Source organism: Rhinolophus sinicus, chromosome 2 (assembly GCF_057876585.1).
Source record: "Rhinolophus sinicus isolate RSI-liver-muscle chromosome 2, RSI-T2T, whole genome shotgun sequence".
Classification (NCBI taxonomy): domain Eukaryota; kingdom Metazoa; phylum Chordata; class Mammalia; order Chiroptera; family Rhinolophidae; genus Rhinolophus; species Rhinolophus sinicus.
Window position 1 is genome coordinate 169,687,583 of NC_142502.1, and position 71,509 is coordinate 169,759,091.

A 71,509-nucleotide genomic window follows, 5' to 3' on the forward strand; every position below is an offset into this window, starting at 1 on the left:
TTGGCCCCTAACACTCAAGGTGAGCGTTAGCTTGCAGGGCTCATGTTAACTCGGGGGTCTCGGGGGCTTTTTTTGTTTGTTTTATGTTTTTTAATCTGTGGGGAAACGTTAGTTCCTGTCCCAACTGCTAACCAAATCATTGTGAAGAGTCCATGGGTATAAGTGCTTTCATGTATAAGATGCTATATCATTGTTAGTTATTAATTTCACCTCAGATATGAGGGAAGCGAGTAGGAGACAATAACCTCAGCTCCCTTTATCCTCAGCAGGTAGCTAGATGGCTTAGAGACCTGTGGGTCTGGGGAAAAGCTACAATGGGACCTGAGTATTTCAGGAAAAGGGGCAACCATGATTGCTGTTCTCTAGAACAGCCTATTACTTGGGCACTTATACAAATGTCAAGTCTCATATTATTTATTTCTGTAAGTATGTGTAAGACATGCCTCTAATTTGGCCCTAAACCTTGAAAATATCTGCATTTTAATTTCCATTCACACATCCTATGAGCTGGATGTTCAAAAGCCCTGGTTCAGCCCTAATTTGGGTCCCCAGATATCATCGGCCCCAAAGGTACAAGGTGAAAAGCCTGGACTCAGCAAATCCCAGACCAGATGGATGTTTCACTCTGGCCCAAGTGGCTTCATTGCAGGCCAACTGGGGGGTTGTGAGGCCTGCCCCACATGCTCAGACTTTGAGGGGCCCGATTCACCTGCCCAGGGAGATCACGGGGTTGGGGACCTATTGTGCGAGAAGATCAAAGAAAAGTCTCCAGGACTAATGTTCCAGTCCTGGACCTCAAGTTGCAGGGGTGATACTTGGGTACTGTCCGACGGGTCTCGGATGCCTTTCTCCTTTAGGGGAGTGGAGATGGCCTCATTCCTTGTCTCCTCAGCGTGCACTACAGTCTCTGAATGAGGAAGCCATGTGGGTCTGCTGCCTCCCTGAGTCTGTGTGTGGCCATAGATGGCTCTACACTCACAGCTCTACCCACACACTTCCTGGCAGCCCAGCAAAGGCTCTTCCTCTCAGTTCATGTTCCTTAACCCTTGACTATACAGTGGGGCTCAGCGGGACCAAGCTGGGCTGTGGAGAAGGGGCCTGTGGGGCTTGCACCGTGATGCTTTCCAAGTATGATCATCTCCAGAACAAGATCGTGTATCCTTTGTCTGCTGGCTGACTGCTTGTGTGAGGACTGTGATAGGGGTCAGCTTGTGAGTGAGTAAGTGGGTGAGTGTGTGTGTGTCTGTGTGTGTACAAGCATTTGCGCCCATGCGTGCACACACGTGACCTTTCTAAAACCCACATTCTTTTCACATCCCATGAAATCCTTCAACAGGTCTCAGTTTCTCCCAGGATAAAGTCCAGTGTCTTTGCTTAGCACAGGAAGCCCTTCACAGTATGCCCCACCTTTCCTCTCCAGTTTCTCTTTATGGGCCCAGCACTCTATTATTCATTCAGAGACAATTGTGAACATCTAACACACTATGCCCTTTCATTTCTCAGTGTTGGCATAAGCTATTTCCCAAGTTTTCTTGAGTATTCATACTTCCAGAACTTTCCTACATGGCTGCTACTAACTCTTTAAGACTGGGTAAAATATCACCTCCTCCAGGAAGCCTTCCTCAATCTACCAAGATTGGGTTAGGTGTCCTTAATCCCATAATGTCCTGTGCACAGCTCTCCTGACACACTTAGCATAAGATATTTAAATTGCATCTTCAGGGTGGCTTCTGTTTTCCTGGGTTGATCACAACCTATTAAAGAACAGAGATTTTTATCTTATTCACATTTACTTCTCAGCCCTCCCAGAGTGCCTGGCATATGGTTGGCTCTCAGTCACTGATGTTCGTTGTATAAGTGAATGAGTGGTGAATAAAAGAATGGATGTGAGCAAGCTCTATCTGAGGAGGTGATGTCTCATGTTCCCTGGGGATTCTGCCCTCCCAGGGGATTGGCAGAAATAGAGGTGGGTAAAAGCAGGGAATCAAAAATGCCAGGAGGTTCTGAAATTGAAGAGGCTAAGGAAGGGCCTGCAGATGGAGGAGCACACGTTGGGCCTGGAACCTGCCAGAAACTTCCTCTTGACTCAGCCTCCAAGGTCAAGCTGAGTAAGAGGTTGGTGAAAGTGACCCTGGATCCCTCGCTCCAGTTCGGAGGCCTAGGGTTCACTGATGGTTCCTGACCCCTCCAGGGCTCTGAAGGGGCTCAGGCCTCGCCTGTGGGGAGAGCTTCTTCTGTCCCTAGCTCAGAGTCTTGGGTGGAGGGGCGAGGACACCTGTAGAAGAGACAAGAACATAATGTAGAGTGAAGAGAAATGATATACAGCATCACAAAGTGTCCCATGCCCTCAGATGACCTGAGTGGACAATGGAATGACCTTAATCTGAGCTTGCAGCCACTTTTCTGTCACTGCCTGCCAGGTCCCCATCTGTTCTTTGCACCACGTTGCCGTGACGACTGTGGAAGGAATAGGAAGCACCAAGTCGAGGCTGCATCCTGTGCAGGTAACCAGAGCTCATGACAAGGTAGCAGACTTGCCCTGGGTTGTGGAGCTGAGTGTTTGTGCCTGGGCAAAGGAGACCTTTGGCCTGGCCACTTCCTCATCACCTCCAGGGGGAGGCGCTGTGAGGCACAAAGAGGAGGCGCCCAAGCCTCATGCTTCCTCCTGTGTCTAGGGTGGATGTAACATTTCATGACCCCTAGATAACCAAGAGGTCCATTGGATCTGATGGCTGGGCCGTCCAGCTGCAGCAGAACTGGAGGGAGGAGGGCTGGGTGAACTTCCTTAGCTTGTGCCTAAGTGTGCTTAGGAAGCCCTGTGTCTCCCCAGAGTCATGATTCCAAAAGCTCCGTGCCCCTTGATAAGAAGCCCACCTACTCCCTGTTCCCTTGAATGGCAATCCCATTGTACCTCTCAGCTCCCTGGCTGGGCCCCTCCCCTTCTCCATCTTCACACTCTCCGTAGGTGAGCTTAATACCATCTGGATGCGAATGGCACTCACATTTATATCTTCAGCTTTGACAGCAACTCAGAGGTTAGAGTCATATTTCCAACTGCTTACGTGACATCAATATATGAATGTCTAATCTCAAACTTAACAAAACCCTATTCTTTCCAGACTTCTTCCTTCCCTAGTCTTCCTCCACCTGAGTCAATGGCAAAAGCATCCACCCAATTGCTCAAGAGAAACATCTAGGAGTCACCTTTGCTTCTTTGTCTCATACACCACCCCTAATCCATCCGAAGCAGTGTCTAAGCTACTTCCAAATCCTACAGTGAAACCTTCATTTTCTCTCAGTTGCCCTATTACTGCTTAGTCCGAGCAACCATTGACTGGACCACACGATGTCCTTGTCCCCTGTTTCTACTCTTGCCCCCTCCAGCCCATTCCCCACTCAAAAGCTCAAGTGATTCTTTAAAACCTAAGTTAGATCTTATCACACCCTGCTGAAAATTCCCTAATGACTTTCCATCACGCCCAGAATGCAAGTTCTGATCCCTAGCATGGCTCACGAGGAGCTGCATGTCTGGCTGCTGCCTATTCCCCCAGGATTTCTCTCATCCCGGCGAGTTCAAGCTGCACTGGCCTCTCCGTGATTCTGGCGCACCTGGCTGTGCACTTGCTGTGCTCAGGGGTTTTGTCCTTGCTGTTCCCTCTGTCTGGAATACACTCTTCCCTGATCCAAATTGTGTTATTAAATTCAACTGAAAGGTCAGCTTTTCAGAGCCATCATTTCTGACCACTTGAGTAGCCAGTAGTCACTCTGGGTCCTGTCGTCCTGTACTAATTCTCTGCCTAACACTGACTTCCACCTGCAACTTTCTCGATCTTTGTTATTTTTTTGGGGGGTCACTATTTCCCCTACGGGGAGGACATGACCTTCATGAGACCAGGGACCCCATCTCCTTTCTTTACTGCCCTGTCCCCAGTGCTTTAACCATTCCTGCACACAATTGTTCTCAGTAAATATTCATAAAATGAATGAATATATATGCTAGGCACTGGGAATACAGTTATCTAATACTTTTACTTAACGTAAGTACCCAAGAGACAAACAAAACAAAAAATAAGATGTGGAGAATCTCCTTGTAATTAAAAATCTTGCAGGTTTGAATGTAACTTCTGTGACATTCAATGCGTTTAGCAAATTCTATATTATAGGATTCTTTTGCCAATTCTTATTTCCTCAGTGGACTTCAAGAGTTTCCTTCATTTAAGAAGACAGTGGTGTTCTAGTTTCGAATAAGATGCACTTGGGTTTTCTTAATAAATGCTGGTTGAGTTGGATGGTGGGGTAGTGTAGTTAGAAGAACATGACACAGCTCTTGGCATTCACCATGCATGTCCTTGGATAAATCTTTTAAACTCTGGACTTGCTTCCTCCTCTGTTCAGTGAATGGAAGGAAGGGTAAGAAGTCCCTTCTAAGAGTTGATTCTGGGTGGTGAACACACAAAGTGATTTATAGATGATGTAATACAGAACTGTACACCTGAAATCTATGTAACTTTACTAACAATTGTCACCCCAATAAAGTTTAATTTAAAAAAATAATAAAAGAACTAAAAGAAGGCCCTTCTAGCTCTAATATTTGCCATTCTTTTTTAATTTTTTATTTATTATTATTATTTTTATTTGCCATTCTTTGAAGGGACTTTCCTACTAATAACTAACACTGGTTGACTGCCCACTAAGTGCCGGGTATAATGTTAAGCATTTAATGTGAATTATCTCATTGACTCCTCACCATAGCTCTGGAGGCAAGTACTAGGATGGTCCACATCATACAGATGAAGGATTAATGGCTCAGAGAGGTTTGGTAGCATAACCAAGGTCATGGTTGGTAAGTGGTGGCACTAGGATTTGACTGTGCAGTGACTGCTCCTCCACACTGCCTGTTGACATGGCCTGGCTCCAGCTGAGGCATGTAGGGAGTTTGAGAGGGGTTCATGCCATCTGTCCCTTTTAGGAGAGAATTGCCAAATGCCATGGTTCCCAGTGTGGGTTCTGCACCCCTGGCATGGTCATGAGCATGTACACGCTGCTTCGGAACGAGCCCAAACCCACCATGGAGGAGATCGAGGATGCTGTCGAAGGTATGGGGGATGCAAATGGGGCTCTGTGGAATCAGGACAGGGCCCGAGTGGATGCGAGGAAAGGGCTAAGAGTCCGAGGCACTGCCCTCTGGAGGAAAGGCTCAGGCCACCCCAACATGGTGGCTAAGATCTGCCGGAAGGTTGGCTGTCTCTTAATTTGAAGAATACTCAGGTGGGTTGGAGACGTCCTTAGATTGCCTGACTTAGTGTTTGTCTTCCCGAGGTGTCTGCCTGCCCTTCATCTACAGTGGGATAGCGTGGCAGTGGGTGGCTGGCATAGGAGGAGATTATTTGGAGAACTCCACAGGGGCTAGTGATATTGTTTCCTTCCCTGTCAGCTTTCAGCAGAATAGCATTCTGAAGGCAAAGGCCACATATGAGGGAGGCGGCATGATTCTGAGCCTTGGGCAGACATGGATTCCCACTTTGCCTCTGTGAATGGACCCAGGAGCCTGGGCCAGCTATCTGTCCCTCTGAATTGAATAGAGAAGTCTCCCCATCCATTCACCATTTCAGTGCATCATTTATTCAGTTATACTGAGTTGTATCATATGTCATGCACTATCTAGGACGCAAGGGACACAGGGATGAAAGATACAATACCTACTCTCAAGAAGGTCCCACTCCGAAGAAGAGAGTTTATAATATAGTTTGATAATCTCACTCATAAAACTTACTAGGTACCGTGGGAGCTCTTAGGAGGGGCACCTGAATCTGTGTGGGCATTCTGGGAAGACTTCCTGGAAGAAGTGATAGGTGTTTCCAAGTCAGTAATAGAAGGAGGAAAAGGGCATTCTAGGCAGAGTAAACAGAGTATGCAAAGAGAGCATCTAACTGAGCCAGGAGCCAAGCCACAAACCCCTCACCTGCCCTTGGCGCCAGTGCAGACATTGAAGCTCTCTTCTTGGCCCACAGGAAACCTGTGTCGCTGCACAGGCTACCGACCCATCCTCCAGGGCTTCCGGACCTTCGCCAGGGTAAGTGGGGGCCCCAGGACAGCAGTGGCCCTGCTTCTAATGTAGCAACACTCAGGAAATCACAGCTGGGAGGGATGCCAGAGATTCTGGATTACAGAGAAGAGAGATAACCTGGCCAACTGCAGGTTCTCAAGCTGCAAATACCTGGCGTGGGCAGTGTACTCTGCCATTCTTAGACAGGGTTTCTCATCAATAGCTTGAGAACTTTCCTTCAGGGAAAGCCTGGAGAACCAGTCCTGGAAGAGGCATGCTGCCAAAAGCCTAACTTCCCCCAGGGCATTCGTGCTTGTCAGCTTTTCAGGAGACTGGCACACTCAGCCCATGGTACAGGTGCTGAATGTGGCGTGTAATAACCCAACCTGACTCAACACCCGCGCCCCTCCTCCTTTCCTCTCCCGCTGCCTTCTGCAGTTGACACTCTGCTGGGCTTATGGAACTGCTCCTCAGTCTCCAGACAGCTTTTGAACTCTGGCAGTGTTCGTAGAACTCTGAGTGAGAAGCCACAGGCAGGGTGTATGGGCATCGCCTATATAAGCACAGATACACACCTGCCATCTGGTGAGGGAGGCAGAGGCTGGCCTCTCCTTTCTTGGCTTAGTGTGTCCAGATAATTGCCTGATTCTCCAACTGGCTGAGCTTGATTCTGACTCCAGTCATACTGTGTCATCTCAGTTTGATTCAAGGTTGAGAATAGAATCACAGACTCCTGTGCTTTTCACTGATCTATAGGGTTGATGCATTACGAAAAGGAGTGTCTCATCTAAGTAACTCCAAAGGGGTGGAGAAGGAAATGAGAATTTTTAAGGATGGGAAACACCACACCCTGGTAAGGAACTAAAAGGTGTGGATTTAATTCAAAGGACTGAAGGCTCAGATTCAGAGTCTGCAGACCTGGGTTCAAATCCCATTCATCACTTAACTAATGCATGACCTTGGGCAAATTTCCTTGTTTCTAAAATGGGGATTATAATAATACCTACCTTGTAGTGTTCGTTGAAAGCACTTATTGTAAACCCCTTAGAACAATACTGGACATATATTAAGTATTCAGTAAATGGCAACTAAATTATGAGGCTGGTACATTTCTTCCATGAACAGTATTTGATCCTTATAAATGGTTCAGCTTCCGTGAGAACCAGGAATTCTTAATTTTGTCCACAAACTTATTTCACAGGAGACTTCTCCCAGATATACAATCTCACCAGTCCTTCTAGTTTCTCAAAAGAGAAAGCCTTTTGAGTGTACAGCAGTGCTCTTTCCCGTGGGTGAGCTGGTTCCTGATTCCGTTGAACAGCAGTGCTTCCCTCAGGCCAGCTGCCTGGCCGTGGCTCACAGAGCAGAGCAGAGCGCAGCAGAGTGGTCTGAGCAGCCGAAATGACCTGCACAGAGTGTGCGGAGAAGCTCACTACGTTACTCATTAGAGACCCCTGAGCCTCGATTCACAGCCTATTAATTATCATTTTACCCAGTTCTAAGAAACCTGGTTATCACGTTTTCATGCCCAGAGCACATACTAGGAAAGGGTGAGGAGAATCTGCTGGAGGGAGGCTCACGGTCCACAGCAAGAAATGACAGGGTCCATCCAGTAGCAAGGAAGGAAATGGAGGAATCCTAAAACTGAGCATGAGCTCAGCAGTCTTAGCCTACTGAGAACAGTGGAAGTCTCTCCAGGGGGAAAACAGCCATCTCCAAGCTCAGTAGACCTTCAGGCCAGTGACACATTGTCCATCACAATAACTTATGTCATGGACACATCAATGAATTATCAAGAAAAAAGATCTAAGTAAGAATGTGCTGGCGTTTTAATTATCTGGAAAATGTCCTTCCGTGAAATACATGCTCCCCCTCCCCCGCCGCAAAGACTGGGTCAGTGAGGCTGCTCTGTTACCGTATGCAGTTTCTGCTCATACTTAGGTCCTGCTGATTCCCCTGCATCACTCCTTCTCCAAGAGGAAAGATGAAAAGAGGCACTAGAGGAACCTTCTTTTCTCTCTCCTTTTCTGTCTAAATAGAAAGAAGAAGGGCAAGGTGGTGGCGGGGAGGTCCAAAATCGAGCAGCTCTGAGATCCAATGGCGAAGCTGTGAATGCAGGAGAGGTCTGCCCGCAGGGCAGCGTGTGCAGGCGGTCGAGGCCGGGGGGTTTCTCTCCCAGTGCCAAGTCTGACAGTTCTTTCAGGTTTCCAAAGACCTCATCTTTGGCCCCATGGCCCTCTGAGCACTTTCTTGGGAACACTAGTGGGTTGTGACTCATCCTTTGGGAAATGTCAGCATGAAATGGTGTAATTCATATGCAGAAGGTCTGCCCTGGCCTGTTCCTCCAGGAATTAATTGGCCGCTCTGGAAATGTGTCTGGGGTGTGCCTGGGTTTTCCCCACTTTTGCCCATCAGCACAACTCTGATTCTGGAGCATGTCCTGAGGTCCTCAGCTGATATTCCTGCTTTCGTGGGGCAGATCAGTCAGGTAAACACACCCCTTCCCTGGCGCGTTGAATCTCTACTCTGTGCTCTGCCGCTGGCATCCTGAGAGGTCCTGAGCACGTCCTTTCCTCATCGGTGTGGGTCATCAGACCTGTACCCTTCCTCCAGAACTGGCCCACAGTGAGGAATAAAGAATGCTTGGCTTTCTGGCCAGAAGTGTGTATAAGCATTGGTGAAGCCATCAAGCATACGGGCTGGACACATCCCTGGACCCAGCACTGGTCTTGGACATCCTTGTCAGGAGCCCCACAAAAACCCCAGCATGGGGGGCACCCAGCCAAGCTCCACAGAACTCATTGATCTAGAAATAAAGGCTCTTGAATGCTCATAAAACCAAATGGGAATTTCTGTCACAGAAGCTTCCTAAGGAAGGAGCACTAAAGAGGGAAAATGAGCATAAAGTTATGTTTTGATAAAGTAGGACCTATTTTTATGGAGAAATTTTCTTAAATTCCCCTGCTGCTTCCAGGAGAGATCCTATTTGTTTATTCATGAGTTGTTTAGTCTACATTAACCATGCAAGAAAAGAAGTTAAAGCAGAGGCCTTACTTACCTCTATGCGAAGTCAAGTGGAATGGGTTAAGTGTGTGCTATTTCTATTGATGTGGGCATAGGTGTCAGAGCTAGATTTCATTGGACATTAATAATGTAGGTTCTTTAGCTTCTGTAAAAACTCTTTGCAAATATTTTTGTGTGAATGTTGGTCATCTCTCTAGGATGGTGGATGCTATGGAGGAAATGAAGACAACCCAAACTGCTGTATGAACCAGAAGAAAGACCACATGGTAAGTGGGTCCTCCTCTGCCTGGAAGTCTGGGGGCCAATCGCAGATCAAAGGAGCTGGTGGACTCTCTCTATGCTCTTGGCAGTGGTGGTTGGAACAGAAAGCAGTTATGCCCAGACTAAGAGGGTGGTCAATATGCACATTAACCCTGGGGGCCCTTGCAAGAAGACCTCCTTGTTCCTGCCTTCCAGGAGGTGCCAGTCCTTCTACAGCCTGCGGGGGTCTGTGAATGAGCACGCTTGGACAGCCTGGATCCATCCTATGGGGCATTTTAAAGGAAGAGATATTGTACCAACACATCTGTTCCCTTTCTCAGCAGGTCATTCTCTCACCATCTTTATTCAACACAGAGAAGTTCATTCCCATGGATTCTACCCAAGAGCCCATCTTCCCCCCAGAATTGCTGGTAGGTGATGCCCCAGTGAAAGGCCCAACTAAGACTCTGTGCCCTTAATGCTGGTGACACCAATTCCCCGGAGTGGGGACTCAAACCCTGGGTTAAGAAAGGTCTTGGATTCACATGGGAAAGAATTCAAACATGAGGGATAATACAGAGTTTAAAATGAAAGTAAGTTTATTTAGCAGAGTAAGTAATAAAAGAAAGGCCACCCCTCAGACAGAGCGGTGGTCTCTAATCACTAGGGGAAGAGAGACGCCTTCCTCCCGTCGGGGTTTATATGTATATCTTGTTTCCATGGAAAATTTCTTGTCATAGGGAACTTCTGCAAGGTAGAAGAAGAATGGGCCAGGTTTACCTTTAACTTTTGGAAGCTACAGCCTCTGACTAGTTTGTAATAGGTTTAATTACAGGAGTGGCCATAATGCAACCTCTTTGCTCAATAGGCTTTGGGTGGTCTGTTCTGTGTGATTGATTGATGTCGGCCTGAGTTCTGTGTCTTGGAGGACACAGGCAGCTGGCTTGGAATCCCACCTCCTAGCTCCTTCTCTTGTAAAAACAGTCCTCATGCTCCTTCCCTATGTTACCATGAGCTCCTGGAGACTCGCTTTATTTCATGCGCACTGGGAACTCTGTATTCTCCTTGTCCTTTAGGTTTCAGCTGAATTTGCCTTCTTTTCTCTGACACCCAGGGGTCAAGTCCCTCTGTCACATACTCCCACAGGGACCCACATTTCTCTCCTTCTCACATATGTCACTCTGAGGACAGGAAATGAATCTCTCTTGCAATGACAGGTGCTCTAGAAGTATTTGCCGGCCTCCTGGCTACATCTAATACATCAGCTACCCCATACCCAACCCAAGCAACCCATTCTTCTCCTGTAAGCAGTCCACTTATTTAAAAAACACATAAACACACAGAAAAAGAGAGTTTACTCCAAGGCCACAATCCATGCTCTGTTTTAAGGACACCTCTCACAACTACTTTCTCACCTAGATGATTCTGCTCCTTTACTCCAACATTTATGGTAAGTAAAGAATCAAGTCACTCTTAGAGCTTCTCAAGTGCAGATTTCTCCAGGGCTGTTGAGCACATGAAGATTGCCTTATGAATTCAGAGGCCAGAGAGGGCTTTGTGGCAGGCTGCCAGAATGCCTTTCTCTGGATTGTGCAACCTTGAAAACACTGTCAACTTGATTTTGGAATTCTCTCCCAGCCAGCATCACCCCGCATGCCCTGGGAGCAGCTCTCTGTTGCATTCCCTTTGATCCCTCTTTCTTTGCAGCCCGTTTCCTCCTACACCTTGTCCACTGCACCTCCTGGAGAGAGTGTGGCACAGTTTAGGTTGCCTTGTGACCTTTGGCTAGTCACATAACTTCTCTGACCCCCAGTTTCCTCCTTTACCTGTATCAGGTGGGGCTCACTCTTCTCTGATGCCTTCTAAAGACTCAGAGAAATAACGTATATAATAATTGTAACCTAGTTCCTGCCTCAATCCGTAGTAGTTCCTCTCACTTCTAGCCGACGTGTATTTTCATTCTGAATTCAGGATTAACAAGTCAGTAGAAGACTTGGTCCCACTGTGGACTTAGAGCAAGGGCAATGGTAATGGCCTTGGGAAAAGGGAGACAGCACAGTAAGAAAACTGCATTTTCCAGAGGCTGAAAGGTGCTCCTCAGAAGCAGCTGCGTTTTGAAGGGGAGCGTGTGACCTGGATCCAAGCCGCAACCCTGAAGGAGCTCCTGGACCTCAAAGCCCAGCACCCCGAGGCCAAGCTGGTGGTGGGGAACACGGAGATCGGTAAGGGCCTGGGAAGCACTGGGGGCTGCCTGGGTGCCTGGGACCCATACAGAGTCCTGGACACTTGAATTCCTGCACAACCCCTGGTTTTGGAGTCGCACAGACCTTGTTCAACTCCTTGCTGGCTGTGTGTCTTTGGAAACATAATTTCTCCTCCCCTACCACATGTTCCCACCACAGCTGACAGCCATTTACTACCTGAGCCAGCACCTTTCCACGTGAGGCCAAGAGCCTGGAAACTGCTCTCCTGGCTCTGTCCCCACAGTCTGAATGTTAGACTTCTGTGTTCTTATTACTGTTACACCCTGAGTTGAATAATAGCTTAAGTACTGAAATGTGTCCTCTCTTATCTGTGTAGTTTGGGCAAGAAACTTAACCTTCCTGTGTCTCAGTTTCTTAATCTATAAACAGAAAAACTGTATCTCATAGGGTTTTTGTGAGAATTAAGTGAATTAAAATATATGAAGTGCTTAGGAGGGTTACTGACATATTTTAATGTCCTGTGTTTTCTAATACTGTTTTAAACACAAACACACATGCGCGCGCGGACACACACAGAAACATACCAGTTTTTGGGCTGATAGTGTGCAGACCACACTTAATCCTGCCTTTTGCCCACTGCACTTTTTGTCCTGAAACATACACAGAGCATGTTACGATTGTGAATATGTCATACAGTGTCATGCAAGGTGTCACGCGGGGTCCCTGGTGCCGCTCCCCACATAAGAATGCAGGATATGGTGAGGCCAAAAAGGAACACCCACGGAGCCATAGATGGGGGAGTCATACTACTGTAGTCTTGCTGGTGGCTGAATTGGAGACAAAGGAAGCAGGAGCCACACAATCCGCAACCCGCTGTCTACTTGTCTCTGCCAACCAACCAACCTCACTTGCTAGCTGCAATCCGCCATGCTAACTGCAATCTGCTCTTGCTAGCTCAGCCACCATCTTCTTGCTAGCTCCCATTTGCTGCTAGCATAGCCACAGCAGTTATATTAGTGGCCAATGACTCACTGGTTACAGCTGACAGCCAACGAGCCACAGCTGATGGCCATCCAATCACAGTTGATGGCCATTTACTACCTGAGCCATCACGTGAGGGAGAAAGCCTAGAAACTGCACTCCTGGCTCTGTCCCCACATACACCCTGTGCATGGAGGTGGGAAAAGGTGCTGAGTCCTGCCATGACGATAGGACAGCAGGTCTCTAACGTCAGGCTTCCCGTTTCTCTCCAGGCATTGAGACGAAGTTTAAGAACAAGCTGTTTCCTGTGATCGTCTGCCCCACCTGGATCCCTGAGCTGAATTCAGTGGAGCATGGCCCAGAGGGTAAGGGGAGGTTCACCTGAGCCCACAAAGGGGCTGGGATGCTGAGGATGGGTCCCAGGGGGGATGGCGGGTGCCAGGACAGCCTCTTTGGCTCTCACTGCCAGCTGCTTGCCCTGCAGATGCCCAGCACAGAGGAAGGGGCACACTCCATTGCCTTCCTCCATTGAGCACCCGTGGAGGGGTGCCAGTGGGTGAGGGCTGTGAGATTTTTCACAGTTATTCTCAATGCCGTCTACACAATAGGATTGCTCCTGGGCGTAGGGGACAAGTGAAGGAAGTGCTTGGGTGCTTTTTATTATTATTTTTAAATACAAGCCAATACTTCGTTGTCAGAGATTAGATTTTATTGGGTTGAAATCCACTGGTTTAGAGGAGAGAGCACTCTGGTTGTAGGACAAGAGGCCTGGGGTTGAGTCCTGGCTCTTTTGTTAGCTGTGTGGTGTTGGACGAGTCACTTAACCTTTCTGGGCCTTACTTGCCTCATCCCTGTCAGTCCGGGTAACCCTCACTCAGGTGCTGTAAAGCTTCAGAGGAGCTGTATATGAAAGCGTTTTCTGAGCTGAGAAGGAGTTGCTGTTATTCTGAACGCGTGTTTCCAGGTATCACCTTTGGAGCTGCTTGCACCATGAGCTCTGTGGAAAAGACCCTGCAAGAAGCCATTGCCAAGCTTCCTACACACAAAACAGAAGTGTTCAAAGGAGTCCTGGAGCAGCTCCGCTGGTTTGGCGGGAAACAGGTCAAGTCTGTAGCGGTGAGTCCCTATTCAGGGACCCTCAAGGTCCTGGGGACAGGGCTTTTCCTCACACGTCAGAGGGATAATCTGGTCTCTGCTGCAGACCCTGTGGACTTCAGACATTGTGCTTCGGATTGCCTGGGACGTTTGTTAAAATGTAGATTCCTGGGTCCCACCCTCAGAGACTCTTGTTCGGTAGGGCTGGGGTGAGCACAGCTGGTGCTTGTGAAGGAGATGGTCTGTAGGCCACTCCAAGAAACACTGGCTCTGTGACTTAGTCTTCCCCCCTGAGGTTAGAGAGATGGAGCCTCCGGCACCGCCTTCCTAAACTTGGCCGAGGCTCTCAGATGATGGATGGGAGATAAGTTAGGGAAAAGCCAAAGCAGGGAGGGGGACCGCCTTTCAGAGCTGGGGGAGAATCGGAAGTAGACTTCCTGAGTGGAGGGAGGGGTCCACCTGTTGACTGTCACAATCAGCCTTCAGACTAGCCCCCAAATTCCCAGCTGGCAGGTGGCGTTCACACACTTTGTGCCATTTGAGGCTTATAAGAGTTGATGGCATTGAGAGGATATCTATCCCTTCCATTCGATTTTTGGTAACTGTTTTTTTTTTTTTTTTTTTTTAATTTTTAAAAAATTTATTGGGGTGACAATTGTTAGTAAAATTACATAGATTTCAGTTAAAAATTAAAACAAAAACCAAAATATAGCAAAACAGCCTACTCCCATTCTCCACACCCTACCCCAGTCACCTGCCACTTCCGATTGTAGATGAGATATCAACTCAGAAATCTCTACTGAGTTCCAAGCTCAGCTGGAACCTACTTCCAGGAAGAATTTGTTCTCATGGTGCAACTGGTTTCGTTCCTCTTTTCTAATAATTAGATCCCTGTGTCTGTTTCTGCTTACATTCTTTGCCAAGTTGCCAGGAAGCTCTGATCAAATTAGAGCAAATTGTCCATCCTGAAAGCTTCCTTCTCTTTTTCCTTGATCTTACCTTCTAGTTATGTTTGACTAACTCTGTTTGGCCTCTGGGATAAGCCACCTTAACCCTTTCAGAATAAGGTTGAGTGAAATTAAACAAATGTAGAGGGACTGACCCCAATTTACCGACCAGTGAATTTCAGAGCTGGAACCCATTTCCAAGCATTCAGGTCTCAAGTTTGGCACATTGTTCTGAGTTTCTCTCTGTGCCAGTCTTGCATCTACTGGGGCTGGAGGTCCTTAGGTCTCCCTCAAGCGGGTGTCGTCCTCCTGTCCTGTGTTCAGGAGGCAGCGGGGTGAGCCAGGGTTCCCTGGGTGGGCTCTCACACGCTGTCTGCTTGTTCAGTCCGTTGGAGGGAACATCATCACCGCCAGCCCCATCTCCGACCTCAACCCGGTGTTCATGGCCTGCGGAGCCAAGCTGACCATCGTGTCCAGAGGTGAGCTATCTCATGCAGAGGTCAGGAAAGAGGGTCTGGGGGCAGAAAAGTCTCATGAGATATGTCATGTTCTGGAGAAACAGAGTGCAAAGTTCAATGACCCAGCTGTCCTGAGGTTAGGATTCCTGGAAGCTATAAGGGAGATGCACCCAGGTTGGGGGCCAGGAAAGCGGGGTCATTTCTCTACTAAGAGTCACAATAAGCCTTAAGAATTCTCCAGATGCCTTACCTAGTGGGGTATTGGAGCCAGAATGCACCAGCTCACCACAGCTGATTGCTGGATTTTCAAGGAGACTGTGAGCATTTGTTACACAAGGACATTATTAAAAATTAAATTATATAAACTTACAATGCAATAAGTTACATTAAAAACAAAGATAGTAAACACTCAAAATTTACCACTTCCAAATTACGTCACTTCATTTTACTATTGTCTAAGGTCTTGAGATTACTCTATCTATTGTATCTGTAGAGTGGAAATGCTATATAATGGTGTGCTACGGTGCAGTTTTCCTTGTCAGAGGGTCCTCAACACCTCCCCCATGTTTAATGACTTGCTAGGAGAATTCACAGGACTCAGCAGATAGTCGTACGCATGGCTGCGACTTATGCTAGAATATGCAAAGGAAAATCAGTAGAGGGAAAAGGCATATGGGGCAAAGTCCAGAGGGGGACACAAGCTTCCAAAGTCTTCTCCCAGTGGACTCACACAGGATGCACTTGATTCTCCTAGTAACACTGACCTTGACAACACATAAGAAGTTTCAGTCTACCAGGGAAGCTCCTTAGAGACTCAGCACCTAGAGCTTTCATTGGAGGCTGGTCACATAGCTCTTCTTCGCAAGTACCAATGCATGGAAGGAAAGCAGGTGCTCTATACGAACTATGTCGTTTGTACAAACAGTTAGGTCCAGTGAGCCATTCTTATCAGGGAATGGTGTGAACCCTTCTGAGAGCCAAGTTCCCAGAGGACAGCCAATGGCTAACCTTGTAAACAGGGCTTTCAGAAGATAGCAGACCTGCTGTGTCTATTCTGCTATCCTCTTTCCAACTTCACATTTAGTGATGTCACTCTGGTGGCTTGCAACTGGCTATTTTGGGGGTATTTGTATCACAGAAACTGGCAAATCAGGGTTTTCATTTTCCCTCAGAGAACTGATTGTTAAATATTCACCACAAACCACTGTTTAAGGATTTCAGATGGAGGATTGTGGCCCCAGCTATGCCATCCATTCCCTCTGACTGTGAGCATCAGAGACCAGGATGGAGACTCCCCCTGCTGGGTTGTCTTATGCTCTCTCATATTGGTCCCTCTTCAACTTGCTTCTGTACAGGTACCAGCAGAACGATTCAGATGGATCACACCTTTTTCCCTGACTATAGAAAGACCCTGGTCGGTCCAGAGGAGATACTGCTTTCCATCGAGATTCCTTATAGCAGGGAGGTAAGTGCTATGCTCGAGTCACTCCTACTCCTGCCAGACTCCAGACATGGAAACCAGAGTTGACTTCAGGTTGACCACCTTAGCATCTCTCAATTGTAACATTGATGGTCTTGTTTCTGAACTTTGACTTTGACCAATCATATTCTACTCTGGACAATGAGGAGTTTCAGGGTAAGGGACACAGGGCATGGTTTAAAGAAGCTAGACAGGTAGATGTGTGATCCTGAGTAAGTCATTTCATCTTTCTGAGCCCTAATTTCTTCATCTGTAAAATTGGCACAGTGTTGCCTACTAGGCAGGTTATTGTGAGGACTAAAAAAAAAAAAAAAAAAAAAAAATCATCAGGTTCCTGGCAGATGTCAGGGAGCCAGAGGAGATCACCAGCTGGTAGCCAACAACACAGTGTCAAGAACACATACAGCTCTCGAGTATTCCTGCCCAGGTCAGAGGAGACTTGGTTTCATCTGGTGAAGTGTGGGGTTTGCATGCTGAGTGGAGAAGGTGCCTGTAAGTCAGATCCTCACACGCTGACCTTAAGCTTGACAAGGCATTTATGCACTGACCTTGCCCTGGGTTGGCACGGATGAAGATTTTTGCTTCATGAGCAGGTTTTCTGGCTTGTTCAGGTAGATCTTAATGCCTCTGGCTGCTTTGCTTTTGTTCCTTGGAGCCTGTGGTAGCTTCACCTGGCATGGTTCTCTCCACTCTCAGCAGCAACACATTTCATGATGAACCTTTCAGAAAAGTGGTCAGTGAGAGGATCGGGAACCAGCTATAAAGGAGAGTATTGAGGGTTTGCCAGAACTAATGCTTGAATGAGTGTTTCAAGGCATGTTTTGCCCTTGCTAATTTTGACCTCTTTAATGAGAATGCTAATTAAATTAGAGCAATTACATCCCTGAGGTGATTTCTTCATGATTTTCTAGCTTGTCCTTATAGACCATTGTGAGCGGTGATTCCCAGAGTTTTGTATTTCATAGATCAGTTAAAAAAATAATTTAAATTATGAGGTTGGGAAAGGCAGAAGCAAGGGGCACAGTACTGCCTAGTTTTTATTTTGCCAAGCTGGGACATTAACAAAATAAAATTCCTAAAAGAAAGGGGATTTCAATACCCCGATCTAGGAAGGATTTTTCAAGAAAGAACAGTTGACGACCTGACACTGACATTTCATGGCCGCCCAGTGAAACATCACCGTGGACTGGCACAGTCCTGCAAGTGAGCAGCTGGAACTTCTGCTGCAGAACCAAGTTAAAATTCTGGGCTCATTGCCCCATGGCCTTATTTGACACCAGGAATCTGAAGTAGCTTTATCATCAGGAGGGCTCTCTTTAGCTTCTTCAAACAAAAGCCTGTGGCCATGTTGGACCTCAGCGGCAGGCCTCATTGTGCTGTCATTTCCTTAAACCTCCTACATTTGATGTGAATCAGAATTTGTGGTGCCAGGGTGTATTCAAACCTCAAGTGGAACCTGACACAGAAAGGGCTTGATGTCAGATGGTTCTTACCTGGAAAGTAACTCATGCTCTCTTCCTCTCCCCAAAGACAGTCTAGTCTGGCTTGGACCAGGGGGAATGTGTGGTCAAAGCATAAAGGCAGTTATGGTCTCACACTAGTGCGATTCTTTCTGTCAGGAGGCAAGATTTCTAACTGTAGGCGATTGACTGGTGGGAGACACAAGTCAGTTTCTGCTAGGCCACAAGCTGAAGATGTGTTTCAAGCACCCTTTGGCATCTCAGTTTTTCTGCTTAAGAGGCAGCCCCTGAGGGGCTGGGTGGGCTCTGAGGCAAGGCTGAGGGGGGTCTCGGAGGAGGCTTTCTAAAAGCACCCTTCCTCCTCCCAGCTGTTTTTTTGGTTGAGAACACCTGATTCCTTTTTGTCCCTGACTTTCAGTTTTCCTAACTAACAGGGGGGGAATCCTGGTCCTCCCAGCTGCTGGGAATGTTATCTGGAACTTCTCCTGAAAAGGTGATAGTCTCTTATGCCCTGATCTTTGATTCCTCCCACCAGCTCCTTGCTCATTTGCTCTGGTGTTATCTTCTTACCTCACCTCATATCTCTGTGATTCTGGCTCACCGTTTGCAGTCCTTGCAAAACAGGGAGGGAAACAGGTACCTTTTTGTTCTGTTTCAGGGCGAGTTTTTCTCAGCATTTAAGCAGGCCTCCCGGAGAGAAGATGACATAGCCAAGGTGACCTGTGGCATGAGAGTCCTATTCGAGCCAGGAACCACACACATAAAGGAGCTGGCCCTTTGCTTTGGCGGAATGGCTGACAGAACCATCTCAGCACTCAAGACCACTCGGAAGCAGCTGTCACAGTAAGAGCTCACTGCAAAATAAAATTGCTGCTGCTGCTATAACTACCATATTATTGGTGCTGCTACTACTGCTCTGACTACTAGTAGTATTACTATTGCTGCCACTACCACTATTGCTACTGCTATTACTACGATTACTGCTGCTAGTAGTATTGCAACTAATAGTATTCCTGCTGTTATACCATTATCATTGCTACTACTGCTGCTACTGTTCCTACTGCTATGACTACTAATATGCAGCCAAAGCTGCTATTACTGTTGCTACTGATACTGTTGCTCTTACTACTACCATTATTACTAATAGTAGTGTTGCTGCTGCTCTGCTACTACTACTACTTTGAGTATTGCTGGTGCTTATACTATTACTACCACTGCTTCATCGACTACTACTACCACCACTACTACTACTTTTGTTTCTACCACTACTGGTAGTACCGCATCTGCCGCTGCCAGATTACTACTAGTAGTGTTGTTGCTGCTCTTACTACTATTGCTATTGCTAGTACTGCAATTAGTACTGCGTCATTATTACTATGGCTACTACTACTTCTATGGCCACTATATAGCAGCAACTGTATCAAGCACTTCACTGACACTATCCTGTGTAATTCTTACAATAACCATGTTCATCAAATAAAGCTTAACTTCAGAGTTCGGCTCCTTGGTTCCAGTTTCTGGCTCCATCACTTACCAGAGAGGTAATATAAGTCAACCATGCCTCAGTTTTCTCACTGGTAAAATGAGTGTAAGATAATTTTTTCTGAATTTTAATTTGAATTAAAAATGGTGTTTCATATAATGTACTTAAGATATTGTAAGGACTCAGTAGATTTAACTATTATTTTTTGTGGTCCTTTAAAATTGCATCTATTTTTAAAGATGAGGAAACCGAGGTCCGAGGAGGTTAAGTAATTTGCCTAAAGTCACAAAACCATAAGTATCTGAGCCACATTTTGAACCAAGGTTCATACGACTCTGAGGCCCTGTGCACACCACTCCACACAAGTGATTCTGAGGGCTGGAGAGGAGCGCTCTCCCACACCCTGCTCTCTGGCAGTTTCTGGAATGAAAAGCTGCTACAGGAGGTGACTGCAGACCTGGCAGAGGAGCTGAAACTGTCCCCCGACGCCCCTGGTGGCATGGTGGAGTTCCGACGCACACTCACCCTCAGCTTCTTCTTCAAGTTCTACCTGACGGTGCTGCAGAAGCTGGGCCAGCAGGACTCTGAAGATGTAAGTGTAGGCTTCTGGGCAAGGCCCAGGCTCTCTGCAGCCCTTTTGTCTGGGGATGTGGTCTGGGTGAGGGAGTGCTGTGGACCACGTGGTAAAGTTGCTTCTCTCTGGGCATCCAAGAACAGAGGAGCAAGGACCAGGGACACAGCCCAGGGAGCCACACGTAGATGGGAGCCGGCTGAGGGGCTGAGAGGCAGAGCCCTGGGCTGGGAGTCAGGATGTGGGTTCTTGTCTTTGTTGTGTCATTACCTCATGTGAGAACTTGAATAGTCAGGACTGTAAGTCTCAGCTATAAAATCTGCAAAAGGGGGAGGAGGGTAGGCAGGATGATCCTTCAGCGGTGTAGCTGATACGACCATGGTTTTATAGTTAGAATGGGGACGTCGAGTGTGATGGAAATGTAAGGTGTTGCTGCTACAGCCAGGGGGAATGTGCTCACTACAAGGTGTATATTCAGGAGAAGGTGCTGGCTGCGGTGAACCCCGGCTCCTGAGACTGGCGCACCAACAAGCTTTTATTTATTTTGCACCTTTTATGTGGTAAAGATCACATGAGGCACTAGGGGGCAGCCTAGTGCAGGAGAAAACAGTCAGAAAGGCCAGTCTCGTGTGACAACTGAGGAGCTGGAGCATTGGAGAGCAACAGGAGAGAAGGCTTCACAGGTGTGGGGGACAGCAGGGCAAAATCCCTCTTTTAAAAACATTCATAATTCCTCTTATTTTCTGAATATAAAAGTAATAGAACTTATTGTGGAAAACTTAAAAAACAGAATTGTGTAAAGAAAATATTTAAATTATTCTACTCTCATGTCCTAGAGAAAACCACAGGTAATATTTTTGCTTATTCCTCTTATCTTTTTCTTACATTTATCTGCCCATCTGTCTGTCATTCTGTTTTTTCTCTCTCTCTCTCTCTTTCTCTTTGTCCTTCCTTACATCTGTTGATATATCTATCATCTTCCTTCCTTTTGATCTGATATATCGGTTTCTGAATAGATTTGGGGTCATACTGCATGGAGAGTTTTACGTCCCCCTTGATTCCATTGAATTATATTGTGAACATTTCCTGTATCCTTAAATATTTCCCACAGAATTGAGGAGGAAAAGAAAGACTTTTCCAGGACGGTTGGGGGGAAATGATATTCCCAACACACAGGACAGTCTGCATAAATGAAGGAAGGAGGGAACCATTGGGTGTGTGGAGGAACTATGTACCATTCATTATGTATAGTGCAGGGCTGGTGGGAGAGAAATAGAGGCTGTAGTTAAATACTGAACTGTCAGAGCCCATGTTCAGATGTTGAGATAGATCCAACCAGTATACTAGAAAGACTGTAAAATGGGGAGATGAGGGAAGCAGTTGTTTTTACCGTTGGGGACAACCAAGGACGGGATCAATGATAGAAGTAGTCATGATCACCTCTGTTATTTTGCCTCCACAGAAGTTTGGTAGACTGGACCCCACCTTCGCCAGCGCCATGTTAGTCTTTCAGAAGGACCCTCCAGCTAACGTCCAGTTCTACCAAGTGAGTATTTACAGTACATGGCTAATATCAGGGGCCCTTGCAGACATCATTAGATGATGCTGACCGTTGGCGAATGACCTTATTGAATTGCATGTGGGTGCTTATTTTTGTTTACTTTCCATATTTATGCCTTACTGTTGTGCATACGTATCCAGTGAAGAAAACGGGAATTACGTAAATGTCAATGAAGCTGTTTATCCCGTTACTCACCTAAATTTATCTCTTGGGATTATTTTCATCTTCATCCGTTCCTTAAAGAAAAAAAAAACTTTCATTCTATTTTTTGGGTGCTCAGTGGGATTAATGTCAGGAATTCTCTTGAGCATGTAAACAAAACAAAACAAAAACTTTCTATCAACAGAAACTTTTGGAGACACAGTAGGTAAAGGGTCAGCTTTTACTAGAAATATTTTGGATTTTGTGGGTCACATAGTATCTGTATCAACAACTCAACTCTCTCATTGTAGTGCAAAAGCAGAGATAATAAGTAAATGAATGTGTTGTCTCCCAATAAAACTTTATTTATAAAAACAGGCAGTGGATCAGATTTGACCCATCGGTTACAATTCATTAATCTCTGCCTTAGAGAGTAGCGGTCCAATGCATGAGATCTGACCCTGTCTGCCAGGACTTGAAACCAAACATTGCCATTTCATAACTGTGTAAACTTGGACAAATTCCTTACTTCTCTGTGCCTCTTGGGCATGTTAATTATGTCTATAATGTGGATAATGGCGGCACCTGTATCATTGGATGATTTTGAGGATGAAATATGTTAGTAAAAGTAAATGGTATAAATAGTTTCTGGTATATAGTAAACAGTCAATAAATATTAGCCATTATTATTATTATTATTATTACTTTGAAAAACACATAAAACGATTTTTATTATAAAATGAATACGTGTTAGAACCTTTTGGAAAATACAGAAAAGTGTAAAGAAAATACAAATCACTGCAAATCCTCCAAATTCCAAGAGAAAAATTATTTTATTTTTTTCTTTCCATATTTATGCCTATATGAGCATGTATGTACTCTTTTATGGCATATATTATTTTTCCTAAGAAATTCAAATCATTTTATACACACACACACGTTTTATGTCCTGTGTTTACACTTAACATGAGCACCCTTTCCTCTAATTAAAATTTTACAAAAATATGTGTTTATATTGTATACTATTCAGTCTTCTGTATGAGCATAGCATAATTTATTTACCTGATCTCCTGTGAGTGAACAATTAGGTTCCTCTTTTTGTTGTTGTTGTTGCTATTCCTGTATATGGTGACACTACGACTATCCTTCTCAATTATTTCTTATGAGCTTTTCTGTTGCGTTTGTCTGTTCCACTCCTGCCTCCTCTATTCTCACTCCTCAGATTTACTTTGCCATCCGGCCTGAAACTCTCCATGGTTTCCCTGGGCCTGTAGGAAAACAGAGTCCTCCACAGCTCAGCCTGACTGATAACCATGTTGTTCCAGGTGGTGCCCAAGTGTCATTCCAAGGAGGACACAGTTGGCCGGCCCATACCCCACTTGTCTGCGACCATGCAGGCCTCTGGAGAGGCCGTGTATTGTGATGACATGCCTCGCTACGATAATGAACTGTCCCTCCGGCTGGTCACCAGTACCCGGGCCCATGCCAAGATCAAGTGAGTATAGGGAATACCCTCGGAGGGGGACTCTGGGAGCACCCTGCCAGGCACTGGAGGGGCACTGCTCCCAGTCTGGAGGGGAGGATGGGGATCATCTTACAACGTCAGTCTGGAGAGAAGCAGGAGAGGTTAAGGCTCAGGGGTACCTGGGAGGGTGAAGGGATGACTTGCAGAGGTATCAGGGCCCAGATTAGCAAAGCCTTGGGATGCTGAGCAGGGAGATCATACCTGGCCCGAAAAGCAATGAGGAGCTGCTGAAAGCCTTTAATGGGACTAGCTTAGGTGTGCATTTTGGAGATTGGGCTAAACTTCAGTGCAAAGTTTGAGGCAGCATTGAAGGAAAGAATGTGGTCTTGGAGTCTGACGGGCCTGGAATTGAATCCCTGCTCCTGTGATAGCAACTGTGACCTTGGCCTGCGTGTTTAAGCTCTCGGTTTTCCCATATGTAGTAGGATGTTTTTGTGAGGGTTAGTGATAGTGCCCACAAAGGACCTATCAGAGAATAGCCACTCGTATCTGCTTGTTGAACTTCGGGAGCCTGAACAGCAGGAATACCACTGCTGTAATAATAATGTTAATATTATTAATAATAATAATATTAATATAATATTAATAACACTATTAACAACAATAACAATGACCTAACGCTTATATGGCACTTAATATTTGCCACAGTCTGGTTTAAAGTATCTTACATATATTGGCTCATTTATTTCTCACAACAACCCTGTAGGCAGGTCTTATTGTTCTTCCCATGTTCCAGATGAGGGAACTGAGACACAAAAAGGTTAGGTTACTTGCCCCAGTCACACAATTAGTAAGTGGCAGAGCTGGAGGTTGAAGCCAGACAGCATTAGCAACAGGGCTGTGCTGCTTCTGGAGGTTCAGGCCAGAGACTGTGGACTTCGTTTCCTGGTGGGCCCTAGACACATACCCACTGCGTACAGTGGCTAAGAGCACCCTCCCTTAGGCCCTGCCTCTGCGTGGATTAGGGATCATGTTTCCTTGTCATTGGTCTTTCCTGGTGGCCGCTGCTGGCCTGGAAAAAGGCTCCAGTAATGGTGCAACTCTTCCAGGTCCCTGCAAAAAAAATGTTTAAGATGATATGGTTGGAAGTGTGGGGCACATTCGTTTCCCTTTGCCCTTGTCTGGAGCCCTTGTTGGCAGCACCCTGCCCTGCCTTGTCTGCACTCCAACAACTTTGCTCCATCTAAGCGATGTCTGAAATGTCTGAGATGCCTGAATGCATGGAGGTGGGCGTAGGCGGGACTTGGTAGCAACTGTGAGGATCAGGGCTTTCCCTGCTGCACGCATGTGGAGGGAGTGTGGGGCAGCCGGAGGACCTGACTTTGGCAGTCTTCATGCCTAACCTCAGTCCTAACCCCAGCTCTGCTGCTCTCTGGCTGGATGACGCTGGACAAGCTATTTGAATCCCCTGAGCTTGAGTTTCCCCAAATGTAAAGTGGGGATAATGACAAGGATTTTCTGGTGGCGCTGGTGAGGATTAACTGTTTGGAAGTTGGCTGGTACTTCCAAGTGGTTTGCACACCTCTCTCGGAGGTGCCTCTGTTCGATTTCCCCACGGGAGCCTGGGCCAGAGTGAGCGGTGCATAGCACAGACTCTTATAATTAAACTCTCCAGGCATTCTCCCTTTGAGGTCCAAATTGCCTGATTATGGCCAGTGTGCCTCGCCCTCTGAGGTAGCTCCAACGATGTGGGGAGAGAAATTTGACTGTGTGATGATGTTCAAGGCCCTTGGATCAGTGGTACATCAAGGGCCCTAATGTGCTTGCTTATTCTGGATGGGCATTAGCTGTGATGTGGGTTAGCCAGCATTTAGAATTGCTGTTCACTATGATTTGGTTCCTTGTTACTTGGACACAGGGAATAGTATTAGGTCAATGAAGCCAGGCCTGTCCTATTCATCTTATATCTCCAGCAGGACTCAGAACAGTGGCCTTCACATGGTAAGCAATTAATCAACACTAGAATAGAATAGAATAGAGTAGAGTAGAGTAGAGTAGAGTAGAGTAGAGTAGAGTAGAGTAGAGTAGAGTAGAATAGAATAGAATAGAATAGAATAGAATAGAATAGAATAGAATAGAATAGAATAGAATAGAATAGAATGTAGAGAAGGTGGGAATGAGGATGGAGGAAAAACTGTGAAAATGAGGCCAGGGTTATCCAGTTAGAAAAGGTCTTCCACTTCAGTTTTCCTGCCTGGTCCCTCACACTACTTGTTCTTGCAGGTCCATTGATATTTCAGAAGCTCAGAAGGTGCCGGGATTTGTTTGTTTTATCTCTGCTGATGATGTTCCCGGGAGTAACAAAACTGGAATTGCTAATGATGAAACCGTCTTTGCAAAGGATAAGGTATTTGTTGGATTTCTGAATCATGAAGTTAGTGAAATGAGCAATTCAGTTTTTTTTTCTTTTATTAAATTTATTGGGGTGACAATTGTTAGTAAAATTACATAGATTTCAGGTGTACAATTCTGTATTACATCATCTATAAATCCCATTGTGTGTTCATCACCCAGAGTCAGTTCTCCTTCCATCACCATATATTTGAGCAATTCAGTTTTAATTTGTGCTCATTCCTCCATATCCCTAATCTTGAAAAGATTTTACATTTGTACATACTGAGGCCATTATCCGATTGGCCAGCATTCAGGACAATCAGGAAAGGGGTGCAATATGCCTGATAGCACTTTTAATTTCAACCTAATGTTTATGTGTTTAATTGATGGCTGCTGTTTGTACATAGAAGGATGACTCCATGTCAAGGTGGTGTTCAGAAAAGGATGGTGATTATATCAGAACTAATAATCAGTTTCTTAAGGGTACAACATTAGGCTCCTTTATTAAAATAAAAATACATTAAACATGCTAACAGAATAGAAATCACACCACCACCACCATGTAGGTATTGATAACTCACTTTTATGAAAGTTCATCTATTGATTTCTACTATATATGGGGTTCTTCTCCCACCCTCACCAAAAAAACTTCCTAACATTCAAGACAGCTGCTGCAAAAATCCGTATACTTATAGGGTAGTTCTCAGACAGTCACTTTATAATTCCAAAGCAGGTCAAGTGTTACAAATTAGAAGTGTGTCGGTGTTACTTAAGGGCAAATTTACCTTATTACTGATGTAAAAGTAAAGGAGAGAGTGAAAAAGTCCAGCCTCAAGATACAAGACTCCAAAAGGAGAGCATTTGATAGAAAACAAATTGTTATACAAATTCCAAGAGCCCCCGGGAGCTTTGCTAGCATTATGGTTAGTGAGAATCATCCAAGTTCAATAACCACCACATTAACCAATTAATTAAGTCAATAACTTAAATGGGTCCTCAAGAAAAAATGATCACAGGCAGCCATGCTAAGTATTGGTTTCCATTGTCAGAAACCTCAGATTCCAAAGTAATGAGTTGGACAATTTCTTAGTTTATTTTGGGGGGATGTTGGAATAAAATTGTCTCTGAAGGAGATTCATTAAGATTCATAAGTATTGGATTATTAAATGAAAAGTAAACAGTAATCATTAGTCTATAAATTGAACCAAAAAACTAGTTTATGGGTCATCATCAAGTCTAAGAACCAGCATTTGGAAACTACAGCTCTGGGCATCTAGATGAATATAAGATGTGATTGCTGTCTTTGAGAAAGTTTTGGTATAAATATGAGAAACAGAAGATAAAGAAAGTGGAGTGGTAGAAGAAAATGAAACTGGGAGTGAGAACCTAAGTTTTAATCAGGGTCTAGTAACAAGCCATTTGTGATCTTGACATCTGTGTCTCCATCTTTTCATATGAAGAACAAAGGTGTTGAAGTAGATCCACTTGACAGATACACTTCATAATGCCATGCCTCCCATTCTGCTGCTCATGGCAGACATTACTAATCAATCACTACATTCTAACCTGGGCTGCTGCTCAACAGGCTGTCAGCACTAAATTATTAGAATTGGCCCTTGAGATTAAAGCGAGTCGGCATCCTGATACTAGTCATCTCTAAGTCCCATTACAGTTCTACTGATTCTAAACACTTATGAAGAAGCACTCATCCCCAAATAGGAGGATAAGGAAATGAAAAGGCTCCAGGGCATCTCTAAAGTGTGTCTTAACAGGAAATTGTGGGGGCAGGGATTTCCTTTGCCTTTTTTAACAACCCAAAATAACTGGCTTCATGAAGAACTTGGCGATGTTCTTCAACAGTCTGGCTCTGCTCCTAGGTGACTTGTGTTGGGCACATCATTGGTGCTGTGGTCACCGACACCCCGGAACACGCACAGAGAGCTGCTCAAGGGGTGAAAATCACCTACGAAGACCTTCCAGCCATTATCACCATTGAGGTAACTGAGAATGAGTGGACTGCATGTAGAGATGGGTGAGCTCTCTGTCTGTAGAGGCACATGATTAGCGTCCTCTAGAGAGATTTGAGCAACAGGTGGGATTTGACTAGATAGTTTTAAATTCTCTTCCATCCTGGGATTGTGTGGTTCTATGAAACCTTTCCCATTGTGTCTACTGACGACCACACTGAGTCCCTCCTTCCCAGGTTCAGCTCCAGTTGGATCATTGAGGGATTCATTGCTTTTCCTTGAGATCCAAGGTTGTCCACGTTGGTCTGAGTAAATGGAGGAATACGACTTCCTGGGCTGCACTTGAGCTTATTTTAAGTCTGTATAAGAAGCTTGTAGAGATGCCTGAGTGAGAAGAGAGAGGCAACAATTCATGGAGCTTCTCTTCCCCCAATTGGGAACCACTCCCTTCCCTGTGGAACTCAAATCACTGAAGCTTCTTTTTGATCCTTAGGATGCTATAAAAAACAACTCCTTTTATCGAGATGAGGTGAAGATTGAGAAAGGAGACCTCAAGAAGGGGTTTTCGGAAGCAGATAACGTTGTTGCAGGTATAGATACATCACACAGCAGTGGTGATGGGCCAGTGCTGGTTTATGAATGACACTTAAGAGCTGTACCTTGAGACCTGGGGCAGGGAGGTGGTTTCCGATCATTTCCTACAGAAGCATTCCTCTGGCATTTATAACAAAATAGTAGACAGTTGTCTGGGCAGGAATTTTGTCATCTTCATCTCCAATCTCCTAACTCTAGGCTGGATAAGCCTAAATGATTCTAGACGGATTATAGTGTGTCAGATTTGGAAGATTGTCAGGGAAGATAACGGCCACTCGGACTGTTGGCCCTCCCTGTCCACCTGAAAGTAGTCCTCACCCACCGTCAGCTAGTGCACCCCCTACCCGCCCCTTGTCCCCCCCCACTTCCCCCCCCCCCCCGCATTGTGAAAGTAGGTCCTTAGCTCTTACCCCAGGGCAAGGCTGCTGATTAGACCCCATTTGGAATTGTTTCCTACACTGACTGTTGTGAATCACTAAGTCACTAGTAAGCTCACTTGCCACAGGCCTGATAGCTTTAGGTCTGACAGATTATATTAGCTTTTCAGTTGCATTTGTTAATTCTTTTCACCTTTTCCAACATTTTACAGTAATACTTTGAAAATCTTTGATTTCCACTGGCTGCAGTGAGAAATGCCCAGTGCATTTCAGTGTCGTTCTGGTTTCTTTGTAGGGGTGGGAGGCTCAGCTCCCAGATGGCTAAGATGTTGAGACCCTCTTTTACCCCCGTTGGGGAACCTAGAGGTGACCTGTGTGCAGTTGGTTCCTGCCCATGGCACTGAGAGAGTACACGCTCTCCTTAAGCCAACTCACCCCTTCTGCAGCAACAGGCTCACTGTCGGGGGTCTTGTTGCTTCCCCAGGTGAGTTTTACATCGGTGGTCAAGACCACTTCTACCTAGAGACTCAATGCACCATTGCTGTCCCTAAAGGCGAGGCAGGGGAGATGGAGCTTTTTGTGTCCACACAGAACACCATGAAGACCCAGGTAGGTGTCTTGTGGGTCAGCTCAGGAGCCTGGGGAAGGCACCAGGGTGGAACTGGTAGACTGAGAGTGGGAGTATGGGAAATGGGACGAGGAAGAGCTGACCTCGTCCAGAAGGGGATTTGACGGTAGTGGTCCTGGACCCAGACCCTGTTACCAACAGGCTGGTGTCACTGAGCTTGTTATATAATCTTTCTCTTCTATAAAATTGGGCCTGGTAGGATTGTTGTAATGATTGGATGAGTTTTAATACTTGGAAAGAGACTAGCAAGTGTTAGCTATTATGATTCCAGTGATGTATAGCCTTGATCAAAGCATATCCAGCTTCAGTCTCCTCATCTGTAGCATGAAGGGCTTGGGTAAGTGATAGCCATCTGGACCACTGAATTATCCACAGTACCTCAAATATTCCCCATTTCTTTGCTTCCAGTAACGTGACAGTGTGACAGCACTTTTGGCAGCTGGTCCTACCCTCATGACCTACCAGTTCCTGGCCAAATAGAATGAGTTTTGGCTCTAGAAGTATGGTGGGACCAGCTCTTGCCCCTTTGTTTAAAAACAAGTATCTGATTTTAGTCTGTGGTGACTGATGAGTGCTGGACCCCAGCACCCCTATTCAAGAGCTGCACTGGGAAGACAGGGGGATTCTGGAATCTCAGAATTCACGTGGTAATCAGACGTGTGCATATTAGGTAGGCTCTGGGTCAGACCTAAAGTCCGTCCAAATGATGCATTCAGGGTAAGTGTTTGCTTGTTTGTTTGTTTGTTTTTTCTCACAGAGCTTTGTTGCAAACATGTTGGGGGTTCCAGCAAACCGGATTGTGGTCCGAGTGAAGAGAATGGGAGGAGGCTTTGGAGGGAAGGAGACCCGGAGCACCGTGGTGTCCACTGCAGTGGCCTTGGCTGCATACAAGTGAGTCTTCCCAGTGGGCTCTGGGAGGAAGAATAGGAAGACTATGGCTACCTCTGCCAGGAAGGCTTTCTGGATTCCCCCGTTTAGCAGTTAGATTCCCTTTGCTTTGCATTCTCACAGCTTTCTGTTTTTAGAACTTTTGGGTATTAGGCTGAGGGTAGCAGCGCCTGGTTCTTTGTGTTCTGATACATGCGTCCACATGTTACCTCCCTTACCTGGCTGTGAGGGCCCCGAGGACAAGGACACGTCTCACTTCCTGTGTTCTCCACCTTGTCCAGCCCAGTGCCGAGACAGCAAAGCACCCCAGTGTCGGTCCGCTCAGTGTCCCAGTGACAAAAAGAAAGCTTTCCTGCTGTTTTCATCTCTGAGACTCACAGGGCAGGGCTTCTGTGGAGACCCCCAGGTTTCTGACCCTCTGATGCCTCCCTCAGGACTGGCCGCCCTGTACGCTGCATGCTGGATCGTGACGAGGATATGCTGATAACTGGTGGCAGACATCCCTTCTTGGCCAGATACAAGGTTCCAGATGTCGGGGGCTGTGACAGGGCGGGCAGTGCCATCTCATAGGAAATCTGGGATGTACTCTGCCCTTTCTCATGACTATCTGTAGAAGTTCAAAGGAGAAAAAGCAAGGGGAGAAATTCAAATTGGCCAACAGCAACATAGAGAGGTTATGTTGGGGGAGGCTGGGAGGCCACCTCCCAAGCAATGTCACAGGCTGGTGTTCACATGTTTTGTGAATTTGCTGTGTTCCAAAACTGGTCTTTAGCCACTGAGGCTCAGAAGCATTTGTCAGCAGACCTAGGGTAAAGCCCGCCTGGAGGGTGGCCAAATGTTAACATGTTCATGGCCTGATGTAAAATTCAGAATAGCTGCTTAGTATTCACAATGAGAAATAAAACTTCCAAGGACCTGGATAGGGAAAGTTGTTAGGGTAGGCACCTGCTCTGCCAGGCCACATGTGGCTGGGAACTGCTCACTTTCCCTGTAAGACAGGCCCTTTTCTGGGCTCCTGTGGATGGCCAGTTTTTGTTCTGACCACGTATCCCATTCCCCTACACACCAGTATAACCTTGCAGGTCTCAGTCTAGTTCTATGCACCTGCGAGGTTCTCTTTCCACAAGCTGGCTAAAAGCTGTGAGAGGAGACTCTAGTCTTTTTCCTAGTTTCTCTTCTCACCCTCCCTTCCTGCCCTATCATGACCAATATTCTCTTTTCTACTTCCTTAGTCCCTCTGGTAGAACTGGAAGTCAGGAGTAGGTAGAAAGAATGAATGAGGAGAGTGGGGGAAGGTGTGTTCAGGGTTGAGGAGCCAAGCGTTCTTCACTGGAGAGATGTTAGTTCCTCTCTTCTTCACCCATTTAGTGCTGGTGATCTCTTATGTTCACTTTTTTGTTTCATGGTGTGATGTCTTGCTCTTTCTGTTTCCTCCAAGTACTTTAGTGGAGGAAGAGTTAGAGATAGACAGAGGAAGGGGACTATTGAGAAATCACTCTCCTTCTGTCCAGGTTGGCTTTATGAAGACGGGGATTATTGTGGCTCTGGAGGTGAATCACTACAACAATGCCGGGAACACAGTGGATCTCTCTGATGGTGTAAGTAGACCCACCTTCTGCATCTGGGGTGACAGAGAGGTCAAGGGCGTGCCCCACAGCTTGTTCACACTGGCAGATACAAGCCTCCTAATTAGTCTCCACCTTCAAGTTCTCCATCCTTGGTTCATCTCTAAAGCACAGAGATGATCGTACTGCATTTCTGTTTATAAACTCATCCTTCTTGTGCAAGATATTTTAATAAGGAAGCCAAGTTCGTACAAATCTTTATGTACAGTCTGGTGATATTGTGTGCATATGTAATATTAATTTGCATGTGTGTGTGCATGTGTGTATAATGATATGCATGGAGAAAATCTGAAAGAACAGACACCAAACAACGATGGATGTGTTAAGGGAGGCACACATTATCGTTTTCTACATTACACATTTCTGTGATGTTTGAATTTTAAATAATCAGTTGAATTAATTTTTAAAACAATTTTATTGAAGTATAGTTTATATACCATAAAGTTCACCCATTTGAATTACGTAATTTAATGCTTTTTTTGTAAATTTAAAGTCATGCAACCATTATCATAATCCAGTGCTTGGACATTTCCATCACCCCCAAATGATCTCTTATGCCCATATGTAGTCACTCTTGTTCCCATCCACCAGGCTCAGACACTCACCTACTTTCAGTCTTTATAGATTTTCCTTTTCGTGTAACTAAAATTATATGCTATGTAGTCTCATGTGTCTAGATGTTTTCCTCTCAAAATAATGTTTTTGAGGTTCATCCTTGTTACAGCATGAATCATTCCTTTATTCTTTTTTATTGATGAAGAATATTTCATAGTATAGATAGTCCATTTTTGTTTTCTGTTCACCACTTGATGGATACTTCTATTATTTACAGTTTTTAGCTATTATAGATAATACTGCTTTGAACATTCTCATATGAGTCTTGTGTAGACATATATTTTTGTAAATTTTGAAAATTACCAAAGTTGCCTTGGCGGTACTACTTTTAAAGTTTATAAATCTTCATTTTATAACCATACTAGTTTCATATGCATAAATTCTTTTTGTTAAAAAAAAGAAAGAGTCAAACATTTCAGGAAAAGCAGACGTTCCCCTCACCCCACCTCCACCTTTTCTCTGATAAGGGCTCTCTAATTGCTCAATTAGGGAATTTCACACTTCAGATCTAGTGTACAAACTGTTCAAAAAAGGAAACACTTTTGGCTTCTTGGTGTTGTAGGAAAAACCAGGTTGAAAAAGTTATAGTACTTGTCCTCAAAGATCTTACAGGGTTTTAAATTCAATCCAGCAAATATTTATCGAACGCCTAGTGTGGCAACAGAAGGAAGAATATGGCATCGTTTCTGCCCTCAGGAAGTTCACAGAATCGTAGGGGAGACAGTTAGTGAAAGTCAAAAGGAAATAGAAGTGCAAGTTGACAGAGTAATAAGGGAAAGCAGAAAGGGAATTAATTGAGACTTATAGAAATCGTCTAGGATGACTAAGACTGAAATAATCCAAGACAGAAAAGCAACCTGTGGAAAAGACAAACTATACTTGCAGTAGTAAGATATAACCAAAGTGAAACAACCAAATAAAAACTACCATTACACCAGAGGGATGAGTTATTAGACCTTAAAGAAAGAACAGTATGTTATAAAAATGGAGCAGAGAATAAAAACAAACTAAAGTGAATTAAACCTGAAAACAAAGTTTGAAAGAAACTTGAGGAGCTCTCCCCCCAAAAAAGAAAGTACAAAACAAAAACAAACCCCAAAACAAACAAACAAAAAAGCAGAGGCCCAGTCTAGAAATCTGGATGATCCATATAACACAAGTTTCAAAGAAAGGATGAAAAAAAGGGAGAGAAGGCAACTATCAAGAAGTAATTTAAAAAAATTTCCCCAAGCTGATGGCATACATTTTTAAGTTGACTTAGTAAATAACTGCATAGAAAAGTGAGCAAATGAAATAACAAACAAAATTAACTCCAGGGGGAAAATGTTATCAAGCAAGAGAGAAACAATCATAGTATAACTACATGATTCAGCTTTGAGTAATGTTTATAGATAATAACATTAAACTGACTATTGATCAGATCAAAATATAACCTTAGGGGAAGGGTGAATGATAGAAAGCTACTGTGTATGCAGGGAAAGGGGTTAGGTGGGAACTAAATCCTAAAAGTCTAAAACAAAAAGTCAGAAAGTGGCAATATATGCTCATTTATTTGGAGCCCCAGAAGTGAACATAATTAGCTCATAAAGAATAAACTATGAGAATTGTAAATGGTTGTTTCTGGGGATGGGAGGAAGGAAAATGGAGGCGCTACTGTTCTGTATAATGTGACTTACGGAAGTATTTGACTCTTTAAAATATTTGCAGTACAAATTTAATGGGAATAAAAACTACTTTAAAATTAACAAAATAACCAATTTTTTAAAAGAGGCAAATGATCAGTGTCATGTAAGGGTCTGAGAAGGACTTCTCCATGGAGAAATGGGGGTTTTAGCAGGTGGATAGGTGAGGAGGGGTATGACAGGTGAGAGTAACATGTAGTCAGAAAAGAGGATAAAAATATGTTGGGGAAAGGTCATAAAGTGTCTTGAATTCCATCATGAAAGATATATAGACTTTACTCTGGAGATAAAAAGTGCCTATTTTAAGCAAGTGCTTGACCTGATGTGACCTAATATTTTAGCATGAGGCAAAGATCAGGGGGAGGACATCTGGAAGGCAGAGGTGCAGTAAGGAGGCTGTTGCAATATCCCAGGGAAGAAATCATTTGGGCCTGAGGTAGAACCATTGACAGTGGGGCTGGGAAAGGCAGGACTGAATGCAGCCCTTGAAATCTCTATTTTGAGGACCCAATGTAACCAACACTCTGTTCTCTCCCATTTTGATTTCCTCTGATTCAGGTAAGGAAACGAGCTCTATTCCACATGGACAACTGCTACAAAATCCCCAACATCCGGGGCACTGGGCGGCTGTGCAAGACCAACCTGGCCTCCAATACGGCCTTCCGGGGCTTCGGGGGGCCCCAAGGGATGCTCATTGCTGAGTATTGGATGAGTGAAGTCGCAGTGACCTGTGGGCTGCCTGCAGAGGAAGTAAGCTGGGAATTTGGTGGCACAAGCCAGAGTGCGTTAACCTACTTTGAGGGGACAGTGGCTTTGTATCTTGGGTACCTCCTATGGGGGTAGAGGGCAGGCAGGTATTGTTGAGGGGACGGGAAGCTTAACTTTAGGCTGTGACCCCTCATCTTGCCAACAACAAAACCTCAGTGTCTCTCTCCTTGCAAAGGTGCGGAGGAAGAACATGTACAATGAAGGGGACCTGACACACTTCAACCAGAAGCTTGAGGGGTTCACCTTGCCCAGGTGCTGGGATGAATGCCTAGCAAGCTCTCAGTATCATGTCCGGAGGAGTGAGGTTGACAAATTCAACAGGTATTCATTGGGAGGGGAAGCGTCTGACGTTTTGGTGCTCTCTTGGGTTTTATAATCTACAGCCTTTTGCTGAATTCAGAATACAAAGCTAATAATTTTGTGGATAACTTATGAGGCTGCTGAGTTTGCCAGCTTGTTCATAGCCATCTCTTTAAGATCATAAATGATCTTAGCACGGGGGCAAGTGGGCTCACAGCCTGCACTCAGCATCAAGCGTATCCGTGTGGTTCATCTTTACACATTGCTTTCTGGGCATGTTGTGTCCTAGAGAACACCAGCCAAGGACTAGGATGCCAGTTGTGCTCCTGCTTCTGACACTAATCTGTAAATGTCACCTTGGCAGTCGTTCCATCTCCTTGGGCCTCATGTCATCATCTACAAAGTAGGGTTAATTGTGCTGGCTTTGTGTTCCTCACTGAGTTACTTGGAAAAGCAATATAAAGCACAGAGAAGGTGTTATTATCATCAGCAAGCCACAGTTCCTCCTTGGGACAATCACAGTCCGAGGTCACCAGGGCACGCTGACCTAATCTGAATTCCACTTGTGGAAGAAAAGTGATGATACTTTAAAGTCAAGATGCTCAGGGGTAGGCCCTGCTCCAGCTGGTATGTGGGACCCAGAACCCAAATTCCTACCTTTCTCATTTTGTCTACACAATTGGGGCACAACTCAGTTATGACAATGACTGTTTGGGCAGCTTCTAGAATGCTTTGTTCCAATCTTACAAAGATGTTGACTGAAAATATGGCCAATCTGAAATAAATATGTAGAAAACATTTTATGAGAATGTTCCTTTTTCTCCAGGGAGAATTATTGGAAAAAGAGAGGACTGTGCATAATTCCTACCAAGTTTGGAATAAGCTACACAAGTCATTATATGAATCAGGTAATTGCTTTGTATAATTCTGTCCATCTCCACTAGACTGGGACTCCATTTCCCCCTTTGCAAGGGAAATCCCACTGTCACTGGAAACAGAGCTGACTGGAGAAGCTCTTTGCTGTTTAAATAAAAGTAGGATTTGCATTTCCCTATTTGTCCAGTATGTTTTGGGACAGTGAGAGCAGCATGAGGCTCAGAGATCTGGGGTCAAATTCTTGTTCTTATCCTGCCTGATTGCAGGACCATGGACAGTTACTGTGCTTTCTGATCTTCATTCTTCCCTACAGAGTGAGGACAAAGATATGTGACCTCCCTCCCTCTGAGGATGGGACGCAGAGAGAGATGAAAAAATTTTGCAAACCCCTGGACAGCTATATAATGAAATCTTGAGATAGATACTGCTTTAATTTTTGTCTTGGGATTGTATCCAAAATGTTTCTGCTGGATCTCTTTTTCCTGGGCTCCAGTATTTTTGGTGTCAAGCCTTAAGCTGAGCTAGGATTTACTGAATTTTGTGTCTGGCACCCTTCTCTTCCCTTAGGCAGGAGCCCTGATTCACGTGTACACAGATGGCTCTGTACTGCTGACTCATGGCGGCACTGAGATGGGCCAAGGCCTTCACACCAAGATGGTCCAGGTGAGCAGCCAGGGGACTGTGGGAGTCCTCTTGGGCACCGTGGTGTCTGTGTGAGGGAAGATGCTGTGGGAAACTGAACGATGGGACATACCAGAAGCAGAAGCAGGCCTAGGCTGTGGCCCTGGCTCTGCTGCTCATTTACATGTGGCCTTGGGCAAGTTTTCTCCCTACTTGACCTTAGTTTCCTGATCTATGCAAATGGGCTGAACAGGTGATCTCTGAGGTCACTCTCATTACAATATTCCCAGGCTCTTTGATTGTGTATAAGTTGGGCGTGCTGTGTGCATAAAGGTAGCTAGTTCCGCACACATGTGAGACTCCTCACAATGGGGCTAGGATGGTGGAGCTGGATTAGCGTTGGCACACCTGCTTGGCTCGTGGAGACAGGCCATACTGCAGTTTCAAAATGAGGTTAACGTTAAAAGGTAAAAAGCACTTTTACACTTGATCTTAGCCAAAAGGCCGAGAAGCGATTAAAAAGCACTTTTAATCATCATGAGGTTTATGAGGTTTTATCCAACCAAACCATTCCATAACGTGCTGTTTTAAATTCAGACAGATGTGAGAACATTCCAGTCTCAGTAGAATTATAGTTTACAACTTTGTTTCTTGCCTGTAATAGTGAACCTGAATCCTCTCTTGGGGAATAAGTCAGTCAAGCCTCATGCTCATCCCTTCCCTAGACAATGATGTCATCTCTCTTTGCAGGTGGCGAGCACAGCTCTGAAAATCCCCATCTCTAAGATTTACATCAGCGAGACAAGCACTAATACGGTGCCCAACACCTCTCCCACAGCTGCCTCTGTCAACAGTGACATCTACGGACAGGCCATCTATGTAAGGAGCCTCAGGAAGCGGCAGAGCTGAGGACCAGCCCAGGTCTTTGGGCCCAGAGTCCCCAGGATAGGAGCTGGAATGGTCCTTGGGGACTCTGGCTGTGGCCATGCCTTTGGCTCTCGTGTCCAGGAGAACGCTGCTCCTACAAATGTGGAGCTAGAAGACAGGCCCAAGAACCATAATCATTCCATCAATATCAGGAAGAATGAGTGTAGGAGGGAGTTGAGAGTTGGTGAAAACACAGGGGGTTCTGGGAAGGTACACTCCCCGGTGTGAGAATTGGCCAGAAGAAAATGGACTGAAATTGAAAATTGATTGTGGGGTCAGCCAGGTCAGACCCCCTTGCTTCTCCTCCTACAAGGGGGATGTAATCAAACGAAGGAGTTTGATGGGAGAAGGCACCTCCTTAGGCATCCCTCAAACATTTCACCTTCTGTCAGCCTAAGAACTGGGTCAGGAAGTGCTCTCCACGCAGAGGCCAGTGGCAATCCCTTTAGCCGGATCCTGTGGCCCCACCCCTAACCTCAGTCATTCCTTAGGGGGTGGCAAGGCTATTTGAGTGGCACCTTGGGCACAGCATTACTTGGAGATGGCCTTTCTGAGGCTCTGAGGGTTTGGCCTGAACTGGGAAATGTAGAGGTTTGATTTAGTTGTTGTGCGCTGGTTGTATTCTCTAGGAAGCTTGTCAGACCATCCTGAAAAGGCTGGAACCCTTCAAGAAAAATAATCCCAGTGGCTCCTGGGAAGACTGGGTAAGTCTGAGCTGATCCAAGTGGCTTTTGCAAATGCAAGGAAAATTAAAAGCAGGGTCTCTGTCCCCACCCTGAGCGAGAAGAGATCATGATCTAATCACACAGGCAGAGACAACTTGAGGGAACTGTATGCTTTCACAGGACAGGTAAATGTTGGACCCCTTTCTCTATAGTTGTCATACTTGTGGGAAGTCACTTGAGGAATATTTTTGATGCAGGCTTTTGATAGCCTTGTGGGAATTGGGGATTTGGCTGCCCTGAACCTAAAAAGACAAAGGTGACTGTTGAACAGACCTCACTGTGAATTCTTGGCTCACTCAGGCCTGGTCTTATGCCCCATTCATCCATAGTCTTGACAGACCTGTTTTTCTTTCAAACCTCCATCTCTTAGAAGTTTCTTCTTCCCTTACCCAGCTCTGAAGTCTGGTACTACTAAGATTCCATCTGTGAGGGCACAGGGAAAAAACATTCCCCAAGAGTTTATATCATTCCTGTGATTTTAGTAGTGATAGAACAAGCTTTCCTAATGAAATGAGCCCAGTTCTCTGATTTCTGGATCAGAAGCCTGCAAGTGAGAAACCTCAGAGGGAAGCTACAAGGAAGTCTCTCTCAGGTGGGAGACTTCAGCTTCTCCAAGAAACGGAAATATCAATGGCAGCCCTGCTTCACCATCCCCCGGTGTTGGAGTGGGAGAACTGGGCATAGTGGTAATTCATTAAAAGTGACTGCACACGAACCAGCTAGGAGAGTACAATCTCCCTCAGTAGATTCAAAGAAATTAAGCTTTTTTTCTCTCAGACCCACTCATATTTCTCTGCCTCCTGAGATGTCTACTTCCCTTTTTACACTCACAGGCACCACACTCACAAACACCACATGAGTGGAGGTTGATTTTGGTAGCTGGGATTTTAGCATGGATTTGGAGGTCAATGTCAGTGTTTTCAACAACAGCGTTTACAATCTGTTGATCTGAGCTTTGTCCTCAACTATTTTCCATATAGTCCAGTGTTCCTTATAAGCAGATAACCTCAAAAAAGGCCACGATCAAAAGGGTGGGGTCAGGAGATGACAGGCAGGCATCAAATCTCACCTGTGTCTGTACCATACTGAAAAACAAGCCATTACTACCATCACAACCACTATATATATATATATATATATATATATATATATATATATATATATATATATATATATATATGATACCCTATACCTATGGTGAGGCTCCTAGAGAAATTTGCTCTAAACCACCATTTCCTCATCTGCAAAATGATGATAATAACATACTGATCTTGTAGGATTGTACTGAATATTAACTAAGATGATATATGCAAAGTACTTAATAACGTCTGGTACATAGTAAAGTCCTTGGTAATTGACAGTGATCGTGATGCAAAATATCAACAACAAAATAAATCTTAGTGCTGTGCTAGTGGTTGGGATACCCCAAAAAACTTATTATGTAGTTAAGGAGTTAGGATGGATGGATGGATAGATGGATGGATAACATATTAATAGGAATAGAGTGGCCTGGGCAGTATGGTATGGCAAGGTGACCACTCTGGCTGGTCTGGCTGCACAGCAGTTGGGGGAGGCAAATTGAGGCGGTAAGACCAGTTAGAGGCTCCAATAGCACCCCGAGCTTCGGATGTCAAGGGCCTGGTGCAGGGGCTGGCAGTGAGCATGGGACGTAAGGTACAGAAGTGACAGTCACTAGTAAAGTGTTGATCAACTTCCAGATGAGCAGGATGAGCTGATGAAAGCTTAATGCCAGGTCAGTGTTTCTAGAAATCATGCTTACCCCTTCTTAATGGTCATTTCTTATCCTCAGGTTAAAGCTGCCTATGAATATCCAGTGAGCTTGTCTGCTACTGGGTTTTACAAGTAAGTCTGGTGCTGATGTCACCCATCTCACAATGTGCTGTCTTCCTAACAACCTCCCAGGTCCCCTCCAGCACTGAATTCTGTCATCCTGTGGTCAGGAGAGAACCATGGAACCCAAACTCTTATGTCTTCAATGGACTTCTCCTAATTTCAATGTAAAGAAGTTCTAAAATACATGGGATTACAAAACTGTGTGCCAGGGAGACAAAAGCATGAGCTGCCATATCAGAAGACCTGTGTTCTAGCTCTGGTCTTAGTGTACTATTACCCTTGGGGAAATCAGTGATTTCCTCTGAACCTGTTTCCTCATTTATGGCAGAGTGAGACAATTACCAACCATTCCTCCATCATTGCTCTCCTGTTAGAACCAGGGTGTCCAGTGTGCTGAGTTACCCATGTGAGTTACTTTGTACAATGTGTTGCGTTTCTTTATGGAGGCTTTCCTTCAAAAGAAAGAGAGGAAGACTTAGAGCATGTGGTCTTGTTATAAAACGCAGAATTCATCAGAACTTCAAGTGAGATTTAGAAAAGAGCCCACATCTTCTGCAAGTTTAAATTTCATTAGTGATATGAAGAGCTAGAGACCATGCTCATCTGATTTAGAAGCTATAAAAAAATACGACCATATTTACTGTCAGCCACATGTTTTAGCTTTTTCTGGGAAATTTATGACCTTTTCTTTCACATATCAATAGATTTGGAAAATAGTTCAATGTGTGGTTTAAAAGGTCTTGTATGAATATAATACACACACACACACACACACACACACACACACACACACACACGTTTTAGGCAAGGTGATGTTTTGCCACTGCTCTCTTGGTTATATATTATCTGACCTACACAAACACAAACTAGTGTAGATTTTCTCATAAGTTCCCATTTCATTTTTGGAGTTCATAAAACTCCAAAATGGAAACACCCAGATGAAGATGGTGAAGTCAGAGGTCAAAGAAGGTGGTGGTTTCTTCTAGGAGAAGCCTTCTCCCTCATCCCTGTATTGGTTTTGTTTTCCTGCAGATTCGGGTAACATCAGCTCAAACGACTTGTCTGTAATGTGAGGCACAGAGTAGTATAAACACTGGATGTGAACATGCTCACACACACACATGCACCTATCTATATACGACTCATGCAAAGTTGGAATTATATGTAATACTTAGGATTGAAAAAGAAAAAATGTGTAAGAGGACATCTGCTTTTATTAGTAACGCTTTCCTCAAAGCATTTATTCAAATTTCCAAGGCGCCAGTAGAAGGAGTAATGAGGCAAGTGGCTGCCTAAAGATGCCCGTAGGCTGGCATGAGATACTGATCTTGTCAATCTCAAGGTGGAGACTTGAGAAAGGCGAGGAACCCCATGGGCAGGTGAACCTGTGTGAACAGTTCAGGAGTCTGCACAAGAGAAATTGTGGTTAGTTCAGTAGATCCTTTGGGGTGTGACTTTCATGTGCTTCGTGTGCTTAGAAAACTCTGTCACCTCTGTTTCTATCACTAGAGGTCAGCACGCTGACACTAAACATTTCTTGTCAGTACAGAATGAGTCAGTGAGGGCCACTGGCCAAACAGAACAGAGATAAGACATACAGTGCTCTGGAATGCCTGGGTTTCATTAACAGGACTAAATATTAAAATCATGGACTTATTTGAAGAACGGCTGAATAAAAACGATTGGGGTCTGAAGACTGTGTAGGACAAGTGTGTGTGTGTGTGTGTGTATGGGGGGGGTCATGTTCATCTTAATACATGTGCAGTATTTTCTCTTTTCTCCCCCAGCATACCCAATATTGGCTACAGCTTTGAGACCAACTCAGGAACTCCCTTCCACTACTTTAGTTTCGGGGTGGCTTGTTCTGAAGTGGAAATTGACTGCTTAACAGGGGATCATAAGGTAAGAAGTTTGCAAAACTTTAGTGATGAGGGGGAAAGAAAAGAGAAACAGTTGAACTGCAATACCAATGGCTGATAGAGACAAACTTTCTGTGTGGAAAATAATGCCATACATCATAGCTTGGCAAACTTCCCATAAAGGACCAGAGAGTGAAATCTTTAGGCTTTCTGGGCCACAAAGACACTGCCTCAGCTCTATTGCTGCAGCGTAGAAACAGCCATAGACATATGGAAACAAATGAGTGTGGTTGTGTTCCCATAAAATAGTTAGTGATGCACACTGAGTGTGAATTTCATGTAGTTTCCACATGTCCACATATTCCTCTTTTTATTTTTGTTGGACGTTTAGTAACGTAAAAACCATCAGTAGCTCACAGGCCTTAAAAAGTGGACGGGCTGGATTTAGTCCATGGAATGTAGTTGGCCGACCGCTTCCTTCGAGCTCTACCCAGATGTGGGTGTTATAACTGTGCAGTTATTTCAGATTATGAGAGAGCATTGCCACTCCTGTCCCCTCCCCCGCTGCTAAGGACTCAAACTTCAGCAGTGAGACACCAGTGAGACAGCTGTGGCATGAGCACTCCCGCCTGAGTGTGCCCGGGGTGTCCCACGTGTGAAAGTCCTATGTGGCTTATCACTTATCACTTCATTGTTAGAGGATCACGAGACCCAGCTATCAGTCCACACATCCCTTTCTTCTCCAACTGCTTTTAATTTCTTGTCCTCTGTAGAACATTCGCACAGACATTGTCATGGACGTCGGCTGCAGTCTGAACCCTGCCATCGATATCGGACAGGTGAGGCCCATGAGGGACCTGGGTGATGATGGACTTGGCCACTGATGGGCCCCATCCCCCTTCTTGGGTCACCAGCCACAGCATCTTGTCCAATGTCATTTGTCAGTGGGTGTGAACATCGTACCAACCGAGTCTCCCTCAGAGTGGGATTTAGATGGTTGAGAGCCCACCCAACTCTTGAGGCAGAAGACAAATGAACGTGGATTGACTTGGAGAGAGCACTCACACCTCGGAGAATGAGATCAATGGGGAAAATACTGGGTGCGCGCACACACAGGCACGGAGGGGAAGGAGCACAGTCTGGATGGAGATTGAGTTCGGGGTCGATGTGCAGGCAGTGGGGTCTGAGGTCAGAGGAGTTTTCTCCTTCCTCATTCCTCTTCCACCAGGACAGCAGTGTACTCAAGCATGGCGTAAAGGAGGGCACTTGGGGGCAAAAGAAAGACAGGTTTGAGCAAGAGGAGTAAAGGATGATGGCCCAAGGAAAATCTCTTTAGGAAAATATGGGAATATTGGGTAGAGCAGGTGGAACAGGAGGAGACAGAGGGAGGAATCCAGGACTGCAGTACCGAGCATCTGGTAGAAAATATACATTGTACTTTTCCAAAGTGGACAATTACTGAGTACACAGACACCTGGTCTAGAGTACATGGTCCTACTTAGCACACAGGGGAAGTGTGCGGCCCCAAGGGACACTTAGAAATGGGGCTGCCATTTCTCCAGTGACAACATGGGAGGGACATCTCCACATGCCCTGTGGCAGGTCCTAATGGCACATTATGCCTCCTGGAGTCTCGGACGAGTTCTCAAATTGACCTTCCGTGTTAATGCCTGTGCTCTGCCTATGCTAATGTCTGGCCAAGGCCTAGAGAGGTTTTCCCAGGTGGGGCGGGAGCCAGGTAAGCAGTGTAGGGCTGTTTTCAGCTTCTTTCCAGGCCCCACTCAGGGTGGGGCGTGGTGCCCATTGGGGGAAGCAGTACCTGTCCCTGGGGAGGAGGAGGCAGGCTAGTCACTGTCTCCTTCTGCCTTGCAGGTGGAAGGGGCATTTGTCCAGGGCATGGGCCTCTTCACCATAGAGGAGCTGCACTACTCTCCCGAAGGGAGCCTGCTCACCCGCGGCCCCAGCACCTATAAGATCCCTCGGTTTGGGAACATCCCCATCGAGTTCAGAGTGTCCCTGCTCCGTGACAGCCCCAACAAGAAGGCCATCTATGCATCCAAGGTACTGTCGTCCTGGGTCTGTGCTGCCTCTGGTCTGCACTTAGGAGGCCACGGGTGGTGACAGGGGCTTCAGCCACCCACCATGTGGGTCTACAGGGGGCTCATCTGAAAGACAGAAGAGGGCTTGATGCTAGTTTCATGACGGCAGAGGAGAGGGGCGCAATCGTGCCTGACAACCAGGGACCTGGGTTGAGGGTGACACCACCACTGTGTGGTTGAAACCAGCTCCTTTGGGTGCTCTCAGGAGTTCCTGAATTCAATCCTGTCGGTCACATCGTGACCTACACCCATGTCTCAGGTGTGTGTCACTGATGCTTGGTCCTAGAGATGATCTCACAGGTACAGCACCCCTGTCATCCCACTAGAACCAGCATATTCACTGCTGATGGGGTAACACATGCACGCACCCCCTTTCACCTCCTTCAGTGCTGCCACCTGACCATAAGACTCATCAGCATGCCTTAAGGATGGTAACCATCCTCTTTTCTCCCCGTCCCCAATAGGTATGAAAAAAAGGTTGAAAATCAATTAAGCTGATTGATAAAATCCTATGTCTAATAAAGAAGACAGATAACCACTTGTAAGCAATGAAACCCACTCATTTGCTCATTTCATGGGTTATGTTAGTGTGGGAGGGTCTGGGACCCTTTTTGATCCCCTGCCATTTTGATCCCTGCCATTTGCTCCCTGACATTTTTATATGCATTGGATTCACTGGGGCTCATGATAATAATGCAGTGCTGTGGTCCCACCCCTAGAAATTTTGATTCAGTAGATCTGGGGTCGGGGCCCTTGAACATGCATGTTTAACAAGTGTCCCTAGTGATTCTGATACAGGAAGCATCTGATCTATGCTTTGGGGGACAAAACCACCTCCTTTAGAAAATGTTTCAATTCCCGTCTTTCATGATTCCTATATCCCAGCAGATGCTACAAGTATATTTAGTTATAGTGCCTGTAAATTGTGGTGTCAGAGTTGCAAGTAGATTATTTCCTAGACTTATAACCATGAGGAAAGAGTTAAAATTCATGTCAGATGTTTTTTAATCTAAAAAATATAATTTATATGACTTTTAATGGTACATTATATTTGCACAGTGTCAGTGTCATCAGACAAAAAAATCACATAATAAGAATTAAAAGAAATATGCCAATGAGGTTGAGTCATCTACTAGATTTACCGTTCTTGGCCCCTGATGAACTCTGGCCCATTAGTGTTGGTCACTGGTGTTCCCCGGCATCACCAGCCCTCCTGCTGTGGAGGTTGGGGCTCCTCTCTCTGATTCCATGTCCCCTGCTCTGTCCACTCAGGCTGTTGGGGAGCCACCCCTCTTCCTGGCCGCCTCCATCTTCTTTGCCATCAAGGATGCCATCCGTGCAGCTCGAGCTCAGCACACAGATCATGGTATGAAGGAGCTTTTCCGGCTAGACAGCCCCGCCACCCCGGAGAAGATCCGCAATGCCTGCATAGACAAGTTCACCACCCTGGTATGATGTCCCTCGAGTGTCCACTCAGTCGGGCAGGGGAGTGAGCCTGTGAATGTAGAAGCTTCTACAGAGTGGAGAGTGAGATATTAGGCTCTCTTTGAACTGGGCAGCCTTGGATCAATGCCGGCTTCCACTCTGTGGTTGAGACACACCCCTTGAACTTGCAGGAAAATAACAAGAAACGCCCTTCATGCTGCAGCTGGGAGCTGGGCTCCCTTAGAGGAAATTGGTCAATCGTCCACGGATTTTATTGTTTTCCATGATGACGAGGGTGATGGGTAAACATCCAGAAGAGTGTACTCTTTAGTGTCCATCACTGGCATGTTATTTTGAGACCTCTCTTTGTTAAAGACAATGTGTGAGCTCCTATGGGAAAAGAGAGGAATTAATTAATTAAATAACCCACATTAGTCATGTGATTGCCATGTGCTGCGCTGATACTGGGGTCGCACAGGTGCCTTTGAAGACTTGGCAGCCTTTTGGCAAACCAGATGATCACATTACATGGTGACTGGTTACTACTTTGGAGGTGTATGAGGCAGAATGTTACAGGAATTGCATGGTGGCTGGAATCATTCTGGGAATGCCTTATGTGATACTTCAGGTGGGCAATGCCTGGCAAAAGCAGACCATGCTAGGATAGTTTCTTCCACTGCTGGCACCTCAGAACCAGCCCAGCCTCTGAGTTGTGCTGAAATGGGCCCTGCACACTCAGGACTCTCCAGTCGCCTTTGCAACAGCAGCCTCTGTTGAGGCAGCAAAACCAGGTGCTTCCTGATACCCAAGTTGGATTTCTTCTGAGTGTCTGGTGGGAAATTCGGTAGGCCTTTTGGGTTTGGAGGTGAAGTGGGTACTCATAGACCTAAAGTGTTCCAGAGATGGGGAGGGTAAGTGCCTGCCGTATGGAAAGTGCTCAATAAAAATAAATGAATGACTAGGAAATTAGGGGTCCTGCCCTGGGGGCATTCCCAATAGCTGGGACAGCAGAGTGGTATTTAGTGTTGGAATGCTGGTTGGCAGTGGTGGGAGGTGGCATGTATGTGAGAGGGTGGGAGCGGGCACTGTGTTCCACGTTATGGGAACACCCTGGCAGTGAGTTCTCTGTTGTTCCTCCGCAGTGTGTCACTGATGTACCAGAAAACTGTAAACCCTGGTCTGTGAGGGTCTGAAGAGAAAGCCCCCAGCAGAGTCTTCTCATGCTGCCTGAGGATTTCCACGAATTATGGAACACGCCTTGCAGAACACGAATCTACAAAAGTTCTGTGATGACAACACTGTGATTCATCAGGATGGTGATTGGAAGAAAACTAAATGCATTGGAAGATTTTGATCAAAATTATGATTTGCACACATAACAATAAGCAGATTCAGAAGTGTCAGCCACTTCCAAGTGACTAATGTGCAATTAGGGTCATTTGATGTCTGTTTTAATCATGTATCTGAAATAGGTTTAGGAAGTGTTTGTGCTGTGTCCTAACTCAGTGGGCAGCCTGTAGAATCTCAAGTGCTGATACTGTCTGTACTTCAGAGAGGACTCCCACAGACCTCCGTAAGCTTCAACCAAAGTTACTTTAAATCCATGTGCCTTCTGCAGAAAGCCATTCCTTCAAACCAATGAATGTCATATGATAACTTCAGATCTACACTGAAATTTGCAATGGATAGTGGGGTAGGATTCATACCTCCAACCACCTTTGGGTCATTGGAGAGAATAAAGAATGAAACAAATTCAAGGTTAGTTGGCTCCAGTCTTGTTACGTGACATAAAGTAAGATTATTCCATAACCAAAAGCCAACCAACTCAATTATTGAGCACCTACAATGTGCTCGTTTTCTTCTTCCTCCTCTTTTTGCATTTCAAAAAAGAAGGAGAAGGAGACGAAGAAGAAGAAAAGATTAGTTTTAAAAATCTTTATTTGAAGCCAGAGTAATTTCCATCTAAAAATGATGCCACCAAATCAAGATCAAACAGGAAAAAGAATCAAGGAACCTGGGTTCTCATCACAGCAGTGTCCCTATCTGTGTGTCCTAGGACTGCCACTTCTCTTTTCTGTGCTTCATTTTACTGCAAAATAAAAGGGTTGGACTGGAATAATCTCTTAGGTTTTCTCCAGCTCTCAAAGTCTATAAACACATGAGCTGAAAACTCCGGTTATATAAGGGATTTATAGCTATTAACGTCTTGGCTCCCTTCCTGTGATGTAATTTCTGGTCCTAATGAACTCTGCTAAGATTCCTCCAAGCTCCTGAGGTTGGTAAAGAGGACAGGAGAAAGGGAAACATCCCCTGTAGTTGCCCCAAAAGTGATTTCATCATATTGTGATACTGGGTGGACGATGGGACATTGTCATGTGCCTTCATAGTATAAAACCTGCACCTTCTGCCAGACGCGGTCGTGGAGGATAGTGGAAACCATGAAGCTGAGCCTGGGGTTTGATGTCACTAATAGCTGGTTGGCACATGAGAAATGCTTATTAGTCATGACCACTCCAAACATTAATATCTGCCATTTCTTACCCAGCCTTCATTTCTAGATAATGCACACACCTAACACGCACGTTTTCTTACAAAATTCCCTTCCTCAGAGTATTTTACACAGCACGATTAAAATTGAAGAGCTTTAGAAATAAAACCAGTATTACATTGATATCCACACACGACTGTTTCAAATGATTTTCTGGAATGTTCTAGTCCATACCCTGAGACTGAGATGTGTCAGCTGTTGTTAGTGAGTGAGATTATAAGGGCTGAACAGTGACTGAATAACCTTCTCAACTTAGGGACAGAGGCAAGGCAGAGTGGTCATGAAAAATCAAACGGGTAAGTGCTCTGTGGACTGGAAATCACCATGTTATGCTGAGGCGCTGTCCTCTTCAGACACCTGGCCTTGCCCTGCTGTCTTTATCTGTAAACTCTCAGTTTATGGAGTGAGGGTGCTTGGTCACAAGGATGCAGCCAACACTGCCTGCAGTATCACAGGGGAACCTGCAGAGGGCGGTGGGAGACTGAATATGAGACCACAGTCTGCTGGCCCAGCGGTATCATCAGTGGTTAGTTACTGGGGAACAAATTTAGGATCTCAGAGTCAACAAAATGTCTTCATAGGTCTCTCCAGGAACTGGATTTGAAGCTGACCTAGGTTATCAGACTGACAAAAAATCTCCTCAAGGGAGCTTTCTGAAGAGATGAGGCAGCTGTGGGAGTCTGAGGCCCTGACAATGGCTATTGGGGGAGGAGGGGGCAAGTCTAATTGAGTGTCTGCAACTTGCCAGGTGCCAAATTTAGTGCGTTGCTTCCAGGGTCTCATTTAATCCTCCCAGTAGGCTGAAGAGCTGGGACTTGAATCTCTGGAACAACATGAAGGACAAGCACTACCCACCCCACCGCCAGGCAGGAGGCTTACTCGGGGACGTTTATGCCTAGAAAAACCCCACAGCCCATGGGCTGCAGCTTGTCCACGCAGGCCAGGTTACCTGGGAGCACCCGGAGTTGATCAGCCTGTCAGAGTGGACTCCTGCTAAGCAGCCTCCCAGAGGCTGGTGGAGGCTCCAGAATGCCTATCTGTTCACCTGTAGGCAAGGGTACTGGTATTCTGACATTGGCATGGCCAAGAGTCTGAACTTTTGTCCAAAGTTCTGAACTCCTCCTAATTCAGAACTGAGGTGCCTGGGAGTCCCAGGCCAGGAGGACAGGATGGATGGAAGTCACAGGAGGAGCCCCGAGCCTGGGATGACAGAAATAGTCCCAGTTGATTGATTTATGACTGGGAACATCCCTGGGCCCATGACATTTTTATCTTTATGTGCGGATATATTCCCAGAGACCAGTTTCCAGGCTCTTGGACTCACGTGGAAAGGTGCTGACTCAGGTAGTAGATGGCCATCAGCTGTGGCTAGTTGGCCGTCAGCTGTAACCAGTTAGCCAATTAGCCACTGATGTAACTACCGCGGCTGCGTTGGTTGGTTGGTTGGTTGGCAGGCAGAGAAGTGGACAGCAGGTTGCAGGTCATGTGGATCCAGCCTCCAGTGAGACTGTAGTGCCTCCAGTGAGACTATAGTGGTATGACTCCCCTATCTATGGCTCTGTGGGTGTTCGTTTTCGACTTAGCCATATCCTGCATTTTCATGTGGGGAGCGGGAGGAGAGACCCCACCTGCCACCTTGCACGACAAATGGCGCAGCGAGCAGGGTCCCCCGCACAACAAATGGCATAGCGAGAAGGTCTCCTGCACAACACTTTAGCTGATGGGGAGCCTACAAACGATTCCATTGGCTGCCTGCTTTAGATCCTGGGATAAGGCTATCGGAACATGCAACTTCCTGGACCTGCTAAGGTTTGACGTGTCTCTGGGGTCCCCTTTTGATTTGTCTATGTCTTGAACTAGGGAAGTACTTGTCCCTAAGGCAGCAGACAGATCCTATGACAACTTTGTCACCTGAAACCAAGCAGCCCACGGATGGGAGTAGAGATGTTAGGCCCCGCTCCAAGGGTTTTTGGCATCATCTCTGCCCTGCAACTGGACCGGCCCTGACCTTGCACAATCCCCCAGACCAACTCAGCATCCCAGAGCTGGAAGGACCTTGGGGACCATCAAGTTCAAGCTCTTTGTTTAGGAACTGATTAACATAAGCACAGGTAGGGTAACTGACTGCTTTATGGTCCCTCAGCCCTTTAGTGAGACAGAGAGGCTTATGACAAAGTTGCGTGACTCCAGGTCTAGGCTCTTTAAACTGGACTCTAAATCACACATCCATTCCTCAAGTGAAACTTCTCTTATGCAATTGGGTCAGATTGCTGGAAGATAGGACAGAAATCTAGTTATGCTGGTTGGGAAGATGGTATGGAGAGCTTGGGGCCCAAGAGGAACACTGGAAAGGAGGTGTATAGGCCTGACTCTTGCCTAAGCTCCCAGCACAGGGAGCTAAAATGGGATCCGTTCTTTAGCCTCACAGGTGAATGCTATATAGTAAGTGCAAAACATTCCCCCATTGCAAAGTGAGGTGCTAAGTCTGTGCAAGATTTGTGGAGGGCGTGGCTAGAAACTGATTTTGTCACCTACCTCAAGGGAATATATGGTTGAAATACAGAGTTTGAGAGATTGGAGAGAGGATTTCTGTGAAGCTAGCAAGTTGTACATCCTACGTGCCAAAGGGGGGGTGGGGGAGGGGGAGGGGGAGGGGGAGGGGGAGGGGGAGGGAGAGGGAGAGGGAGAGGGAGAGGGAGAGGGAGAGGGAGAGGGAGAGGGAGAGGTGATTGTGTGTGTGTTGTGGGGGAGAGTCTCTCCCACCAGGCCATTAGAGGGAGACTTTCAAGTGGACCACTCAGAAACCCAAAGTAGGGTTTCCAGGTGGGAATTCCTGCCCGTTCTCAGGAATGATTTTTTGCTTTCACTTTCCGGAAACCCGAGAAAAGTTGGTCAGGAAATTGGGGAATATCGGCTTCTTGAACCCAGTAATACACAAAATGGGAAATAAACATACTACTGACAATGTATCTCTTAGACATTTTTTCCTATTTATCACTGGGGTTTCTGGCAGGAATTCCCGCACATTCTTGGGATTTTTTTTTGCTTTTCCGTTCCCGAATCCCAAGAAAAGTTGGTGGAGAAATCGAGAAGATTGGTTCCTTGAACCCAGGTGATTGGTAGTATTGGCCGTCACTTTGTGGAAAGGATTCATCGTAGAGAACAGAAAACATTTTATATCTCGGGATTCAGGAATGGGAAAACAAAAAACATTCCTGAGAATGGGCGAGAATTCCCACCTGGAAACCCATGAGAGCTGCTTGTGAAACTGGTTGGATCAGCCCGAGGCCGCAAGGCAGTGACACGAAGGGAACAAGACTGAGCTGCACTTCCCCCAGTGTCAGGGCAAGGATACCTGTGTGGCCACAATGGAGGGAGACACTCCAGAGGACTGTCTGGAGGGGGTGATGTAACCTCAACAGAGGAAGGGACAATCTTATGCCCAGTGACCAAAATAGGCTCAGGTCAGCTTGCTCCCGTGGCCTATGAGAAATACTCAAGCACCCTTGCCCTGCCTCCCCTGTGCCACCCTGACATTGCCCCTCCCCACCCCCACACACCTTTCAGCAGGGAAGAAGGTAGCAGAGCTCTGTGGTGTGCTTTTGTGACAGACTGAGAGTTAGACCGAGAATCCCTTTCCTGAGATAGAGCCCTGATTGTTGGGGGGAAGTGTATGAGAACAGTGGTGCCCAGACTGCTCCCATTGTTCTGACATGCTCCTGCATCCACCTTGGGAGCACAGCGCACATTTTTGAGAGTCTAAGCAGAATGTGGCTTGCTCCCCTGTCATCCCGCTCACCTCCCCACCTTCAACACATCCTAGTGGGGGTGGAGATCAGGTTCCTTCCCCGGTGCAGCCAATTGTCCTAACCTTGGAGCTTTGATGAATATTAAATTGGCCTGTGCATTTGCCCTGTGTTCTTCCTCCCACGAGGTGGCGTATTTCCAGTGGTCCTCTTGGCTGCATGACATCCTAGAGGGGCGCTGCTTTTCCTTTTTCCCACTGAGGCTGGCCTGACTTCCTGCTCTGGGGCAGTGGCAGACAACCCCCCATCAGCCTACACCTGATTATTTAGGAACTGTGTATAACAGTGTGGGGCTGGCCAAGCCCCTCTGCTTCCCCTCTTTTCTCAGAGAAGTCACTGAGCTCCTCTGAACCTCAGTCTTTCCATCTGCAAAATAGGCATGGATAATCATACCTACCTGCTAGTAGACTGTCGTGAGGATTGAAAGAGAGAACAGGTTTAAAAAAAACCCTTTGAAGAGTGCACAGCTGTCATTTCCAGGCCTTTGACCGTGCCTCAAAGAAGACAGACAACGAAGACATCAGAGAAGCTGTCCAAAACACAGGTGGGAAGGAAGATGCAAGAATGAATCAAACTTCGACCGAGTGTAATGAGATTTGGAGTGATGCGGAACTGGCAGCACACAGAAAGCTGTGGTCTTAAACAGGTAAGACTAGCTCATATTATTATATTTTGGCACAAATGACAAAAAATGATTGATTAGCATGTCTCAGCTCCTCATACAAATGTGATTTTCCCAGCACACGGGGCTAGGGAGGAAGGCGGGCTGTCAGCTCCCCGCAGCTGGTGAAGTGGCACAGAGGAGACTGGGGAAAAGGCTCATCAGGCCCAGCTGTCCTCCAGGCCTTTACCAAAGGCCTCCCAGGCCTTCCTCATTTGTAAAAGGAGGATAGGAAGACTTATCGTCAGTGTTGTAACGTTAACACGAAGCAAAGAATTATTGATCCCAAAAGTCAACAGTGCTGAGTTTGAGAAACCCTGATCTATCTATCCTACAATCTCGATATCAGGGAAGCAACTGAGGGCTCGGGTGGTGGCAGTGGCAGAATTAAAACCTGACTTGTTTTTACTACTGATCTTGCTGTTTCATTTTATCGTCATAGTATCAGTCCTAGGTAGCAAGTGTGTGATAGCAATCTCTGTATGGAATAGAAATCTCGTAGTTCAAGTTATATCTAAAAATTCTAATTCCTAAACGGACACTAATGAAACAGCCACCCCAGCATAGTGAATTATCCTCCCTGCAAAAATGTTATAAATGGTGACACTCAACTTTGATATTTGTTTCTAGTCCTTTATCAGACCCACATAATTATTTGTTTTGTACTACAGTTTCTTAAAACATTTCTATGTATCAAGACAATTATACTCAGAAGTAGGATGTCTGGTCTATTAGTCATGTGTTGTCTATTGTGTTTATAACCAGATATACTGTGGATTCTTTTGCTTCCCTGTGGAGGGAACTACTTTTCCTTTAAGAACCTTTTCTTAAATAAAAAAAAATCAATTATGGTGTGTATAAACAGTAGTCATATGGAGAAAAATGAAAGACACATATATACTTTCCACCCAGTTCTAAAAATGTTTGCTTGCCCATATATGTGTCCCACGTTTAAAAGTTAATGTAAGGACAGTTGAAGCCTTCCATTTTATCCCCCATCCTCAGATTTTCCTTGAGGTTTGTCTTGAGGTAATCAATATTCCAAGCTTTGTGTCTTTCCTCCCCATTCCTGGTTTTAAATTTTACTGTGTATACCTATATCCATAGGTAATGCACAGCACTTGTGTCTGAATGTGTTCTAAAATTCACACCCATCAGCTACCAGAATGGCTAAAATTAAAAAGGCTGAAAAATCCAGTGTGAATAAAATGCAGAGTTTGTGGCACTCTCCTACACTGCTAAGGAAGTAAGTTGGTAAAACCAATTTGGTGAACTATTTGGGAGTCTCTACTAAAGCTGCAAGTATGCATACCTCCAGCCCAGCAATAACTGAGCGTATTTCCAAGAGAAATGCATGCGTATATAATATGTAATAGCCCCAAACTAAAACAAGTCCCAAATGTAGATCACCAGTAGAGTGCATAAATGAATCGTGGCATATTCATACGCTAGAATCCTAGCACAGCAAAGAGAATGAATCAACATAGCTACATGTTTCAATAGGATGTACCCACAAACATGATATGGGATCAAACAAGCCAGACACAAATGAGTACACAGTTTTTGTGTGTATCATCCCATGTATGTAAATATCAGAAATAGGCAAAACTAATCTTGAAGGTAGAGATTACAATAATAGTTACCTCTGGAGGGATATAGTACCAGGAGGAGAGGAGGAGGGGTCTTCTGGGATGGTTGGTAATGTTCCATTTCTTAATCACGATGCTGGTTACAAAGGCATTGTCACTTTGTGAAAATTTATTGCACTGTTTATTATGGTTTTTAAGTTTTTGTGTATGTATATTTTTCCTTTGCAAAAAGAAATCTACACCCCTGATAGCATATGGTGATATCCTTCTGCAACTTCTTTTTCTGTTCAACATTATGCTTTTCGTAGGTATCCATCTTGGCCCATTTGGTCTAGTTCAGTCACTTATCTGTTGTGATATTGTGTTTTTTTATATGTACATGACAACATTATTTTTAATCCCCATACTAACGGATGTGTATGCTTTTTCCATTCTTTTCTTTTAAAAAACATGCATGAGTGGCCCTCCTTCTGCAATGTGTGAGCATTTTTGTCAAAGGACCATACCCCAAACTGGCATTTCTGGGCATGTCTTCTCTGCTCTTTTATTTTCAACTGTTCATGTCATGTTTTAGTTCAGTCGCTTATAAATAGTATATATGATTGGTGTGTGTGTGTGTGTGTATTTAAATGCAATTTGAGGATCTCTTTTAACTAGAAAAATAACGTGTTTACAGCAATTGTGAGTAATAATATATTTTGATTTATTTCTATCATCTCATTTGGTGCTAGTCTACTGACTGTATTCTCTATTTCTCTTCTTCTCACTGTCTTGCATTGGCTTACTCAAGCTTTGTCTTTCCATTCCCACCTTGTTCTCTCTAGTAGTTTGGAAGTTCTACGTTGTATTTCCACTCCTTTAAAGGTAATCTTTAAATTTTAAACATGAACACTGGGTTGAGCAAAGCCTGTGTTTAATTAATATTTCTTTGATGTAACCAAACAGTATAAAAACCTTAGAATATTTAGTTCTACTCACATGCTCACCTTTGTTTTGCTTTTATATCCAACTCCTTCCTTCTGGATTCAATTTCCTTCATTTACAAACACATCCTTTAGTAGTTTTTCAGTCAGGGTTTCAGAATGGTAAACTCAATCTTTTTGTAAAAATGCCTTCATTTGGCCTTCATCCCTCACATGATGATTTAGTTGGGTATTGAATTCTAGGTAGTAGCTATTTCTCACAGTTCTTAGAGTATATGCTTTTGATGTCAATCTAATTGTCATTCTTTTGCATGTAATATATCTTCTCTCACTGGTGTTTTTTTTTTTTTCCTATTAAGGTATTTTATTTTAACGTATTTCATTATCTAGGTATGGATTAACTTTTATTCATTGTGCTGGGGATTCACTCTGCTTCTTCATTCCCATGTCAACAATAAAGGATGGTGATGAGGGTCTACTCTACACAGTCACCCAGAGACCAAGGATAACAGAGGCTCCATCATCTAATAGTTGTACCATCTAGAATGTGAGGCCTTTCTGGAGCTCTTGCTCTTGACATTCTGACTTTGAGTTCTCTCTTCTTTTCTGGACCTTGGGGATTTTCCTTACTTTCTTGTGAGCTCAGCTCAGTGTTAAAAAGTTATATTACATTTTCTACCACATTTATATCCATTTGAAACAGAAGAACATTCATTTAATTCAAACTTCATGTTGCCAGAAGTTGAGCCTTTTAAGAGGCTATGTTCCAAAACATTTTAGATCCCAAATTTCAATCTTGTTTATTTTGTGTGAATTTGTGTGAATTTATATCTCAGAGCCAATTGCTGGAGCACTCAGATTTCAAGCATCCAAAAATCAGTATATTCTACTTTTGTACATCCTACTTTTTCTTATGCTGTCAGTATCTGTCATTAATCAGCCATTCCTTTCTATATTTGCAAGTATTTCTAGGGTCCATTTGTCAATTCCTAATTGTCACAAAAATTCATTTTATTAAACAATAACCCTCCATACATGTCATGAGTCATCCTTCCAACAAAAATTTAACACTACATATGAGGTACGTGCTGTGGCCTGGAAGGAAAAGAAAGATGAATAAGCCTCAGGTACACTGCCCCAAGTCTGCCACAGACTCGTAGGAGAAATATGACATGTACACAAATGACCCTAATGCCATATGGACCCTGGTAATGGCTGAAGAGACTCTAGGGCAGAAGGCTTTGCGAATTCAGAGGGGACACTCACCTATAGATGGAGGAAACAAAGAAGGCTCATGGAAGTGGCATTTGCACCAGTGATGAAGGATGTTATATTAGTCTTCTATTGCTGCCATAATAAATCACCACAAATTAGTGCATTAAAATAACACCTTTAAAGTGACTGTAGTTAATAACACTGGATTGTCTATTTGAAAGTTGTTAACAGAGCTATTTCCCCACAATTCTTTAGGTCAGTGTGGCTTTGCTAGGTCCTCTGCTTAGAGTTTCACAAGGTCAAAATCAAAGGGTTGTCAGGGCTGCATTCTCTTATGGAGGCTCTGGGGATGATCTGCTTCCAAGCTCATGCAAGTTGGTGGTTGGATTCAGTTCCTGTGGTGGTCGGGTTGAGGTCCCATTCCTTGCTGGCTGTCAGCTGGGGACCTGTGTTGCACCCAGAGGCCACCTACATTCCAGCTCACATTTTCCATGTGGCCCTCTCCAGCACTGGTGGTTGAGTCCATCAATGTTTTGAATTCCTCTGACTTCTCCTTCTGCCAATTTCTTCTGACCCCGGCTAGAGAAAATTTTCTGTTTTTAAGGGCTCAAGTGATTAGATTGGGCCCACCTGGATAATCCAGGCTAACCTCCCTATTTTCAGGTCTGTAACCTAAATTACGTCTGAAAAGTCTCTTTTGCCAGTGCATGCTAACATATTTACAGGATTCAGGGACAAGGGTGTGGACATCTTTGGAGAGCCATTATCCTGCTATCACAGATGGGTGGAATTGATATATGCTGAGCCATATCAGGGCTCTTCAGGCAGAGGGAATGGAAAGAAAAAACCATGGAGGCAGGAGAGCACATGCAAGGAGCAATGAGAACAGCCAGCCTTTCTCGGGGTAGAAACTGGCAAGTTTCTTCCAAATGATGAGACATGTGTGCAAGCTGCTGGATAGAGGAAGACCTTCTGGAGGGGAGTGAGGCAGCCATAGACTCCTGACCTGAGGGGAGAGGGAAGTGCAGTACCACTGTCCTCAGTTCTGTAGCAGAACTTCCTATGGTAGCGTTTGTACATTTCCTGTGGATGCTTTGTTCCTTAAGATTTAACAGTGTAATGCTGGGCACCTCCAACAGATAACTTTTATTTAATGTTATGTATTTGTTCTCCACAATACTGACAAATCAGCAGAAGAATGTAATAATCATCCCTAACCCCTACAGACAGAACAACTGTGAAGGTTTGTTGTTTTGTGAGATGCTTTGAATTCTTAGCAATATCTCCACCCAGCTTTCTATGTCTATTAATAGTCTTCCTAGATGTTATTTTTAATGGCTGTGTAGTTTTCTATTGTATGGATGGCACCATGGTTTATTTAATGAATCCGCCAATGCTGACATCTGGCTTGTTCCCAAACTGTTTTACTATCGTAAACAACGCTCAATGAACATAACAAGGGTTGTTTTTCCAGACGTGCTGGACAGGATGTCATCAGACTCTCAGCAGGAATGTAGAAGGGGGCCTGGGTGCAGTCACAGTTATTAGGGTGAGCGACCCCTTGCCCAGTTTCTTCATCTGGCCTCTCAGCTGTACCTGTGTGTTTGCTTTGTTAACTTGATTCAGCTGTACCCACGGGCTCCAGTTGGGACCCTAAAGCTGCAGCATGAGGAAAGGTTGTCAGAACAGTGGTTAAGGGCTGTGGAGGAGAGTGGGAATAAGTCCCAAGGGTGGGGGCTGGGTAGGTCCCGAGTCCTGGTGAGAGCAGCCACCAGGGACAATGTTGCAGCTTCCTGGGACCCTCTCTTGGAAGTTGTTTCCTTTGGAAGCAAAGGGAAGGCAACAGCAAAAGCCATGTTGCTTGAATCAATTGAAGGGAGAATGGACCATCTATTGCCACAGGCTGCAGCTAGAACAGTGACAATATTTGTGCTTCTTTCACTTTATCCAACTCCTGTTTCTCTGCTTTCTCTGCAGTGCTCCTTCTGCTCTTCCAGCTGCTGGAACAAACTGGAAGATCTTAAAACTAAACATGTTTCTCCGTGGTTTCCTCTGGAGGGTGGGAATTGACTAGGAAAGAGCAGGAGGATCTTTCTGGGGTGCTGGAAACATTCTATTTGTTGAATGGGGTGTGGGGTAAGCATCTATTTAAACTCACTGAATGGTGCACTTAAGAACTATGCATTTCACTATCGGTAAACAATCCTCCGTATTTTAAAAAAATTAAATATGTTCTCCATTTGCAAACCAGGAGAAACTTGCTATTTTTTGTGCAACTTAACATAGATGGGATATGGTGGAGTAAAAACAGGAAGAAAGGATCAGGAGGGGCTGTCTCGGTGCTGACCTCCCTGCAGGGATCGTGAGGGAGGAGTCCCTGTTCCATTAGCAGTCCAGTGTCATTCTTTTGCACGTGGCTTTCCAATTCTCCCAGCACCATTTATTGAAGAGGCTGTCTTTCCTCCATTGTATGTTTTTAGCTTCTTTGTCAAAAATTATCTGTCCATATTTATGTGGTTTTATTTCTGCATTCTCAATTCTATTCCATTGGTCTATGTGTCTGTTTTTCTGCCAATACCATGCTGTTTTGATTATTGTAGCCCTGTAGTACAAGCCAAAGTCAGGAAGTGTGATACCTCCAGTATTGTTATTTTTCTTAAGATTGCTTTGGCTATTCGGGGTCTTTTGTGGTTCCAAACAAATCTGATGATTTTTTGTTCTATTTCTTTAAAAAATGCCATTGGGATTTTGATGGGGATTGCATTGAATCTGTATATTGCTTTGGGTAATATGGCCATTTTAACTATGTTGATTCTTCCAATCCGTGAGCATGGAATGTCTTTCCATTTCTTGGTGTCTTCTCCAATTTCTTTCAAATATGTCTTATAGTTTTCAGCATATACGTCTTTCACATCCTTGGTTTAGTTTATTCCTAGGTATTTTATTCTTTTTGCTGCAATTCCAAAAGGAATTGTTTTTTGTATTTCTTTTTCTGAGATTTCATTGTTAGTATATAGGAAAGCATGGACTTTTGAATGTTGATTTTGTAGCCAGCAACTTTACTGTATTTGTTGATTGTTTCTAATAGCTTTTTGGTGGAGTCTTTAGAGTTTTCTATATATAGCATCATGTCATCTGCAAAGAGTGATAATTTAACTTCTTCATTCCCAATTTGGATGCCTTTTATTTCTTTCTCTTGCCTGACTGCTCTGGCAAGGACTTCCAACACTATGTTGAAAAGCAGAGGTGATAGGGGACAGCCCTATGGTGTTCCTGAACGTAGAGCAAAGGGCTTCAGTTTTTCACCATTAATTATGAGATTAGCTGAGGGCTTGTCATATATGGCCATTATTATGTTAAGGTATTTTCCTTCTATACCTATTTTATTAAGTGTTTTAATCATAAATGGATGTTGTATCTTGTCAAATGCTTTTTCTGCATCAATTGATATAATCATACGAGTTTTGCCCTTTATTTTGTTTATGTGATGTATCACATTGATGGATTTGCGGATGTTGACCCATCCTTGTGCCTCGGGGATGAACCCCACTTGGTCGTGATGAATAATCTTTTTAATGCATTGTTGTATTTGATTTGCTAGAATTTTATTTAGGATTTTTGCATCGGTATTCATCAGAGATATTGGTCTATAGTTTTCTTTTTTTGTGCTGTCCTTACCAGGTTTTGGTATCAGGGTAATGTTGGCCTCCTAAAATGAGTTAGGGAGTACTGTCTCTTCTTCAATTTTTTGGAAGAGTTTGAGCAGGATTGGTATTAGATCCTCTTTGAATGTTTGGTAGAATTCACTAGTGAAGCCATCTGGTCCCGGAGTTTTGCTTTTGGGAAGGTTTTGGATGACTGATTCAATTTCGTTACTGGTGATCGGTCTGTTTAGATTTTCCAGTTCTTCATGGTTCAGCCTTGAAAGGCTATATGTTTCTAAGAACTTGTCCATTTGTTCTAAGTTTTTGAATTTAGTGGCATATAATCCTTCATAGTATTCTTGGATGATCCTTTATATTCCTATGGTGTCTGTGATAACGTCCCCTTTTTCGTTTCTGATTTTGTTAATTAGTGTCTTCTTTCTTTTTATCTTAGTGAGTCTAGCCAAGGGTTTGTCAATTTTGTTAATCTTTTCAAAGAACCAGCTCTTTGTCACATTAATTTTTTCTATTATCTTTTTGTTCTCTATTTCATTTAGTTCTGCTCTGATTTTTTATTTTCTTTCTTCTGCTGACCTTGGGTTTCACTTGTTCTTCTTTTTCTAGTTCTTTAAGGTGTAACATGAGGCTATTTATTTGCGAGTTTTCTTGTTTCTTTAGATAGGCCTGTAATGAGATAAATTTCCCTCTTAAAACTGCTTTCGCTGCATCCCCAAAATTTTGGTAGGATGTATTTTCATTGTCATTTGTTTCTATGTATCTTTTGATCTCTCCTCTAACTTCTTCTTTGACCCAGTCATTCTTTAAAAGTATGTTGTTTAATCTCCATGTATTTGTGTTTATTCCCGCTTTCTTTTTGCAGTTGATATCCAATTTCAAAGCCTTGTGAACAGAGAATATGCTTGGTATGATTTCAATCTTCTTAAATTTGCTGAGGCTGATTTTATGTCCCAATATGTGGTCTATCCTTGAGAATGTTCTGTGTACACTAGAAAAGAATGTATAGTCTGATGTTTTACGATGAAGTGCTCTATAAATGTCAATTATGTCCATTTCATCTAATGTGTCATTTAGGGCTGCTATTTCGTTATTTATTTTCTGTTTGGATGATCTATCCATAGCTGTCAATGATGTATTTAGGTCCCCAAGTATAATTGTGTTTAGGTCAATTTCTCCCTTTAGTTCTGTTAGTAGTTGCTTGGTATATTTCGGTGCTCCCTGATTGGGGGCATATATATTGATGACTGTTATGTCTCGTTGTATAGTCCCCCTCACCATTATGAAATGTCCATCTTTGTCTCTTATTACCTTTTTCACCTTGAAGTCTGTTTCATCTGATATCATTATGGCTACACCTGATTTTCTCTGGGTACCATTTGCTTGGAATGTCAATTTCCACCCTTTCACTTTGAGTCTATGCTTGTCCTTGTAGCTGAGATGTGTCTCTTGGAGACAACATATGGTTGGGTTTAATTTTTTGATCCAATCTGCTACTCTGTGCCTTTTTATTGGTGAGTTCAGTCCATTTACATTTAGGGTGATTATTGATATGTGAGGATATCCTGTCATTCTATCTTTAGTTTTCTGGTAAGTCTGTGTCTCCATTGTTTCTTTGCCTTTTTGTTGTTGTCTATTATTTCTGTGTGGTGGTATTTTATGATGTTCCCCTCTGTTTCTTCTTTTATTACAGTATATATTTCAGTTCTGGATTTTTTTTGAGTGGTTACCCTTAAGTTTATGTAAAAGAAAGTTTGAGTATTCTGTTTTCTTTAGCATGCTTACGTTCTCCATTCCCGTATTCTGGTTCAGGCCTTTACTCTCCCCTTTTTTATGTTTTGGTTGCCACAAATTGTCCCTGTTGCTAGTCTGCACTAGGCACATTCCAAGGGCTCGATGGCCACGTGGGGCTACTTGTTGCTTTTATTGGGCAGCCTGGCTTTAGTGAACATTTCCATCATCACGGATACTTGTACTGGATAGTGCTAAGGTCACGTGGAAAAGTATTTTAAAAAATGGGTCCAACATGGATGGATCTTGAGAGTGTAATGCTGAGCGAAATAAGTCAGACAGAAAAAGCAGAGAACCATGTGATTTCACTGATATGTGGTACATAAACCAAAAACAACAAAAGAACAAGACAAACAAATGAGAAACAGAAACTCATAGACACAGACAATAGTTTAGTGGTTACCAGAGGGTAAGGGGAGACAGGGATGGTAGATGAGTGTAAAGGGGATCAAATATATGGTGATGGAAGGAGAACTGACTCTGGGTGGTGAACACACAATGGGATTTATAGATGATGTACTACAGAATTGTACACCTGAAATCTATGTAATTTCACTAACAATTGTCACCCCAATAAATAAATAAATAAATAAAAAGAAGAAATGGATGACTGGAAATAAGGAATAGTATAAGCAAAAGAGGCAGTTGTGTTAGTTATATTCAGCTGTTTACTGCCTAATTTAGAGCAAAATATTTAAAAAAATAGGTCTAGAAGAGTTCAAAGAGATCAAAAGTCCAACACCCTCACTTTAGAGGTGACGTGCTGAAGGATGCTCAAGTAAGGTCACTAGAGTGGTACCGACGTCAAGCTCTCAGTGAGCACCCTCCTCCACACACAAGCTTTGTGAGCGTCACTGGCAGAAACACCAAATTTCCAAAGGAGTTTGCTTCCAGAAGGAAAGGGCAGCAGTGTTCTCACTTCTCCCCAAGCTTTTGTCCATGAGGAAAGGGATGGGAGCAGAGGTGAGGGGCACACAGATGACGTGATGACCCCATTTGACAGAAGCCAAACTAAGGAACTACTGGCAGTGACTGAGCAAGAAAAGGCTTCCGGAAAATTCAGGTCTGATTCTGACTCAGACCACTTAATAATGCTATTGCAGCCTGGAGAAGGAAGTGTGGGATATAAACAAAGCACAACCACCATTATTGTTTCCAGCTAACATGGCCTAGGGCTGGAAGTTCAGAGAACACGTCTTCTGTAGAAAAGAATGCATTGCCTTCTGAAAACCACAAGCTGTACAGGGCACCTCGTTTTGTCCTTCAGTCTCATCCCTACACTCAGCCTCTCCAAAGACATACCCAAAAAGCCGGTTCCAAAGAAAGAACACTGGCTCACTCTTTACTTGGGTCTAGACCCTAAGTAGGCCTTGATTCCAAGCAAACAGAAAAATAAACAAACAAAAAACCTCTGAGCTGGCAAAGCTTCTCGATGACCTGGTAATTCTGGGAACAATGAAGTCAGTTCACAGGAAGTAGGTGAAAAGAGCAAAAAGCCTTGTTTTTATTTTTATTTTTCATTGTTACCTCTGAGCTTCTGGTTTTGGGCAGGGCTTAGCTTCAGATGAGTCAAGTGGAGGAAGGGGCTGGAGAAAAGCTGCCTGAGGAGCAGGCTTGCGGGGAAGAGGAACACAGGGTAGAGGACAGCAACTGTCGAAGGGTACGTGATCCCCCAAGGCCCTGACTTGCTATTCATGGGGTGAACTTCACTGTGAGATTGTGGGTTTATGTCTACCTCCCCTCCTACAGCTCAGGCTACTTGGGGGACCACCACGTTCCTCTTGATGGAGGCAGAAGTGTCCTGGTAGCCTTCCAAAGTTCTTGTTGCCTTGTGCCTTCTAGGACTGTGGGCAGATGGTTCATAACCAAGACATACCTCTATGTCACCTCCCTCAGCCAGTACTTGGACTCACATCTGTCACATCAGTATTGTCATTAACACTTGAGTAGGATGACAAGCACACCTACGATTTCCTGTGTGCTGGACACTGTGCTGAGTGCTTTATGTGCATTAGGTCAGTTACACATCACAATCCTTATAGGATTAGGGTGTCTCCATTTCACCTGTGAGGAAGAAGAGGGTAAGAAAAACTACAATACAATAACCATGTGATCTAGCAGTCATGCTCTTTGGTATTTATTCATAGAATCGAAAACTTATATCCACGCAAAGATCTGCATTTGGATATTGATAGCAGCTGTATTTCTAATTGCCCAAACTCGGAAGAAACCAAGAAGCCCTTCAGTAGGTGAATGGGTAAATCAACTCTGGTACAACTCTGGTAATATTCCAGAGAATGGAATATTATTTAGTGCTAAAAAAAAATGCATTATCAAGCCATTAAAAGACACGTAGGAAACTAAAATGCATATTTTAAATAAAACAGGCCAATCTAAAAAGGCTACACGCTGTGTGATTCCAAGTATGTGACATTCTGCAAAAGGCAAAACTATGGAGACAGTGAAAAGATCAGTGTTTTCCAGGGGTTAAGGAGGAGGGAGGGATGGAAAGGTGGAGCATGGGGGGTCTTTAGGGCAGTGAAATCACTCTTTGTGATACCATAATGATGGATACATACCATTATACATTTGTCAACACCCACAGAATGTACTACACCAAGAGTGGACCCTAATGTAAACCACAGACTTTGGGTGATAAATGACTTTGGGTGAGAATGTAGGTTCATGGTTCATGACAAGTGTACCAATCTCATACAGGATGTTGGTGATGGGGGAGGTTGTGGAGATGGGGAGATGGGGTATATAGAAGTCGCTGTAATATGTTCTCAACTTTGCTGTGAACCTAAGACTGCTCTGAAAAATAAAGTCTATATATATATATAAAATGTTTGAAAACCTGTCCAAGGCCCCGGCATTAGTGAATGGTTGAACTAGGACCCACATGCAGGGCTCTTTTTTCCCAAATACCATGTTCTTCACCTTCACACTATCCCACCTCACAGTAGTCTTTCATAATTCACACACAGTTTGTTTTTCGTTCACGCTTTAATTCACAGTAAAAACATGACGTGGGCATTAATCCTATTTTCCAGATAAGGAAATAGCCTCAGAAAGGTTAGCTAATTCACTCAAGTCACAAATTGGGTGGGTGAGTAGCTGAATCAGAACTTGAATCTAGGTCAGTTGACTTGAAACTGTGCTTTTATCAGATAACCCATTGACCTTGCTGATCCAGAAACTCGTCTGACCTAGAAATACACAAGGTTGTATCCGGGCTGATGCACGTACCAGCTACTACATGACTTTCACGAGTTGAATTATTGCATCAGCTGGAACTCTGTATACCAGGTCTTGGGTCATTTCTCCACGAAGGCAAGGTGAGAAAAAACCAACTTTGTTATTGGTGCACATCCAGAATAAGGGGGTGTGTGGTAAATAGAGAGAGAAGGGGCAAGGGAGGAAACTGGGTTAGTGTCCTGGGAAATTAAGATGCAAGCCCAGGACCTCAGTCTCACCTTGAGCCTCAGTTCTTCCTCCCACTACGGTCATGGGATTCATGGCTGCCACCTGGGCAGTCAGGCCTCCTGGTTGTGGAGGGAAAGGTTGTAACAGCAATGGAGAAGGCTCTTTGGGAACACCGGGACCATTGGAAACTCCCTTGTCTTTGTGTCCCCTTTCTAAAGGCAACAACAATCCTGTCCTCTCTATAAGCTGAGAACTTGCCTGACTGAAATCCTGACCACATGCTCATCTCCTTCCGGTACTCTCTCTTCCTTTTGCTTCTAGGCCACGCTCCCTTCCCTCATCTCTCCTAGGAAAGGCGGAGATGGAAGGTGCTGCCCATGTCTGTCTGTCTGTCTGTCAGATTGGCATCTCTCTTTCTTGGCCAAAGTCTACAGTCTGGCTCACTGATTTCATTGTTCTATGAGGGGCCAGGCTGGGACTTGGTCAAATGTTGAATACCTAACCACCCTGCTGCAGAAAAACACTCAAACCTTAAGATGATAACTATGGGGGCTGCCAACGTGGAGCTGTGCAGGTTGTGCACTGCCCAAGGGTGCCTGACGGAGGGGGAGGGTGGTGATGGGGTCTGAAATAGAGACCTTGCTATCGTCACCAAGCTATGTCCCCTCATCCCAAAGGGGCATCTCTAATGAACACAGAAATGCCAAGTGGCCTGAGCTGTTTGAAAGGCAATGGTGATCACTGTTTGTAACCAGCATTACTGTTGCTATTTTTATTCCTAGGTGCTATTTGACACAGCGTGGGAAGATCTGAGCTTGGGAGTCAAGGCCCTGGGTTCAATCTAACTTCTCCACTTACAAAAGGTGAGAACTTTATAAGTCTCTTGGCCTGTATTTTTCTACCTCCAAATACTAGCAAATACATATTCTCATTGACCCTCACAAACCAAACCAAACCAAACCAAGCCAAACCAAACACCCCCAACTCTGTAAGGAAAGCAAAGCATGGGTTCCTTTTCCCATTTAACAGAGGAAAAGTTAAGCAATTTGTCCATAGTCATGAAGTTAGTAAGTGGTGGATAAAGACTGGAACCTGCCTCTTCTCTTTTGGTTCCAGCCCCATGCACACACCCAGTGTATCACACCTATGGAAACAGGTGTGGTTTTCAAAGCATTCTCACATTCCTTATTATTTGAGTCTCAAAATGAACCAGATGAAGAAGACAGTGGATGTCTTTAGGGTGGGTCCTACTGATTGATATCTTGTTGATCCAATACCAGGGGGATGAGTTTCCAGAATTAGCTGTGAACACAGTTAGTGAACTCAATTCAATGGCCACACTAAATGATACACCCTTATTTTTGCATAGCCTTTTGTGGTTTACAATGCACTTCCAAATATACTGTTTGAAGGTCTCATTTGATCTCCACAGCTCAGGGAGGAGGTGGGGCAGTTGAGGTAGCAGCTGTCTTACAGATGAGGGAGACGGTGAAGGGGAGGGAGCTGACTTGCCTAAGCTCATCCAGGTGAAGGGGCAGAAGTGCAGCTCCAGCTCCGGCATTCTAATGCGAAACCAGTGCCCTTCCCAGGACTCCTTTCTGCCTTCAGGGATGATCTAACTTAATGGCTTTCAGAACTCTGGAGGGCTTCCTGGAGGTGACTCCAGGGCTTCTCCATGAAGTTTGTGTGTGTGGAGAGGGTGTGGAGGGTTGGTGGAGAAGAGATTCTTTTATTTTGCCCTAATAATATTATTCAATTTTTTAGTAAGTAATGCATGCACAGCACACAAACTTCAAAGGGTGTATGTATTTGACAACACATCTCAGGGTCTTGCCCTATGCGAATATGCCAGACAGAGGCGAGCTCAGTGTGCAGTGCACCAGGTATATTAGGGAGTGCTGTTGGGATCAATATCTGTGGGAGGAAGTGAAAGAGGATGCAGGATTGGAGTGAGGGAAAAGTTGGGGTGTGGTACAGCGGCACAAAGACCTCAGTCAACCCTGTGGGGAGCCTGGAAGCTGGGGTGTACCTTCAGAGTGGTTTTGTGTTGTGGTAAGGGTACATGTATTTTATACCCCCGTGTCAGTCACTGGATGCAGGTCGTCCTTGGAAGAGGGTGTGACTTTGGCTGAGGTGACTCCCTTCTACCTGGCAGTACTGAAGGGGGTTGTCAGCTGGCAGCACTTCCAGAAGCTGAGGGAATAAATTCTTCAGTCCTAAAGGGGCATCTGGCTGCTCATCACAGCATCTTCAATGGTCCATCTTTTGTGCCACTCAGATCCACGCTGCTTAGGAACAGTCCTGGAAGCAGCTCCTCCAGAATTCAGGTGGTCACTTTTCCTGGGGGAAGCTTACAAGAAGAAATGAGACAAACCTCAGCCTGCTCCTGCAGCTGGTGTCAGGGCCACATCTAACCGTCACATCCCTCCTCCACTATCCAATCCAGCTGTCTCATCCTCAGCCAGCCCTTGCACTGGTCTCAGTGACCCTCATCCCTGAGACGTTTGCACCTCTCCAATGCTCTTCTAAGCCCATGACTGCTTTATTTTGTATTTACGTTGGTGTTGGGAAACTGAGTACCTAGAGACACGCAAGTGAATTACCTGGTATCATTACTGCTCCCTGTCCCCACTGAGCAACAGCAGCCACCACCCGCCCCCTCGCCTCCTGCTATCAAGCTCAGTTATCTCTGCCAAGGTGGGGAATCCACTTCTAGATTTCTGGCCTCTTGGCACAAGAAACCCGAAGTGTTCAGGTGGCAGTTGCAGTTTATGGTTCAATGGAACTCTTTCCATGATCTCTGGTACAAGGTCCCGGTTAGATACCTAGGACCTAAACCATCAGAGACCAGAGCTGCAGGGATGGGAAGGAACAATTTCCCAAGAAGGCACCTAAGAGTGATGGTTAAGTATGGCCTCTGCTCCTTGCTTCCCAGGTCCATGTATTCTACCCACTGGGGACACTGCCTCTTTTTTATTTATTTATTTATTTATTTATTTATTTATTTATTTATTTATTTATTTATTTAATTTATTGGGGTGACAATTGTTAGTAAAATTACATAGATTTCAGGTGTACAATTCTGTATGACATCATCTATAAATCCCATTGTGCGTTCACCACCCAGAGTCAGTTCTCCTTCCATCACCATATATTTGATCCCCCTTACCTTCATCTCCCACTCCTGGACACGGCCTCTTAAAGGGGAGCCTGGATGACCAGATGAGGAGCGTGGACACAACTTGGGCATATTCACAGAGACAGAAGCAGCAATACTTCCACCAGTGCACCTAATGTTGGCCCCAATGTTTAGGGAAAGCTGCTCTGTGAGTACAATAGACCGTCCCCAAGTAGGACTCTGAGGGCATCTTGTGCTCAGAGAGGTTACAACGTGTCCTCCCTGCTCAGGGAACATTTAGCTGTAAACTTCTTCATGGCTTACAGCTTTTTTTGCCTGTTTCCATGGCTGCCTTCCTATGTCTGTGTGTCCCCCATCTCCCTCCATAATTCATTCATGCTTTCTCTCTCTATCTTACATGCAAACACATCCCAGTAGTGGGGTGCAGACTTGGACCACAGCCTCCTCCCTAGGATGGAAACTGTCCTTGGAACCTCAGCCCCTCTCCAGGGGCAGCTCCACACCACACACACCCAGATCTTTCCTCGGGGTGCTGAAAAGACAAGGATGGGCCCAACAGTTAGAATCTTGAGCCACTGGAGAGGAAAGTGCAGTATCTTCCTCACTTGGTACTAACAATAGCATTTTCTGCTTTTTATTTCATTAAGCTTTTCAGCCATAAGGGAAAACACACAGACTTTAGTCAGGTTTCTTTCTAAGTAAGAAACAGGACTCTTGCAGCATTTTCTTCCAGGGCCTTCCAGACTCCAGGGCACTTCTACTTTTGGCTTTCTTTAGCAAAACCCCTCAGAGCAGAGGCGTCCAGGTCCCAGCAGGAGATGGCTGCAGCTGTGCTTTCCCTGCGAGCTGCTGCTCTTGCTGTCTCAGGCCCATGGCCCCACATTCCGGCTCTGGTGAGTAAGATGTCCCTTCAAGAGCTCCAGCTATTTTTAATTGTCAAGTGTTTATAGGACCTGGAATGTGGCAGGGCTCAGTGGGGGCTCCGTGGTTATTTTTTCTTTTTCCTGGACAATCAGTTGGGATTGCCAGGAATGCCAGGCTGTGTGTGTTTATGGAAGACCATAGGGGGTCTTGGGAGAGGACAGTGACACGCTGACCTATATTCTGACAATTCCGTGGGAGCCTAGAGACGTCTCCTTTCCATCCCCATGAGCCTGTTGCCCCAAACCCAGGATACTGTCCAGGGTGGGTCGCTGAACTGTGTAAGGACAAGAGGGGAACTCGGCAGCAGAGACTCTTATAGCCCTAGCTTTAATCTGGGCTGTCACCCACCTCTGCCCCTGCCCAATTTGCAAGTATTTCCAGAATGCCCCTTTGAGCACACTGCGCTTTCCTCAACCTGGGGAACTTGCTCAAACTCGTACACACTTAAGGAGAGAACTGAGAGACAGAGGCGCTAGCATAGCCCCTGACTCATAGAGGACCCCAAAAATTACTCATGAAGTGAACAGTTACTCCTGGCTGTACCAAAGCCTATTTCTGACTCTGAACGTGAGCTTCTTTCATTCCAGCCCCTCCCACAACTCCCCCAGGCCTCAGGGCAGCCCCCCAAGAAATGTCAATGAGTTGTTATGTACGCCGCTGGCACATGACTGACCACTACCTCCTTCCTTGCCCGCTTCAGGCCTCCTGGATATTTTTGTAGGGTGCTTACCAGTCTGGGCACAGCCAAAAGCTTCTTTTACTTAGTAATCCTGCTGTTGGCAGACAGGTGTGAAAAGAACAGAAAGCAGACATCATGGTCTGCTGATTTAATTACTGCTTTTCAGAGCCGCCAAATTTGAGTCTGGAAAGCTCCTAATAGCAGGCTTGTCTGTGGAACAAGAGCAGACATTGTGAGCTTTAAATAGGGGTTTGATAGGCCACCGCTGACTGAAATGTCAGACCAACCAGTTGAGGCGACTCCTCTGGCTCCAGGTCTCTTTTCTGTCTTGCCTCAGGCCTGGGTGTTGTGCTTAGATGAGCCCCAGGGCTGGTCAGAAGGAGCCTACAGCCAGGATGGGGCAGGACGAGGCAGGGTCACCCCCTCAGGTAAAGCTGAGCTTAATACTACAGTGTCCAAAAGACGCTCATTCTTTTCATTTATTCTCTCAACAATCATTTATTAAGCACCTGTTGTTTGTCACATACTGTTCTTCCCTGGGGATACAATGGTGAATGGTGAATCTCCTGGTAAAAGTCAAACATCTGTCTTCAATGAAACTTTGGTTCTCTGTTGCCCTTTGGTTGGTGCCTGTGCCTGGCTGGGTTTATGGAGCAGAGGAAGGCTTTAAAGCCACAGAATCTCCTTGAACATCATGTAGAATTTGGCCCAGGCCTGAGGAGATGCCAGTGTTGGCCATGGAAGACCCAAGAGAAGTATGGTCCTGTTGACATCCCCTCAGGCCAGTCTTGGCTGTCTCAGATGGACAGTTGGATGGCTGCTGCTCATGATACTCCAGATGGCCGTTTCTTATGTGTGCGTGTGTGTGTGTGTGTGTGTGTGTGTGTGTGTGTGTAATTCCATTTGTGTTCAAACTAAAGGTCAGTGCCTCACTTATTCTACTTGTGATTTCCCCCTCCCTAAATTGGGATTATTTTATTTTTCCCGATCAAATTCAAAAGCTTGCTTTTTTTTCTTTTTATAATGTTAGTATAACTAACTATTTAAAATTTTTTATTGAGATATAATTGACATATAACATTACATTAATTTTAAGGGTACAAGATAATGATTCAACATATATATTGAGAAATGATTACCACAATATGTCTAGTTAACATCCATCACCTCATATACGTAGTTACAATTGATTTGTTTATTTTTTGTCCCAGATGGCTATTTCTAACATCACGTGTTTTGTTGGGGAATAGTAAACCTTTTACCTATAAGAACTAGCTATTATATCAGATATTTTTAGGGGTACAGGAGAAAACTCATGGGCAACTGAGTCCATTTCCCAGGGAACTCGGGTAGAACAAACTGACATGGGTACTGGTCCATCCATTTGTCTTTGAGCCGTTCAGAAACTGCAGATCAAGTTCAAGGCCTTTGTTGTGGCTTGATGATACTCTTCCATCCTATCTTCCACCCCGAGCCAGCATGAAGCAGTCACACTGTCTCCCCGTGGCCTGCTCTGGACATGCTTGACTTCAGTCCCCATGGTATTGCTCTTGTCTCCTCAAACCATCTATGGCTGAGCAGTGAAAACTGTGAAATGAGGGTAGTTTTAGCAGCAAAAGGATTTAGACTGGGCGCTTGAAAACTGAAGGATCAGACTACCAATTCCTTTCCTCTTTGGTTATCCCAGTTTACTATCCGGTTTTCTTCCATCACATGCTTTTATTTAAAGCTAATATGGAGGGCCAACTCTGCGTCAGGCACTGAGTTTA

General features: G+C 44.8%; 1 protein-coding gene and 1 long non-coding RNA gene across 3 annotated transcripts in view; both read left to right on the plus strand.

The window, feature by feature from the left end:
* The window catches only part of LOC148758952 (uncharacterized), a 23,421-nt gene extending 20,922 nt beyond the window's left edge, over positions 1-2,499 (plus strand). The window contains exons 4-5 of the long non-coding RNA XR_016020484.1: positions 1,059-1,155; positions 2,396-2,499. This is a non-coding gene — a long non-coding RNA (uncharacterized LOC148758952). The remainder of the gene's footprint in view (positions 1-1,058; positions 1,156-2,395) is intronic.
* Positions 2,500-9,660: 7,161 nt separating this feature from the next.
* On the plus strand, positions 9,661-48,057 carry LOC148758953 (xanthine dehydrogenase/oxidase-like). Of its 2 annotated transcripts, XM_088796225.1 has the most exons (29): positions 9,661-9,741; positions 11,391-11,532; positions 12,768-12,860; positions 13,460-13,611; positions 14,923-15,016; positions 16,351-16,460; positions 18,594-18,778; positions 19,836-20,010; positions 21,452-21,535; positions 23,017-23,186; positions 25,440-25,563; positions 27,428-27,547; positions 28,011-28,107; positions 28,973-29,097; positions 29,874-30,007; positions 30,439-30,526; positions 31,516-31,602; positions 34,485-34,676; positions 34,870-35,015; positions 35,821-35,902; positions 36,438-36,533; positions 37,242-37,370; positions 38,048-38,122; positions 39,954-40,006; positions 41,785-41,899; positions 42,630-42,695; positions 43,729-43,917; positions 45,228-45,404; positions 46,523-48,057. In XM_088796225.1, exons 1-29 carry the CDS (start codon positions 9,700-9,702, stop codon positions 46,571-46,573), a joined length of 3,393 nt encoding a protein of 1,130 aa, XP_088652351.1. In that variant the 5' UTR covers positions 9,661-9,699; the 3' UTR covers positions 46,574-48,057. The 2 variants fall into 2 exon arrangements, with proteins under 2 accessions (XP_088652351.1, XP_088652352.1); XM_088796226.1 differs by lacking the exons at positions 9,661-9,741; positions 11,391-11,532; positions 12,768-12,860; positions 13,460-13,611; positions 14,923-15,016 and adding an exon at positions 16,073-16,260.
* The last annotated feature ends 23,452 nt before the right edge of the window (positions 48,058-71,509 follow it).

Coding starts and splice junctions, on each gene's coding strand:
- LOC148758953 (XM_088796225.1), top strand. CDS start 9,700: ATGGATTCTACCCAAGAGCCCATCTTCCCCCCAGAATTGCTG. Junction 27,548..28,010: donor CAGCCATTATCACCATTGAG/GTAACTGAGAAT, acceptor TTTGATCCTTAG/GATGCTATAAAAAACAACTC. Junction 29,098..29,873: donor AGAACACCATGAAGACCCAG/GTAGGTGTCTTG, acceptor TTTTTCTCACAG/AGCTTTGTTGCAAACATGTT.